The following is a 70,273-nucleotide window of genomic DNA, read 5'->3' on the forward strand; positions in this document are numbered from 1 at the left end:
AGTTAGACGATGGGTGCCATTAGTGATGTAGGATTTCCTTACCCTTCCGGAGAACCTTAGATCACCCCCAGTTTTTTGTAAGTTTCGTGTTGCTCAGTCGTTAGCTTTTTTGAAGTGTTTTGTGAGCTTGTGTGTCTTTTCGTCGTGTTCGTTTTTTTTCATGGTGTTGTCGAGTTATCTCAACTTATGAGGTTTTAATATCCCCTTGGTATCTTCCGCCTCTTTTTATATTACTTTTATTCTTTTGAAACCTGATAACAGTTAAAACAAAGCAATTACATGAGTGATACGTAAAAGATTGTACATTTACAGATTGTTATGCACTTGTGGTAAATAAGCTCGTGTTATATGGTTTTGACGAAATGAATTGCTAAAAACAGTATAATGAACAATTAGAGAAATATAACTGATTAAAGATACCAGGCTTCTAATTTGGTTCGTGTCAAAAAGGCCAGCCAAATATATACGAAGTTAAAGAGAGTTAAATATCAAAAATTTATAAAAATTATACATATCAACCATATTTCAAATGAACATAGGGATCAAGTCTGGGCTGGTGATACCCTCGTCCCTCAGTGGTATCGACCGATTGGTTGTAAAACGCATTAAAGATCCCTGACTTTGTGTCATTTCTCAACAACTGTCTTTTTCTGATTGTCTGCAATCGCATTTGAATAATTGCAAAGAGATCAAATATGTGTGGTGGGACCGCGAATAACAAACGTATACAAGAACATTTTAAATTCAACAAACCTGCAAATGGATTCCCCACAAGAGCTCCTAATCCCTGCATAAATAATGCTAGACTGATTGCTCTTCCATAATGTTTTGGTTCAACTATGTTTCTAAGGGTTAGGTTATAACCCATGTTAGAACCTCCTGTAATTGAAAAGAAGGTTGTTAGTTAAAAAACTTTGATTTATATACTTATAGAGACAGAAGACAAGGTAACAACTTGAACATTCAACTATCTCCATAAAGTAAATATCATCCAAATTGTCAAACACTCCAAATTTTCATCTTTTATATACAGTTTAACTTGGTAAAACGAACGATATTTCATGTCCAATGAACCATTGATAAATATAAATTCTAATATGACGTGCTTCCTTCGCTTTGTAAACAACAGCGTGATAAAATTCTCGATATATCTATACTTAGCGCAGACGCAGTGATTACATATTGATGGCTGTTACTATATACCTCCCACGTAAATCCACATGTATCGTAACCTATGTGCAAACACTATGCCGATTTCGTTGTGTTCAAATTGAAATTGAAAAAGAAACTATAGAACCTTTATTCCTATTCTAATGCAAAATAAAAAGAATTAATGCACAAGAGCATAAAAAATGTATAAAATCAAAATAAATAAAATTCCGCGGAATTTCGTGAATGATTTTCGCGCATTTACGTCATGTCATAACATGACGTCATACGAATGAAAACTCTCAAGCTGGAGGTTTTCCGTTACGAATACGCCCTAAGTTCGGATAATATCGTATTAAAATGGAGTTTTATTTTTGTTTCATTTTCTATTCTATTGCATTATTTGCACATTTGTGGATTTCAGCAAGTCAACATGGCGGCTCACTCCTTAGTTACGACATGCCAGCTGTGAATTTGACAGTAAATAGTAGCCTACGAAAAATAATGTTTGGGTTAAGAATTATAAGGATTGAACACATTTTGTCTACTGGATATTTAAGAAATAGTTCAAGCAAGACTTAGATTTATATGAAATTTGTAGCTTTTGTCTTACAGGGGGTAGATTAGAACAGCCATACCCACGGCAATCTTACATTCGCTTCAGTTTTTAAATTACCGTATTTGTCTTATTAGAATCGAAATAATTCATGGAAGCCATAGATTTGTTGGACATTTACACATGGCCTGGGCCGTGATATTCGAATTTTATCCTGAGCGTTAGCGAGGGATAAAATTCACGAATATCACGGCCCTGTGTAAATGTCCAACAAATCTATGGCTTCCATGAATTATTTCTTAAATAGCATGCCATATTAGAGAGCTATTTCGAATTAAGAAAGGCAATGTTTGAACGATTATAGTCCGAATGTTTTTATTCAATAACGAAACCGTTTTTTATTTTTTCGTTTATGTTAATTTCGAATTAAACAATCCGGGAAGTTCATATTATTTCAAATACAAAAAAAAAAATCGTTTTGTGTTTCTATAGATAAATATACATTTTTTTCCAATTTATGTATAGAGAAGCCATGAAAAAGTTTATTCATACACTGTCAGGTGTCTACGATTTTTTTTTTTAATAATATTGTCTTCTCTCTCCTTTTTTAGTTATAATCTTCTTATATTAGAATACTCTTCTAGATATGTATAACTTTACGTACTTACCATTGAAAATTCCATTAATAAGGCCATAAGCAAGAAAATGAACGAATGCAGTCGATAAAGGCACGATCAGCAAAGATAATGCAAATCCAAAAAGATAAATAATCCACAAATATTTAATATGATACGGTAATCTGTGGGACAGAAATCCAAACATCAGACGTCCAACGACTTGTGTTATACCATTTACGGAAAACGTCAGAGATATATCGTTCTGTGAGACTCCTTTTGACAACGCTGTCTCAGGAAGAAGTCCGTTAGGTATAAAATTTCCTGCGACATACAAAAAGTTCGCCAACATGTACAAGATAAACGACGGCCGTCTACAAAATGACATTCCTATTGGATTTTTGTCACTGACTATTCTTTGAGATTCTGCAATGAGACACTAGTGATAATAAGTGGCAATAATATCACATGATCTTAAGTATTTATATAGTACATGGTACATTTTTAATATAACGGAGTTTCTGTATGTTGAAACTGATGCGGACAAATATCATTTGATAATGTCAAGGATTCAGTATTGCTTTGTTTTATTTCCCATCCCTTTTATTTCTACATTGAATAAAGTTAAAAAGAGTAAATCAATCAGATACCTGCACATATTGTATTTTTTCATTTTACTAAACCAACATTTTGCATGTGCCTGTCTTAATTCAAAAGCCTTTAAGAGGTTGTCATGTGTTGCTGCATATCATATTTGTTTATCGTTCATTGTTCTGTACATAAATTTGGCTGTTAGTGTTCTCATTATAATTGTTTAATGTTTGTCATTTCGGGGCACTATAGCTTGCTATGCAGTATGGGTTTTACTAATTGTTGAAGGCCGTACGGTGGTCTGTACTTGTTTTTACTTCTACATCGGTTGGTCTCTAGTGGAGAGGCAATCATACATATCTATCTATTTTTTTTTTATTTATTTTCAACGCGACAATTATATACGATTTGAAAAATCCTCAATAATTTCTACCAGTTCGTTAAATAGCATTGTGCACTTTCGATAAAAATCAAGATCAAAGGTCAAAGGTAAACAGTTGTTAACTTTATAAGATGTTTGTTAAACTATATACCCTTGATGCTAAATAGCAAAAACACAATATTGAAATGAACATAGAAGAACTTAGAATATAGCAAAGTGCTCTCGACCAATGAAATTGTAGGATTTTTATTTCCTAATTGTGAAGAATGAATGAAATCATGTTTTTGGTAAGGGATTATCCTATTGTTTAGGCCTATTTACAGTTCAAAACAAAGAGTATAATAAATGAGTTAAGACTACCCTGAAGCACATGCATCAGCTTGAAAGAATTTGTGATTTAAACAAACTATAAGTTGAATTTTCAAACAAACAGAAAATCAAAATAAGATGGTACCATTAACTTTATTATAAGAATACAAATAACTTCAAATCACCAAAAAAAAAAAACAATATCAAAGCAATGCAAAAAAGAAAAAGAAAAAAACAGTTTTAAAATTAGATAAAACCTAAATCTTTAGCTGATACTCTTTCAAAAACTCAGAGTACTGGATCCGCGTTTGGTGAGAATAGTAACATCCAATATCCTGATAAAATTAAAAAAAAAAAGTTTAACTTTTGAATGTATTTTAAACTTTTAAAGGCATTGTATTTAAACATGTCCCTGGCATAATGAAGTAGTATTTGATGTAAAGGGCTGGACTGAAATATTGGCTGTAAAATAAAATTTAGTTGTAACTCAAATTTTGAATTTATTGATTTGAACTGGAAATAAACAAAAAGATAAAATATTACATGATTTACATTCATACTCACAATCAGGAAACATTTCTTACTATTTCATTGTACTGTTGTGTCATCTAATGTCTAAAACACAATCTATTATATTTTCCAAAATTATAAGAAAGCCCTTACATCACTAAAATAATCAATGAATGAAATGCTTAAAAGGAAGTCATGGATTAATTACAAAATTGCACTGACATTGAACCTAATTCTTAAATACGACCAATCAAGAGATCATTTGAGCTTTGAGCATTTTACAATATTTTAAGTTTGTAAGACAATGATTATTCCTTTCTTCATGATAAGTCCTCGCTAACGCTCGTACTTAATCATGAAGAAAGGGATTATCATTCTCTTACATATACATAGTCAACAATAGACTTACGTGATTTATTTATTGTTAAGAAGTTAAATAGTTTAAGATAATTATATGACAAGATAGTTATAGTAATAAATCAAGAACTGGTAAGTAATATTTAAGCTATGGATACAGTAAACAGATGTGTATATAATAATGTAGTTAAATAAAATAACCAACGATTATATTTGAGAGGCTTTGATGACCGCTCAGTGAGATGTTCTCACAGTTGTGAAGAAGGCACAGTATGTACATTTGTAGAAAGTAAAGTCTATGTTCTACAATTTGAACCCCTAAAATCTTTAAATCACAAACCAAAATGATGAGCATTTTGGCAATTGTATACGAAATGTGAAAGAAGTTATCTGAATTTTTTTGACGACCGGGTTGTATAGCGTTCTTTATAAGAATTTTTGTGAAGTTAATGTATGCAGTATAAAGATTTTCATCGTCATTTTTTATTTCAATACCATAAAGAGACGGAAGGATTTGTGATTTTCTCAAATCTCCTCTTTCGTGAATGATGAAGCAGTATAGTGGGATTCTTAATATTGCTGTGAATTTGTAAGTGAGACATTCCAAATAATGATGTTTGCAAATATGATTAAAGGATATTGTTTGAGGCTTGGTTGCTGGAAAACCAACATATTATTCGAGAAGAGATGATAAAACATCCACAACCTCGCGCTTCTTGAAACGGTCCGAAACCTCTTTCCTCATTCTTAGTGAAACAAATGAAATGTGAAACATCCGATATCCTCAAAATTTAGTTGCACCGATTTTTAGACACCGCTGTCTTATAAGGAAATCCGACGCTTTTTTCTTTTCTCTTGTAACATAAAAAGCTATATCCACTGTGTTGAAATATGGCTGTCTTAAATTTTCAAACTTTTAAATTGTTTGGAGCAAAGTATTATAAGAAAATGAAACAATTCTTTAAATCGTTTACTTTTCATTTCTTTATTTTTAAGCTTTTCTCCTTCGTATCTACTGTCGAAATATTAAATACTCACCAGTATATGATTGAAACAAAATTTTAATAACAAGGACATTTAGTAGACACATTTATTTACCTTCAGATTCAAGTGGAAAAACCAGGGCGGCACAGACTAAACAGTTCAGGAAAACTGCCGAATATATTAGCATGGCACCATGAAATCCGTAGTTTTCTAGAAGACTTTGACAGATCGGAGAAAACATCGTTCCAGATAATGATCCTCCTGAAGTCGCAAGTGGTATCGCAATAGATTTTTTCTTATCGAAATATATATCCACAGCAACAACGAAGGTAACAAATGATAACGCTGATCCCATCCCTGTCAGAAAAGTAAACAGAGGAAAGATAGGGATTACAAAAACCTCATTCCGTTTTAAAATATTGTTTGATAAACAATTATCTTTGCCGATTAATATTTCCCAGAAAGACTGATAATTGTTTTTAAAATAAACGTCGGTTTCGGAAAAAAACACACTTGTCATACAAGTGGAAGGTTTTAGTTAGCTACACAACCAGGTTTAACACACCAATATCTTCGGAAAATGACAATACAAAGTCATTAATATGACAGTTGTTTTTATTTTGTGAGTTTTTATGGACTTGGTCTTTTTGAATTTACCTCGAAGTTCGGAATTTTTGTTAAACATTTTCCGGTTAATCTCGTTTTTTTATTTGGTCGAAACTGAATTAAGATATCAAATGTTCCTTTTTATGCTTCCGTTATTGTACCGTCACGAAAACAGCGATGATGTTTGAACTGGGAACTGCGACATGATATGGTTATAACGACATTAATGGTACAACCATTACATCTAGTCCTTGTGTAGCTCGGTGAATGTGATGAATATTTTGCTCCCCGACGTAGACGCAGCGATGGTAATCGTGATTATACATAACCTTCTCATCACAAAGTTTCAATTAATGACATCTGCCATGCATACAGAAGCCGTTTGGTATTTATCACTTAATCACGAAGCTATATTTAATACGCCATTCAAAACTTCTTTCTCTGTACAGCTAATTTTTGGAAACGAATGTTATGATTCTCCATTCACACCAATACAAATTTACAGATTTCATCTCGGAAATTGCCATGCAAGACTTTTCACCGGTTGACATTGGAAAAAAATTGTATGGGAGAAATGATCTTTTCTTAAACTTTGTTTTGCCATCAAATTTCCCGATTCCATTAAGTAGGGCAATATTCTATCGAAAGACAGCTTAATAGAAAAGAGATCCCTACTTTAAAGTTTGTTCCTATCAAATCATACACCTATACCACACATTTTGTAACTTATGTTTTCAATTAGAAATTATTTATTGCTAAATCTCAATATTGCCGTCTTCAATTGCAAGTATAAACCTTCTTGTTGCACCTGTGATAGTTCTCAATTCATAGATAAATAGGTTGACCTGAACATTGTCAACAACCTTTTCTCTGCTTTGATTAAAAAAACAATCTTTAGAAATGACATCACGAAGATGCTTGATGTTTTATAGGGAAGATATTTGCTACGTTTGAAGGACATGATTTTCAACATTAATCGGTGGTCCTATTGGAACCAACTGTGTTCCTTTTCTAACTTACTTTTTTCTATATTCATATAAGGCAGACAGCATACAGGACATTCCCAAGACAAGAATCTAGAAGTATCCTTTAACTTCACGTTCCGCTATATAGATGATTTTCTCTCATAAAATAATTCAAAGTTTATTGACTATGTTGACTGCATCTATCCCATCGAACTTGAAATAAAGGATACCACAGATACATTTGAATCTGCCTCATATCTTTACTACCATCTTGAAATTGATAATGAGGATCGGATGAGAACAAAAATTTACCACAAAAGGGATGAATCTGTATCAACATGGCAAGTAGCGCATACATATGAAGTAAATATATCTTCAAGATAATACGATATTCCAGAGCTTGCATTTCCTATTATGATTTCCTTGATATATGATTGCTTCTAACAAGGAATCTATTGATATAAGGGTTTAAGTGGTAAAATTGAATTAATCCCTTCGAATAATTTACGGACAACATGGCAAAATCGTTGACTGTCAGTCAGTGAATAAATGTGTCACGTTTAACCACGGATATGTTCCAGTTGTTGTTATCACAATCATATCCGCTTTCCACCGATAGTGTCATCGCCTAAAAAACCTTAACGCCAAATTTCCATATATCATGAGCAATATTACGGGTGGCTCTAGATGATCCTGATCTGCTAACTATTTAGATCAACTAAGATCACCTCGTGTTTGTGTTGGGTTTCGTGATGATCAATCGTTTGTTTTTTATGTTTCGTTTTGTGGACTTGTTTGTCTGTCCATCGTCTTTGGTTTTCTTTCATGGCTTTGTCAGTTTCTCTTCGACTTGTGAGTTTCATACGTCCCCTTGTTGCCTCTTTTTAAATTTGAAATTTTGACTGTCTCGAGAGGAAAGATAGCGTATCACACTCTATGCAGCGGTAGAATCTATATAAAGCATTAAAACATTTATCAAAGAGAAATTGCTCTGAAAGTTTTGTAAACTATAACGAATAGAGATAGCTGACTGTACGGTATGGGTTTTGCACATTGTTGAAGGTCGTGAGTGAACTGTAGTTGCTTTTATCCGCGTAATTTGGGATCTCGTGGATAGTTGTCTTATTTGCAAATGTACCACATCTCTTTATTATATTAATGTTTTACTCTATATAAGCTGGTATAGTGCAAAAGTAAACCTGTTATTTATTAAAGTATCGTAAATCATATTTAACAAGAATGCCAGCTCGTTTGTCCGTCTGCTTACTTCATTCAATGATGAGAAATATTTTGCTATAGGCATTGTATTACTACAAAGATAAAGGTCCGATACTTACCCAACACTACAGCCATGAAAATAAACAATAGAGGATACAAAGATACAAATGACGACATGAAACAGCCAAGAAATTGGAGAAGTACACCAAAAACTAATACTGGTCTTACATCAAATCGTTCTATCAACTGCACTGCAACCACAGCTGGAAGTATAACATACAATAATAATTGTTATTTCTTATCAATTTGACAATTTTAAGAATCCTTCTAAAACTTTATATTTGTGATCTTTGAGACAATGGTCACACGCCGTGTTAACAAAAACCAATCTTGAAACCAAGAAAATAAGATCAAAATCAAGTACAAGCCGTGCTTCAACTAAGTCACTGATAAAGGTGATCCAAAAGAAACTAGTATCGCGAGTAAGGACATTAATATTATCTGTATCGCATCGATTATAAAAAGATACAATTTAATATAGCTGCTTAATTTATTGGAAAGCGCGAAATTAAAATAAATACAGTCTCATAGAATCATGAAAATCATATCAAAGGAAAGTGAGCCTTATCAGACTGACATACACATCTTTATGATCTTACAACAATAGCATAGATGAAATATAAATTTATTCATCGTAATAAGACTTATGGTGACTCCAGTCAGACAAATCTATTCACAGTAAAAACTGTTCTATATACGGACCAAATATAACCAATCACACGCAATTATTTATAAACTGAAAACACAGTGACGTTTGCCACATGACAGACTTAAGCATTATACCTTTAGCCACCAATAAACAACATATACCGAATGTCCAGCTCAACCATTTTTTAATATGTATATAGCTTTATATCATTCGTAGAAAATATACTAAAAATACTAAAAGAGTGCAATGTGGTTAAAAAAGAAAAATTAGAATGGAAATAAACGACACATAGTAATTGAAGTGGTATTTTCTTGACATTCACGGTATGCAATTGACTATGTATGCAAAAGAAAGCAAAAGTAGAGCTAACTGGACCGATTCATTCTTGCAACAGCCTTGAGTTGAGCAACACAACTATTAGTGTCGGCGTTGCCGAGAGAGCCGTTAGCAAAATAAAGTCAACTTTCATCTTAGCTGAGCAACACAACGATTATCGGCGTCGTCTAAAAATTGTCAGCAATATAAATGAAACTGAAACCCTATCTGAGCAACACAAACATTATCGATAAGGCCATATATTTAAGCAAAAGCAGTTGACCGATGTTCAAATCTCATAAACTGATAAAACGGATAAAATCAAGGTAACACACAAAAAACTGATGGAATTGGCGGGGCTCCGATATGAGTGAGAGCGGGTGTGTCGACACGGTTGGCGTACTCTGCTATGCATGCATGACCTACCATGCTAACCCACACATACAAGCTAAGAGCCATCACTAGCATAATGGTCATTGTAACTTTAACAGTGTCGCTGCAGGAGACCTCAGCAATATAAGAGTCTTCTCAACCTTATCTGAGCAACACAATCATTACCGACGCGTTGCTGTAAGAGCCATTATCAAATAAGGTTCACTTCTGCCTCATCAGCGCAACACGTCCATTATCGGCGTTGCCGTCCGAACCAACAGTATCATAAAGATCATCCAATTCTTTTCTTAGCAATTCAAAGGGCATTTATGCAAAAATGGAACCACAACAGTCAATTACAAATTGCAAATTAGAAAACTCTCCACCTGAGACCAAACGACATAGAAGTTAACAGCTATAAATTACCGTACGGTCTTCAACAATGAGCAAAACCCATATCGCATAGTCAGCTATAAAAGGACCCGAATTGACACATGTAAAACAATTCCAACGAGAAAACTAACGGCCTGATTTATGTACAAAATAATGAACGAAAAACAAATATGATACACAGAAACAAACGACAACCACTGAATAACAGGCTCCTGACTTGGTTCAGGCACATACAGAATGTGGTGGGGTTAAACTAGTTTGAAGGCGCCAACTCTCCCCCTTAGAACTACTAGAGTAATCCAGAATTAGTTTAGGAAAGATATTGAAAAATGCACTAAAGTTTCTTTTGAAACTCCAGCATTTCTCTGGACCCCTGTTTAAGAGGTAAAGGTCACATACATAATTGTGACTTCCTTTGGAATTCCCAGACTTTTACTAATGATTCTGACAATTATCAAGAAAGTCAAAGGTCTACTTCTTATTGCACTATATGCACAAAAAACGCAAAAACGCAAAAACGCGTATCAATAAAGCGTTGCAATAAATGTATCTCTTAATGCACTCATCTATTTTCTTACTTTAAATTACGACACTCGTCAATTGACATAAAACATCAACTGACAATAGATCAAATTGGAATCGTGTATACAAATGTTGTGTTTAAAGTCATAAAAGTCTTACTTTGTAAAAAACCGCATCGGTTCCAAAAACAAATACACAGAGGATGATATCATGAAATGCTGAACTTTTGATATATTGTTGAGTTCGGTCGATTGGTATTTCAAAAGAAGTCGGTATTCAAATTGGTACTTTTTGTGCACTCCTACTTGCTGCCTTGCTTTGGTACTTAAGGCCAGAATTCATGCAAAAGCTTTTCAATGACAGAAAAATAATCTTACAAATTTCGTTAATTTCACTTATCAGATATATTTATAATGTCCTATCACTCCATTACCAACATTTCAGTGAGTGAATCTCAAATTAACAAGTGAAATAAAGATAAAGGATACTACAGTTGTAGGTCTGATTCAGGTCTTGATGTTTTCATCGATGTTATCAAATAGACACTACATCAAACTAGAATATTTTGTAAACGTGATGATTTCAACTTTCCAAATCCTCTGGCAATTACATACTTCAGTTGACACGTCACGCTCGTGCAAGTTCATACTGTAGGGAATTCATACGCAGGGGTGTGCAACTTAAACATAACTTATTGCTTAATCAACGTTATGAAGTCATACAACTGAAATCGACACTACATATATGCAATCGGAAACGATAAATTTACCGAAGCATCTAATCATTTTGCGAACCCCAGAGCAATCACGGCTTTTATTAATGTTCTTCTACACGAAAATAACACTCTGCTGACATTATCAATTTATATATATATGTATCTTAAGCGCGGACCTAGTAGAAAGCTGCTTTGGAAATCCCCGAAAAATTAGTGCTGTTTTAAGCATAAAAAGTATAAGATTATAATGTTATCACCAATAATCTGGTTCAATATTATACATTTTAATAATTGATCCATTCATTTATTGTTTCTAAATGTATAGAACAAACCTCCAGTTAACCCTATGGCAAGATTTATTGAACCAATCAAGGTCAGTAGGGTAAAATCGATACCGAGTTCCTCTACCATGTATGTATAAAACAGCCCATTGTTTGTGAAGAACGAACATGTCACTGATAAACCAAGAGCACTAGCGAATGCTACAAGCCAAGCCCAAGGTCCGTCACGTATAGATTTATTCCTTCTTTTTTTGTTTCTAATTTGCACTTCTTGTTTAAGATCCACTGATTTTATCCAAGTCATTTTTCTCTAAATTTTCATTAAGAAACACGGCAGTAAAAGATCAGATTCTGGATGAATCGATCTAAACTGAAATGAATGTACACAATAGGTGGAAATGATTATCATGAAGCAGTTAGTCCGCTTATACAGCGTTAATTTGTAGCATGATCTGGACACATGCAGTACAAACTGGTATATACCAGGATTGAATCATCCCATTTACATATGTAAATACTAATCAAACATAGTTTTATGTCAAAAAGAAGAATGATTGCGACAAGGACAATCTGCTTTTATCCCGCCACATATTATTGTGCCTGTCCAAAGTCTTGAACCTCATCAAAAGTTGTCTTGTGTACTGTTTTTGGCATTTATAGCATTTGGTGATAATGACAGATCTATGATAGTCTGTTTAATTTGTCAAATTTATTCCAACTTATGTAGTCTCTGGACTATTTGAAGCTGTAAATATTGTTAAGACACGTGCTTATTGTTGAGGACCTCATGTTACCTTGTGATGTCATGGATTAAATGAGAGACAAATCATCAATTCTGATAGCAAAACAAAAAAAATAAAAAAATCCAAGATCCCAAAACCAGACATAAAATATCATTCGACATTTGTTCTTTACGTTAGAGATTTCTGTCGACACAGACTGTAATGTAGTTTTTAAATGTAAGTAGTACATGTCTTCTGAAACTATCTGAAAATGGAGATTACAAAATATTGTTGAAATAATCATCTAAAAGTTGATATAACCAAAGGTTCAAAACTCTTCCAATTTTCAATTTACGACTTAGAGTGCATGACCTTATCCATATATTTAATTTATAAAGTTGATGATCATGAAGGGTTATGTATATGTATGCATATTTGTGCGTGATAGTCCAATATAATGATCAGGAGACGGAGTCATTTAACGTTTATCTTGTTTTCGTGATTATTTTGAATACGTTATTGTGATGTAATTTATCTTGTATATAAATAAACAGGATAGAGTGGATGAACATGCACGTATTATGTAAAACAGTACAAGTAATGATTTATTGTATATATATATATACATATATAACCCCGTAAATTCGTGGGTTACATTAAAGTTTGTTTTGGTCTATAATTGATACTTTGGCTTCTTAAATCGCAAGACCGTTTTCAACATATAATACAGATTTATTTACACATGTTTACAGTTTGAAATACAGGAAAAAGTAAAATAACAAAAATACCGAACGCCTTACGGTAAATGGTATTCCAACTCTCATAATTGCTTTTTTGAAAGTTAATAACAATTTAAAAAAACACTCCCTTAGCAACAATTTACAAAATCAATCATTCTTTTATTCAAAGTTAATCGTTATGTGTTCTTTATAAAATATATACTATCATTGTCTAACATTTTTATAAAACAATAAAAGGATAATTGTCCCCTGGCCAAACTTTGTGAAATAGCGATAATTGAGGGTCGTAATGGGGGTATCTGCAAGCAAAATAACGATAAAAAACTTGCCAAATGACGTTAGCGGTAATTTTTGGTGCATGACGATAAAATGTATATTTCCTTTATGACGATAAAAAATTGAATGATTTTGACGAATCACGTTAAATTCTTTCAAAAAATAACGGTAACGGATAATTATTTGAGACCTCTGACGAATCACAATAATGATATTTTGACGAATCAAAATAACGATATTTTGACGAATCACGATAAAATTTTAACCAATTTGACGCTGACGATAGCCGAAAATGACCGTTTGACGCCTGACGGTAAAGGGCATTCCAACCCCATAATTGCTTCTTTGAAAGTTAATAATAATTTTGATTTTTACTGCTCAGGAGTTTCCATTTATGTTTATCTGACGTGAGGAGCAGTTGGTCTATTATGTCAACCCCTTAGTTTGAGTTAACCCATAAATGCTACAGCTTAGCTGACGTGACGAGCAATCAGTCTGATTTTTCAACAATATGACCGGTCTTTACATCATTGTTGATCTCACGTGGATGGCGAGCAGTGTTTTAGTTTGCAGTGCCAAAAGAATAGCCGGTGTTAACATAAATCATAATCTCAAATGCTGATTTGATCGATGTCGATCTGTTGTGTAAACACAGCGAGTAAGCTTACGAATGATAACCTAGACTATGATGTGAAGTTGCTCGGAAAATACAACAAAAATTGTATATATGCATCAATTTTTTAAAACTAACAACTTAAAAATGCTTAAATTTGTAATATATGCAAAGGGTATTCATTTAATTTTTAACTTCTGTTTAATTTTAAGTGCTTTTGAAATGTATAGGGTGGATGATTGTCTGAGTAAATGGTCCAAATTTTTGTTTCCCATTTTAACTAGGAAGTTAATAAAATGACTCTATTAATACTCAAAACAGTATTGCTCTCTTAAAATGTCGGTCATTACACTTCAACAATTCCAAGAAACCATGAAGGGGCTACTGATATTTTGAAATTTTGCAGTCAAATGTAGGGAATAAAAATCTGCCACTTCAAAATTGCATTGAAGAAATGGGGGAAATAATTTGGTCCCCGTTCTTGATTAACATAGTCAGGCTATTTATGGTGGCGGGCGGCCTTGCCAACTATTTCCGTTGATTGACTAATGAACCCTTTTACACATGCTTTTCGAATTTAAATATATTTTTACTGATGAAAAAATGAAGATCAAGATCAATACTGATGATTTTGACTTTTACCGTTCAGGAGTTATGATCCTTGGTTGATTGAAAATGGCTCTAAATGTCGTTTCCGCGCAATAATGAACTATTCAACTAATGCTTTACAATTTTCACTTTTGCTGTTCAGAAGTTATAGTGCTGATATATTTGAAAATACAACTTTCAGTTGTTTCCGTGCAATAATGTATGGGCATCGGAGGCCGAGTGATCTAAGTATCTCATCTGCATCACTAGCCTAGCTTTCAAAACTGAATTTGTGAGTTCGAACCCGCACGTAATTGGAACGTTTGACTCAGATCTTTATTGCCTGTTTTCCTAACGAAGGTTAGTGGTTTTGTTCAGGCACTCCGGCTTTCCTTCACAAATAAAAACTGGACGTCACGATATAACCAATAGTGCTGAAGTGTCATTAAAAACTAACAATCATTAATGAATCAATAACTTATGAACTGTTTAATCAAGACTTCCAATTTAAAATATGATGTTACTGATAACAAAATGGAGGTCAAGTTCGATATTGACGACTGTCACTTTTACTGTTAAGGAGTTATTTTCCTTGAAAGATTGGAAAATGACATTTTAGGTCTACCGTACGATGGATTATGAACCATTCAAACAATGGTTTTAAAATTTAATATGTTTTACTAATGACAAAATTGAGGTCAAGTACCTTGATGGATTGTCAATAGGTACATAAGATGTCAGGTCAAACAAGCCTGAAAGCTCCTCCAAAATACAAAAAATCCTGCTTGCTTTCAATTGCACAGCTCATTTCTTGTTTAAGCAGTTATTCCCCTCGAAAATATCAATCATATTAAAAACTTTGATGATGGCTCTCTCAGGCCTACATTTCTTGTCCAATTGTTAATGAAACATATATCAAATGTTTGTATCAGCAATGTCTTCCACGAGTTCAAAAATCTGTGACGATTAACTCTTTTACCGGAATTTTGTCTGACTGTAAAATTGAATTTACAAATTACCCTGTGAGCACTTTCTTGTCTTGTTTTATGACATTTATACTAAAGATTAATATTAGCAAAGACATGGACAAGTTCTATAATTAGCGCCGATCAACTTTATACTTTATAGAAGTTATGCCCATTAAGAATAGAAATTTTAGGATATTCATTTGAACGCTGTTCTTTACAAACTGTCTATAAGCAAGCATGTAAGGACCTTGATTTAGTAGAGTACCTAAAAAGACTGCAGGACAAAGCTTCAAATAAAATTGTCTTTGAATGTAAATCGTACTACTACGAGTGTCTTGTAAAAGAATTAGGAATAAATGAGCTCTCAGGTAATCCCACATACAAAAACATGTCATTTTACAAGGATGATATTTTGGCGAATCATAAGTCCTTCATGGCTTCAATGAACATTACATTGAATAACAAATCTGAGGACTTACCTTATTTGTATTGGATACCTAAGCTTCACAAAATAAATAAATTGTCCATTAGATTGAAAAAAATTCTGTGTGCAGTGAAAGAGGGTCCTCAGAAATACTGTGAAACTGTTTACTCGCGTAGTAGTATTAACCATATGTGGATTCTAAAAAACTCTAAAGAACTTCTGGATAATTTTAAATCTCGATCTTTCTCTGAAATATATTTTATCAAAAGTTGATTTTTTCAACCCTGTATACCACCATTCTCCATGTGAAATTGAAAAATCGTCTTAAAGAAAGAATCCACAATGCTTTTCAATAAAAAAAATGGTAGCATACGCTATACATATTTTACTTTGGGATACCACACGGTATATTTTGTTAATAGTGAACAAAAAGGTGAAACATGCTACACAGATGAACAAGTGATCAGTATGCTGGAGTTTCTTATTTACAACTTATTTTTTTCAATTTGGAGGTAGACTTTATCAACAAATTGTCTGCATTCCTATGGGAACGAACTGTGCGCCTCTCCTTGCCGACCTTTTCTTATTTTCATTTGAGTCGAAGTTCCTTCAGACACTTGTCAAAACAAGAAGATCAAAGAAGCCAGATCATTTAATTTCACATTCAGATATATTGATGATGTTCTTTCCATTAACAATCAAAACTTTTCTGATTGGGTTCCATTAACATATCCTCGAGAACTAAAAATTAAAAAAACAACAGACACGGCTTCTTCCGCCTCATTTTTAGACTTATACCTCGAATTTGACATAAGCGGTCATCTCTGTACCAGAATCTATGACAAACGAGACGATTTTAATTCCCCCCACCTTTGTAGCACTATACCAACATCACCTTAATATGGGATATACATTTCCCAACTCATTCGGTATTCAAGAGCTTGCAGCTGCTACTCAGACTATATAAAATGTCTCCAGTGTCTGAGCAGGAAGTTGACGAACCAGTGATACGTCAAAGAACGTCTCGTCCTTTTTCTAAAAAAAAGTTCATCAACTTACCAAGACCTTGTTGATAAATATTCGGTATCAACTTCACAAATAATACATGATGGTCTTGAAGTATAGATTCTGGGTACTAACGGTGTTTATCATCTTAATTGCGTGTTAGTGTTCTTTTATTTGTCTTTGTAAATTATTGATCTTTACTGTTTGGTCCATATAAAAATAAGGAGTTTGGTAATGTCCATTTGGTGTGGCTCGGTACTTATACATTCTGCCATTGTTGTTATTGTGCAATGGTCATTTCTTGTGTTCTTGTCTTTCATTTTTGCTTGTGTGCTTTGTCTATATGCTATTTTGCTTTTCTTTGTTGACATATTTGTTTGTTTTTATTGTGGCTAAGATTAAAACACAATGTTAACTGCTGTACCCCTATTTTTGACATTTTTACCTATTATGTCGGTTTGTTTTGTTCACACATTATTGTCAATATAATGGAATTTTATGCGACTGTCATACAAGTGAGAGGTTTAGCTAGCTATAAAATCAGGTTTAATCCACTATTTTCTACATAAGGAAATGCCTGTAACAAGTCAGGAAAATGACAGTTGTTTTCCATTCGTTTGATGGGTTTGAGCTTTTGATTTTGCCATTTGATAAGGTACTTTGTGTTTTGAATTTTCATAGGAGTTCGGTATTTTTGTTATTTTACTTTATACGTCTTTGTCTCTATATAATAAATCAGTGACCGCTGTTGATAGTAAAGTTGGAATTGATAGCAAATAGCAAGTACAAGTTATTTCTAGTATATTTATTTCATATAATACAGAAAGATACGAAAATAATTGAAATTTATAGAAAACTAAAAAATAACGGATATTGGTAAAAGGGGGAGGGCTAAACAAAGTTTTCCTGTACCCAAGTACCTATGTTTAAAAGATGGTGGATTTTTAAGGGACTTCATTCGCACTGGACTGGGATCTTGTTCCTGCACCTATGATCTTTGGTCTCTGGCGGATAGTTGTCTCATTGGCAATCTTGCCACATCTTCTTATTTTTACATAGATCAGACATATTAATGTTCAGGATTTCCTCTTCAGTAATAGGTACATTAGTATAATGAATTGACAATACTGTACTTCTTTATCAAGCAGTTTATACAGTATGATAATAAAGGATCAAAGTGAGGGAAATCACTCATGGAATGATTGGAAGAGTAGTTTTAATAATTTCAAATCATATTTAGGTATGGTGTGGACATAAATGTACATGAATAAATCACTATTACTGACAGTTACATTAACTGCAGGTCTTTAGAAGGATAAGCACTTTTCAGTAGATTAAATGAGCTAATTGTGAATTAAATTGAATGATAGCGGGTCCCTTAATTGGCACAATTTCATTTAATTTGCAGTTTATATCTTAACCAAATAATGTTCCCTGTTACATGTTTTACCTTTTACATTTTATCTTTTGAAACAAATGATATGACAAAACAAAGATTCTTCTAATAAACATGATAAAGTTTATCAAGTATCCTTGTTAGACATAGGACCAACAGATAGACTTGAAGCTAAGAACTTTATTGTGTCAAAAAATTAATCTAAAAAGGTTGTTTTGGGGCATTTTGTAAGTTGAAACATAGGTATACTATTTTTCTCCTCTGAGAATTGCTTATTGATTTTGAAAACAATTATCATGATTATATGACACGGAAGATTAAAAGTTGTAGAGTGTATTTTAATCAATTTATAATTCAAATATTTTCCAGAAAAGGGCATTGAAAATGTACTTTTTCAACATAACAAATTTAAAAACTTATTTTATTGAAATTGGGATTCTTTCTTGATTGCAAATATATAGATACACTTCTTATATTCAAATGACTAAAATTGTTAACAGAAATTTGATGGGGAATAAACTAAAAAAAATATTGGTTTGTTCTAATCAAGAGTTTTAAAATTTTACTAACTGTTTCAAGCCAATCACTGATAAGCAAACTAACCTAATCCTTTTTTGACGATCAATATATTAGAATGGGGACGTATAGTTGGAATCCCCCTTTTAAAAATGGCTGGATCCGCCCTTGTATATGATTGGCATTTAAGGAGGTAGGGCATTGAAATTAAGGCCCCACCTTGTCTCCGATTGTTTGGTGATCATGACAGTTGTCAATCATACTGGTACTGTATCATTACTCTGATTACGTAATCAAATGACAAAAATGCGCTCCGCCTGGATAGCCAACCACAAAATCGACCCCAACCTTCTGTGTGTGGTATGGAACCTTGTGGTACAATTTCATAGAGATCCATTGACTAATACTTAAGTATTTGTCCGGAAACCAGAAAAACCTTGTTCCTTCTCCCCTTTTGCCTCTTATTCCTTAACGGTTTGAGCCATAACCCCCAAAGTCAAACCCAACCTTCCATTTGTGGTATGAAACCTTGTGTTTCAATTTCATAGAGGTCCATACACTAATACTTAAGTAATTGTCCATTAACCAGAAAAAACCTGCCCCCCTTTTTTTGCCCCTAGTTCCTGAACAGTTTGGGCCATGACCCCCAAAATCAATCCCAACCCCTTCCTTTTGTGCTATTGAACCTTGTGGTTAAATTCCATAGAGATCCATTCACTTATACTAAAGTTATTGTCCAGAAACCAAATGTCTTCGGTTGACGACGACATGATAGCAATATATGAACGCAAATTTTTTGCGGTCGTATAAAAATAACCTGCACATTAACACACCTTAAAGTCTAGTGCATACTTGAATGAACTGCTCCAAAAATATATCCAATTCACAGTTTATATGTGCATATGTACATAGACATGAGAACTATAGGGAACTATATTTCAGTGTGTATACATTTTGTAGATTTAGTAGCTAACCTATGCTACTTGTTGTTAGGGAGGCCGGTGCCTTAGGAAAGATTTAGAACAAGTTCCAATCTTTCCAAAAACGATATCATATTGATTGGGGCTTTGTCAGAGAAGCAACATAATATATATAAAAAGAAGATGTGGTATGATTACCAATGAGACAACTCTCCACAAAGAGACCAAATGACACAAAAATTAACAACTACAGGTCACAGTACGGCTTTCAGTTTGTTATTGAGTTAGGACAGAGGCTAAGAAATGTATTAACAAATTACTTACTCTCAGCCTTAACTGAGTTGGAAACAGTATCACCTCTACTTATTTCACGTTTTGCCCATTGTCTGAATCCATTAGTATTTTATTAAATTTTTTTTCCAGTTTAAAGGATTTTGGATCATGGTAATTTGGCCCTTTAGCTAACACATTTCTGAGAGAAGTGTTGTTGAAAATATTGACTTCACCATGGTCAAACGGATCACTTGTATAGTTGCAATTTGAAAGTTTAGACTTTATGTTATTCCCATATCAACATCTTAGTATAAAATGTACTTTTGGTAGAGGCCTTGGCTCATGTCAAAATATTGGATATTTAGGTTGAACTTGTTTTGAAGTTTTTTTTATGAAATGCAGGAATTCAAATTTAAAATAAATGTGTATAGTGTCTACATGTGGACACAGATGATGCCCCCGCTTGCTTATCATATAGTTATAAAGGGACATAACTGAAGAACAGTAAAAGTGACGCTACCCAAATTTGAACTTGATCTGAGTTTTGTGGTAATTAGCATTGTGTGTAAGTCTCATAACATTTGGTTGAGGCTAACTTAAGTAGAAAACAGAAACTAAAAATTCAGTAATTTTTCTATTTGTAAACACGCATAACTCTAGAACGGTTGTGTATAAGTTTTATAACATTTGGTTTAGACAAACTAAAGTTAGAGAACGGAAACGAAAAATTCAGCAATTTTTTTTGTTTATAAAGAGACATAGCTCAAGAATGGTAAAAGGGTCGCCACCAAATTTCATACTTAATCTGTATTATGTAGTAATAAGCATTGTGTATAAGTTTCATAACATTTGGTTGAGGCAAACTTAAGTTAGAAAACGGAAACAAATTTAATTTATCAGTAGGAAGTAAAATTGAATATTGCACTGTATAAAGCATTGGTTGTAGTTGATTCAACTACCATTTTGCACAAAGAAAGATAACTCCAAATTTCAAAGAAGACTTTAAATATTTTTAGAAATGAAATGAAGGGTAAAAATTGCTTTAATTTATCAGTGGAAGGCAAAATTAAACATTGCATTGTATAAAGCATTGATTGTAGTTGATTCAACTATAATCATGGACAAAGGAAGATAACTCCAATTTTAAAAATGACTGGATATTTAGGGGAAAAAAAGAAAAAATTTAACAATTTTCCCATTTGTAAAGGGCATAACTCTAGAACAGTAAAAGTGACGGCACCAACATTCAAACTTGATCTGTGTTTTGTGGTAATAAGCATTGTGTATAAGTTTCATAACATTTGGTTGAGACAAACTTAAGTTAGAGAATGGAAACGAAAAATTTAGCAATTTTTCCATTTGTAAAGGAGCATAACTCTAGGACTGTAAAAGTGACGCCACCAAAATTCAAAGTTGATCTGTATTTTGTGGTAATAAGCATTGTGTATAAGTTTCATAACAAACTAAAGTTAGAGAACGGAAACCAACTTTGGGACGTACAGACGGACGGACGGACGGAGGGACGTACAGACGGACAAGGGTAAAACTTAATGCCCCCTCCGCTACGGTGGGGGCATAAAAAAAGTATACAAGACAAAAGTCAAAAATATTAATACTGTTATCAGTGAAACATGTATTTACATCTGAAGGATGTTATTGAATACATTTATATTATTTATAAATAAAGAGAAATTTCCGATTTTAATGTTCCATAAGACAACCTTACCTTTCCATTGAGTTATCACTGTGAAAACTCAATTAACTGAATAGAACTATGTTAAAATTTAATGCCATACACTTATGTAAGCCCTATTTCTTATAAGATGAAATCAAATAGTGCATATGCTGCTTATACATGTAACATCATTTTCATCAGGCAAAGTAAAACAATCGACTTGATATGCTATCATTTTTTTTATTTGAAAAAATAACACTTTATAACATGTCACCATAATTCATCAGCAGTAATAAAGTCTAGTCTGATAATTTTGTTTGTCTAACAAGTCTACATTTCATTGACATAATGTAAAATGAAGAGACTTATGGTTGAATAAATGTCTGGCCAACATTGAATCTGCTTCCTAACAAAAAATATCAACTGAAAATCAGGCTGACAAAAATAATATTCTTCAATTTATATGTGTTTCCAATGTTTTAAATCAAAGATTCATTAAATATATCTGACACATGATTTCTTGCAATGTATTAGAAATGTTCAATGTAAAATCTGCAAATTTGTTGTATAAACTATACCCTCATATATGCTGATATGTTATTTCCAAATATTTAAATATCTTTTTCATACTGTATGAAAATCCTACTGGATCAAAAGTTCAGACTATACTAACTTCTAAAGTGTGAAACAGATATATTTAAGAATACCACAACAAGTATCAATTGCAAAGAGAGTGCAAATATGTTTATCAAATGTTTGGTTAGGAGACATTGAAGTCATACAGTGAGTGATGTACACATTATTGTTAATGAGAACTGGCATTGTTTGTACACAATACAAAATAATTGATTCCATCCTAACTGAATTTATCAATTCTTCTGAACAGGCAGAGGGTGTTATGTTTTATGTATGTGATTAAACTTAACACTAATAAATGCATAAACATATAACCAATCAATCAATAATAAACAATAATCAATCAATCAATAATAAACAATAATCAATCAATCAATAATAAACAATAATCAATCAATCAATAATAAACAATAATCAAAATATATTTCAAAAATAACACCAACATGTCCAACAAGGCTTATTTTTGAACTTAGAATTGTATACATTAATATTAAGTTTGTTGTTTTCTGTTCATGTTAACACATATGTCAACATTGCATTAGTTTTATTGTGTTACTTCTTAAACACAGTGGACTTACATTATAACAATGACATATGTCCCTTATGTCAATAAATAGTGTAAAATAACAGTGATATATTTCCCTGTTTACAATAAATGGTAAATATGTGCCCAAAATTGTATTGCATAAAAGACAAAATGTTTCTAATCAGTTTTCTTCTTACTATTCCAGTAGTATAGGACTTGAGAAGTAATTATACCATTAAACAAACTAGACATAACATATGTCATAATGACGAGGTTGTCTCCTGTTTCCTGCATTGATGTGAATATTCTAGTGATGGATCCTGAGAGCAACATGAACACTGTTATGGCTGACAACTGACCAGTACTACCATTTCTATAATTAGCTACAATCTGAAGAAGCTACAAAATAAACACATATATGACAACTTTTATTTTGTTAAATCTAGATCTGTGCAAGTTGATTGAATTCTGCAATATACAAACAAGAAAAAAGGAAATAATAAACTGAGAAACTAAGGACTATATCATAGCAAGATTAATCAGTTAAGTTCTGAAGGTCCTATACTATATAGACACATACTGTAGCAAAAAAGCCTTTTATTTGTGGAATAGAACTTTTAGGAAAATAACCACTAATTCATAGCCCTATTATCTTCTATGTTAAATTCTGCACTTTCAAGCATTCATGGCTAACTTGTCTTTAATTCAAATAAAGCGACAGTCATTTCATGTCAAAGCTATACCTTTTCCAGACTTGTGCTGAGAAATTCAACAGGCATCCAGTTGCATATTACAGCAAATTGGTTATCAAAACAGGTTCTTTTGATCTAAGCAATGGGGCAAATATGCCCTCATATGTAATTTCATAAATTTAGTTGTTTTATTACTATACTATATATAACAGTAAATGTTGTGGTGAACCATTTGGGTCGGAAAATACCACCACAAAATTCAAGAGTAGGGAGGCAATACAAATCATGTTAATACACAGAACCCCGATCCAATCCTTCTTATGCTAAAAGAGTTCATTATTCCCTGTTTTATATCTGCTAAAAGCATTTTATTTTACTATAATTTCCTTTGATCTGCGAATATCTGCATCAAAAATAGATATCGGAGCACAGTGAATATCAGCATTAACAATAGTTATGGTCAAAATTAAAATTCCGCTGATTGTTTGAAATTTACTTTTAGGAACGCATTGAATGACGTCAGCGGTCTTCGGAATAACCTCAACTAACAGAAACATCTAGAAAGAAAAGTAAATCGAACCAACTAAAACACTAACATATTGGTGAGAACTTTTTTCTTTCAATTCTGAAATGGTTAACAAAAATATATCTATATAACAGGCTATTATTTGAACTTGGAATTATTTTCAATTATGGAATTTGCATAATTTCTTGTGCTTGAAATTTTTAATAAATTCCATTTTTATTTGGTATTATAATGTTTTGAGCGGTTCAGAACACTTCTCATACAATGTATTTTGTATAGATAGTGTTGTGCGCGGCACAGTTCATTCTATTGAAAATGTACTATCTTCTTTGTAATAGAAAGCGTTGTGCGCAGCACAGAACATTAAAGTCCAAATAAACATGGAATTTATTAAAAATTTCAAACACAAGAAATTATGCAAATTCCATAATTAAAAATAATTCCAAGTTTAAATAATAGCCTGTTATATATAGCTAGAATGTTGATTGAATATTGAGATTACAGAAAATCTAGTTATTTAAGAAAAACTTTAAAGACAAGTTTTACAGTGATCCCTATTCCATAAGCTTTTATTTGATACCAGAATTAACTAAATATTTTACTTATTGACAATGTAATGTGACAACTATTAGAAGAAACTATTTTGTTTAAAATATGTACTATTTTCTTGTATGCTTTTTTCTGACCAGGCCCGAATTAATGGTTCTTTACAATTGAACCAAATGAAAAAAAACATGTTGATGACATTAACCATCATTTCCAATATAATAACAAATAGAATCATAATAATAAAAAAAAATTGCATAAAAAGAATTAATTATACACAAATCTACCCCAAAGTTAAATAATTTTGGACGATTAGACACCATCTTGCCCCAAGCACTCCAAAAACGTTAACAACTATGCAACAATTATAAACTTCCATCTGTACTGCAAGATATGGATATGGTTAAAGACCACAAACACAGTTAGGTCATAGGCTAAAAGCATGTAAAGTACTATTTGAAACTTACCTTACTTAAATAGAGAATGAATATATTAACACTCTGGAATAAAGCTAGGATATCCATAAGTTATGGTAACAACTTACCTTTGTTAAACAGAGTACAAATATATTAACAGTCTGGAATAAAGCTAGGATATCCATAAGTTATGGTAACAACTTACCTTTGTTAAACAGAGTACAATAGTACAGAGCTTAACACAAAAATTTATGATAGAAGAGATGATTTTTCATTTCCTATCGTTAATTATCCATTTTTAGATGGTGATGTTCCCTTGTCACCATCTTATGGTGTTTATATATCTCAACTTGTACAAATCGCTCGTGTATGTAACAACGTATTAGATTTTAGCGAGAGAAATTTATATATTACTGAAAAATTATTACACCAGGGTTTTCGATATTATAAACTAGTCAAAACATTTACTAAATTTTATCATCGGTATAAGGACATCATTCGTAAATATAACTCAACATGCAGACATCTTATACGTTCGGTTATTTCACATCCAATCTTTTATGGTAATATACTTTACAAAGCACAAAAATGTCAGTATTCACCTCAAAAGCTAACAAAACCTTTAAACAGACTTATTAAGAAGGGATATAGTTACGATACTGTTGTCAGGTCATTAAAAATTGCATATTTTGGCTTTAATATTGATTCACTTATAGGGTCTTTGCATCGGAATTAAACATATTTATTCTAAAACCAGTTGTTGGCCTGACACGGGTTATGTTCTTCTCATATATTTTATGACGGTATAATACTAAACCCCTAACAGGAGGGATTGTGCCTGATATTCATATGATGAAGACATAATCTTTCAATCAGTGTAATTGAGGTCTGGAGCTGGCATGTCAGTAACTGCTAGTAGTCTGTTGTTATTTATGTATTATTGTTATTTTGTTTATTTTCTTTTGTTTCCTATTCTGACATCGGACTCGGACTTCTCTTAAACTGAGTTTTACTGTGCGTACTGTTGTAAGTTTGTTTTTTCTACATTGGCTAGAGGTATAAGGGGAGGGTTGAGATCTCAAAAAACATGTTTAACCACGCCGCATTTTTGCGCCTGTCCCAAGTCAGGAGCCTCTGGCCTTTGTTAGTCTTGTATCATTTTTAAATTTAGTTTCTTGTGTATAATTTGGAGTTTAGTATGACGTCCATTATCACTGAATTAGTATACATATTTGTTTAGGGGCCAGCTGAAGGACGCCTCCGGGTGCGGGAGTTTCTCGCTGCATTGAAGACCCATTGGTGGCCTTCGGCTGTTGTCTGTTCTATGGTCGGGTTGTTGTCTCTTTGACACATTCCCCATTTCCATTCTCAATTTTATTTACAAATATATTAACAGTCTGGAATAAAGCTAGGATATCCATAATTTATGGTAACAACTTACTTTTGTTAAACAGAGTACAAATACATGTATATTAACACTCTTGAATAAAGGTAGGATATTCATAAATTTTAATGGTGACAGCTTACCTTACTTAAACAGAGTAACAATATATTAACACTCTGGAATAAAGCTAGGATATTCATAAGTTATTGTGACAACTTACCTTACTTAAACAGAGTATAAATATATTAACACTCTGGAATAAAGCTAGAATATTCATTAGATACTAATGGTGACATTAAATAAGCCATGATTAAGGTGTACACAAATGTAAAACCAATAGATCCTATCAGATTCCCTCCATAAAATATCACTAAAGCTGCCACTGACACAGTCTGGATGGCTAAAAATAAACCCTCACCATAGGCACTGAAAAATAATGAGTTTACATAAGTATAAATATTATATTAAGCCTTTAATGATTGTTGCTTGCTTATTGCCCAATGGCAATTATTTCATGCAAATTCAGGACAAGAAATTATTTACAATTAATACAATAGGAAGATTCTGCGAGGTTGGACGGCAGGGATGCTTGGGCTAGAAGTTTAGACTGGCACTGGAAAACAATGGTATGTTTGATAATGGCAGCAATTTTGTCAACAACAGACATTTTTCAGACCTATCACAGACTAGTCGCAAGGGAACTTTAACAGCAGGCATTTAATTTGTTTTGATGCAACCATATTAACACTGTCTTGAAAACACCCATTGTTGTATGATGTCAAAGGAGCAAAATTATCGATTTCTATCCATCTGGTAAATCACGGTATTTCTTTGCAACAAATATAAAAATACTTGATACTACTAACTAAAGTCTTTCATTTGGATACATTTTTTTATCTATATGTTGAAAGGAGTAGGTTTAATAAGGCCCTTAAATGGCCCCTTTTTCTAGCTTCAATTTCAAATTAGGATTCATTAACTGATACCACAATGAATCATATCTATTATAATACATCGACTAGATAGGAAATATATCTTTTTAAAATGTATGTACTTGCGTTCTATTCATGAAGTCACCAATAGCACTCATTTTGATTTTCCACAAAAGTTCAATGAAATTGGGGAAAATTTCCATTGATTTTTTGGACAGGAAACATAGAGCACATGCTTCGACAAAAAAAGATCTTTTACCATAATGTTTGTTATAACATTTTAAATATCTGACTTGAATATTTAGTTTGTTGACGTCTGCGCTCTACAATGTATGTTTCCTAGGCCTTAATTTGGTAGAAATCCAGATGGTTTTGTCAAATTTTGCAAAAATCTCTATTTTTGACCTATTTGGGATGTAATAATCAACACTTTGAAATAAAACTTTGACAAAAAAAGTTCTATTCCACTTTGTCACATGTCTTTTATCAAATTTAAATAAAACACTTTTAATCTTGAAATATTGACCTTAATAATGGCCCTTACAGATCTTACCCCTCTATCTTACTTAAGTGTTTCCCGCAGAAGGTTTAGGCGTGGTATGGTGCCCTGCCCTTTTTAATTAAAAAAAATTGGCGCCATGCCCCTTTTCCGTCGTATTTTAGAACGCCCCGCCTTAATTTAATATTGGGTTGGCAATTCATCTTTTATAAAGACCATTTCGAGTTATTACCCTTGATGGCCGACATTTTATTAAAATTCGTAATTATGTTTGAACAGTTTTGAAGCGACAGAGGTAAACACACGATTCATGATTGAATCTAATAGGGACATCGATTTGTACCTCTACAAATTTGAAATGTCGACAATTTAAAAGTAACCAGGCGATCGTTTGAGTTATAATTTTAAGATATTTGGCACTTCTTTTGTGCATCTAAAAAGCAATACATTGCATATGCTCTTGGTCATGCAAAGTCCACTTTCAAACCACATCCTTAGAAAATCAGTCTCAGTGATCCAGTATTGAAGTTTATAACAAGTTACTGCTTGAAATGAGGCAGTTGCACAATGAACATAATCAAGATTCTATAAGCTGAGTCTAGAAGTGATAATTGTATTACAAAAAGAAATCGAATTAACAAACTGATATACATACATTGTATCTTTATTTCTTACCAATAAATATGAAACAATGATATATTCGATTAAATCCCTATCCATTACAGTGCCTTTATACATGTATCTATATAAAGAGTGCCCTATAAGTGTAGTCGTCCGTGCATAGGGTGGCCTTAAAGTGTAGTCAATCGCGCTAAGAGTACCCTCTGAGAAAAGAATTACCCTGCCCTTTTCAAAAGCTGCAGGAAACACTATTTCTTCTTAAACAACTACTTTTTCCAGATTTCTGGTTGGTGAAGTTAAACTTATACCATGACTTTCACTACCTGCATCCCACACCTTTTGGTAGTGGTGAATGATCAGGCCAAGTTTCATCACTGAACTTGATTTATGTTCCCTCAAATTGTTCACATCAATATGTTTACAAGCCTATGTTACATTTGCTGTGATGGTTTTTGAATGAACAAGAATAAAAAACTCACCTGAATGGAAAACTTTTCTGGAAACCATAGGAATAGTTTGCCGATATAGCAACTAATTCAAACAAGATACTTGACAAACTGATTCCCTGTCCACTCTTGGCCTTTACAATCTTTAGAATCTGTGGCAGTTTTACTGAAAAACAGAACAGTGAGGTCACTGAGGTTAAACTTCTCCAATCTTAGTCTGTATTATGTTTAAAATCTGTGGCAGTTTTACTGAATCAAAGAGCTGAAAGCTCTGAGGAAAAATGACGCCATTGGCTCTAATATTGGGATATTTTTGATGCAAGTCTTGATTATCAATGATTATTACATAATTTACCTACTGAATCTTAGGAGACTTTTCAGTTCATGGTAGGTAGGCTGACTGACAATAGAATAGATATGAATTGTTTTCAATGTCTATGGCTTTTGTATTTGTTTGTCAAGATATATATATATGTGTGAAGTGAAGATTACTACTGGTTGTTCTTTTGTACAAAGAAATAGATCAAGACTACCTGAACGATCTACAATATTCAAAGTAATATGTGAATTTGTTTCTTGCAATTTCATTATTCTTAGTCAAGGATACATTAACAGACTATCCCCTTCTTTGTAGAATTATTTAACAAAATGATTATGAAGAGCCTGTAGTAAGCAAGCTCTTATATCCCACATAGTCCTTATCTAAGAGATAAGTTACAAGTGACCTAGTGACATTGTTATTTCTGTTACTTGAAGCATGACCCATTTCTGTAGATTTAGACAATAGTATTGTTATACTAGTTTGACAATTACAAACATAGTGACACCATTTATACACTATCATGACTATTGGTGGCTTACAAGAAAATATAAGAAATATATTAATAATATAAACAAGAAAATAAGAGAGACAAAAAAGACTGGACTAAGCCACTGGACTATATATAAAGTGCTCCATTACTAATCCTCAGAGGAGCTGGTAATCTATACTAAGAAAAGAAAGATGTTGAGGACTTAGCCAGGGCGAGCAAAATTTGGAGACTTAGGAACAACAGAGTAGATGTGGGGACACCACATATATAGGCCAATCTGACCTATTTGCTGCCACCTATTAAAATTAATGCCTAGGGTGGAAATTAAACCCATGTGCATTTTATCTGTTGTTCTTTCTCTATATATATATATGATATATATTAAATGCAAAAAATGCAGCTGTAAGGGAGGTACCATTTGATTTTTCTGGGGGAGGGTAGGATGACAAATTTTGTCCTGCAATTTTTTTTTAGTTGTAATCTCTGTCCTGCCTTTTTATTTTACACTCTCTTTGGTCCTGCTTTTTTTTTTATTAGTTTATCCTGACTTTTTTTACATAAATTGACATCTTTTCTTTTTTTTTTTTTGCCAAGTTGCTCATCCTGATTTTTTTTTTATCCTAGCCCCCCCCCCCCCCCCATAAAAATCAAATGGTAGCTCCCTAATGTAAATATGGTAATTTACATCATTATAGCCTCATTTTTTAATAAGGACATAGCTAGGACGTGTATTATATAACTCTGAAAGCAATACAATCCCTTAATAAATACTAATTTATATCTTATGTTAAACAATAATAACAAAATAGTGATTATTTCTAAGTATGCAGTAACAAGAATGTGTATTTTAAGTAAACAAACATCAATGAACGACCACGTGTTTTTACTCCTGTGCTTGAATTATAGAACAACCCATCAGCTTTATTTACACCAATTTTTGCTAAGACAGACGGTTAAACATGTCTGTTTACATTATAAGTTTTATAAACAATTATTTGTTGTTATGACTTATGTATGCATGGAAATATGATGAAGATAACATTGATTTTTACCGTAAAAAATTGAATACACAACATTCCAGAGATGTACACACCAAACACATCCTACATTTGTAACCATGGATGGTAATGTATAGTTATATAAACAGTAAATGTAATTGAATAAGCTACCCGAAACAATAAATAATTTTCAAATTCATGGGGGTCACGCAAATTGTGTCAGCTTTTGTTTTGATGGAAAAATGTAAACATTGGAATCTGCCATTTTGACGTAGAAACAAACTTATTTTCAATCTTGGATTGAAGGACATTGTGTGCACAGTGCCAGCATATCATGCATAATCTGTCATGTAAAAATATATTTTTTAATTTGTTTTCTACACTTACTATTCTATGTTTAAGTTGATTTAATGTTTTAATTTTCAACAGAACAGAACATTGTTCTCAAAGACGACGAAGAAAAAAAAAAAGAGGTGGCCCTGTTTATGGGCGTAAACATTTTACATACGGGTTCTTTTTGTGTCGACAGATTGTGTCTGCAGCTATAATTTTGTAAACAAAATACATACACACCATGTTGGTATAACCGTATTACTAATTTTCGATTCTTAAAAACTTCGTCAATCTTGATAAAAAAACATTATCTTTCGTATGGATATCAAGATGATTCCGATTATTATTCTTTTAATGATTTTAAAGTTCAACTGACAAGAAAGATTGACATTCTTTCAAGAACTATTTTGTATAGCAATTGGTGATCATTTGTATGTAAAAAGTCCAAAACCATAACAAAACAGATATTATGATTTTTTTACGGATTGTAAAGACATGCACATAAAAGCGAAAGCTCATATAAATATGAAAAATATACCAAAGGGATAGCTCAAAATACCATTTAATAACAATAAACATATGGACAGGTTAAGAATGAAATTCTGTATAGTACATAAGTATGTAAAATACGGAACCGAGTTCGGAAAGCGGCTTGGAAGCGGTAAATGACTTCTGGTCAGCGGTATAGGAAAATTGACTGTGTCATTTTCCAAAAACAGAACAGTGAGGTTAGTGAGGTTAAACTTCTCCAATCTTAGCCTGTTTTCTGTTTACAATCTGTGGCAGTTTTACCGAAAAAAAAACAGAACTGTCTGAACAGTATAGTTAAACTTCTCCAATCTTAGCCAACAAGACAACAAATCACAATTGTGGGAGTACATGCATATTCTTAATCCAATGATAATCATACTACTTAAAGGTTAATAGAGTAATATACAACGATAAATACTGTAATGTCTCACATGACATCTCGTGGCCTAATCTTCTCCAAGCTGTGAAACAAAGACCTTTAAAAGTCTTTTGTTTTAACTTGGACTACAGGGAACAACTATTGAATATTGATGGGAGCCATCACAGAGGGCCGAGCAGTAGGTAAATAAGTAAATGTTGATGCAATCAGAGTTATTCCAAAAACAATGTATATATATACAAGGGTGTTTAATTCAACTAACCTTATACCCTGATAAAAAATGTACAATTTCCTTTCATATACCTGACACACCTTCAAATAGTGGTGAATAATCATGTCAAGTTTCATCCCTGATCTCCAAGAGATTTGAAGGTTAAACATTGTTAAAGAGCAGAAACAATTGTCTTACATATGCACAGAGATGGTGAAGTTAAAAAACATTTAGACCATGACTTTCACTATCTGCATCCCACACTTTTTGGTAGTGGTGAATAATCATGCCAAGTTTCATCACTGAACTCAATTAAACATTGTTAAAGACAGGACAAGCTGAGGATTGTTGGCATTCCCGGGAATGTCCTAATTACATTTAATCTATTATCACTTTTTAGTCATTGTTAGTTGTAAAGCTCTCTTTATTAACCATTCAAAAAGCTAAATCATTTGTAGGCTTGGGACAATTTAAATCAACTTCAAATCCTAGAGAACCTAATACATGTAATATATCGTATAGTTGTAGAACACCATTTTTTCACCTCTACATAAAATTGAGAATGGAAATGGGGAATGTGTCTTTTCTGGATTTATTTTTTTTAGTTACTGTCTTTTAGGCAGATCATACCACACCTCTCCTATCATTTGTAAAAATAAATGTCCCTTCTAAGGTGGCTTGAGGTTCTGTAAAATGTAAAGATTAAACTTATTTGATTGTCATCTTACCAAGAATTGAACCTAAAATGATACCAAACCCAAGACACTTGCTGATAACAACCTTGGCACAAGCACCTGAAAATAACAAAGTTAACTTATATTATACTACAACTAACTTATCTAGATTATACAGTGTTTGCCTTTATTTCAGACTTAAAATGTAACTGTATACATGGTATATACACAACAAAAATTGTGTACTCACAATGTCATGCTTCATATACAAATTTGTTTAGGCTTCAATTCATCCTCTACAACTTGTTCATCTAATTGACTTTTAGCTCTTCAACATTATTAACAGAAAATATCAACACAATCAGTCCCTTATAACAAAACATCAGAAAGTCTGTTGAAAAGGAGAAAATGCTCATCAACCTGACAAAACAGGTTCAGTTTGCAAACTAGAAGATTTATAACAATGCTATTGGTAAACATGGTAAACTACTTTTCAAGAAAATGAATAAGTTGCTAGATTCATCCCCTTGAAAATCAGCATCTTCCAAGGGCTCAAACTCAGTATGTAGAAAAGTTGTTGCCATTTATGTTATCATTTGCACTTTGCAATATTTTCTTTGAATCCAAAAAATCCAAAAAATATTTTTTGCACAGTAAAACTACATAAAATGAACTACATGTATGGCAGTGGCTAATTTGCCAGCGCCAGTTATACCACTGTTGCCCTCATTTAATACCTTTGGATCTTCATGTATAGCAATATAACTATCTTACTCAGGATGTTGTTTTAGTACAAAGCAAGAAATATTCACCTCACTCATTATTTTGATCCTAAATATGCATAAATAGTTCCAACTGGATGTCAAGCAGCCAATAAATAAAGGCAACAGTAGTATACCGCTGTTCAATAGTCATAATTTGATTAAGCAAAAACAAATCTGGGTAACGAACTAAAACCGAGGGAAACACATCAACTATAAGAGGAAACAATGGAACAACAGAAACACTGAACTACAACAATAAACAATCATTACCATACATTGAAAACAATTATCAAATATCTTTCAGGGGCATTTTTTTGGATACATACACATATTTTATCGTATTCAACATGTGTCATTTACCTAACTAACATACTTCCTCTTGTAAAACTGCATCTGCTATGCTTCGTAAATATATATATGGATTTAAATGAAAATTCACACAGACAAAGCTTTCTTGAAGAAAATAACCAAGATTAACTAAACCACAGTGTGACAAGAACGTCTGATATGGTACAGGCACTTATAAATCAAATTATATGCATTAGCATGATCATAATGATTAGAGCATCTGTTGCTCCTCATTTTTCTTTGAAATAACCCAGTTATAACATGTACATAAAAATGTGATAAATTGTACAACTTCTTAATCTCACAATTTAAAAAAGAAATTATACAGCTCACTTCACTTGTAGAGCACTCGCCTCAAAAAAACTCTTCCAAGAAATATATAAAAACAAAAATATTTTGCTCGCTCGCCCCATATTTTTTGGAGCTTTTGTCCAAAGAACTATTAATCAAATTAGTGTGACCCAATGGCTATTTTGCCAGCGCCTGCAATACAGAGAATTTGTTATTTTGCTAGTTCATTGTTAAGTCGAGTGAATTTTATTATTTACTTTTTGAAAAGTACTACGAAAATGTGCATTGTCAACATGAAAGAATCAAATTATCACTCATATTGTTGAATAAGATAACAGAAACAGTATTTTAGATACATATAACTATTACAAACATTTATCAGTCAAAGTGAAAATAAGACTTAGTCATGTTTGTAAAAGGAAATAAAAATAAAAATATTGAGCATCCATTTGTAGCAATGAAATCATATGAAAACATGTAGTTGAAATTACTTCTAAAATCAGTCAAAGTCTTATGCTATATGTATGCATAAGAATAAAATCTCTGAGTTTTTAACTATATCACACATGTAGTAAAAAATAAAAGTTAAAAATCTCATTGCATATAAATTTGATAAAACATGATACAATCTAACAAAATCAAAAATGTTTAAATTAAATATGCATTTGAAATAATAGCCAGTTCTTTGAATTGCATATCTGTCATTTTTGTCTGTGAACAAAATTGTTTTTAGTGCAAACTAGCATAGTTTTTATTTTGCAAGTGCTGGTAAAATAGCCACTGCCTAAAATTATACCCCATTTAGAGTATTATACCCAAAACGGGATATTATGACCCATGTAGGAGATAATCCCCAACCTGTTAAAGCTTTTGAAACAGATCCATTTCAAATCAAGTTATATTCTAATAAAGTTAAAATTAAAGGCCATATTTTGCAAAAAGCGAATCTTCTATTTTTGTAGTGATACCAAGGATTTGTATAGTAAGATATCCTTGGTGATACACCCACATAACATGTCATCATGATCATGGCACATGTGTTGAACTTGGTTTTGATGAACCTTAATTTGTTGAATTCCCATCAATGATGTACAAAACCAAAGAAAGGTCTTGTACAATATTAGAAAAGTCTTATTCATATGTTTCGTGATGTCTTTGTCGGAGATTTATTCGTGTCCGACCAAAGTTTGTTTACGTTTTATAGAATACAAGGGTCCAAACTCCACAACAGAACTTGCAGGTGTTGTTTTAATTGAGGTATAGTTTCCATTTAGCATTTACACATAGAAAGGGATATTTCATAACGATTTACCATCAAAGAAATTAAAGTCTACAAAGTATTTATCAAAGCACGGCTGTGGTACAAGTATCTGAACAGCTTTTTCAAGCATTGTTGAGTTGTCATCCGCCATAGTTGTTTTAATAGAAAAGGAAATGTACGTCGGTCGTCGACGTTTTCAAGTTCCGGAATTTGTATAGTTTGACAGTGGGACAATAAGAAATCCAATAAGAGTGCACTTATTTATGTGAATATATTCTGCGTGTATTTATATTTAGAAAAAACATTTAAATAAGTTACAAAGGTTCCATAATAAAGAAAATTTAAAATGAAAAATATCTTTAACATGGAAAATAACAATAAAAAAATGTACTCCAAGTCCACTATAAGATTGTGTTGGAACGAACTAGAACACACGAATAAAACATAATATAGCAATATTATCATAGCAATATTATCGACCACAAATGTATATTCTACACAAAACTGATTCATTTGTTTTATCTTGTAGAGGATAATGATAGCATATGTCATCAGATTGAATATGTACTGTTATTCAATATACTAATAAGGAGCTTATTCAGTCTTTTCATCATTAATGTACGTGTTACAGAACCAATTTGAAAACGCCCGGCTAAGTTTATCAATAATGTTCTTCTGGTTATCTTTCAAACATTGAACAGTTCTTCTTTGTAGTTATAATCCTCACACAACGAAGATTCGGAGGGTATAATTTTGACCCGTCCGTTAGTCCGTCCGTATGCCAGTTCGTCTGTCAGCCTTTCCGTCTGTCAGCCTTGTTACACGTGTGGAAATACGACTATACTTGACGAAGTGGTTGAAATGATTTTATACAAAAGTAATATAAGTATTTACGGTGCAACTGAAATACTATTGAAATCAACTTCGACAGGAAGCTCATCACATTATTTGTTTTCGCTATGCTTGCTCTATCCATTTTTTGTCGGATCCTCTTCAAACTTGGATTAAGGCTTTCACTCTTCAAATGATTGATGAGTTTGATAAACAAATTAAAAAAAATACAGGACCTTTTTTTTGGGGAGGACCCATCTTTTTTTGTCGCCATCTAATGTTGCTAGCGTCTTTATTTTTGTCTGATTCTTTTTTTCCAAATTTGATTGGATGTTTTCACGAACAAAACCCGCATATGAGTTCAATAGTAAAAGAAAATCTGGAATGGGGACAATTTTTTCGGGAGGGAACTAGTATATTAAATCGTGTTGCCATGCATGCTAGCGCCTTCATTTTGTGTCGAGTCTACTTTAAAGTTGGACTAAGGTTTCCACTCATAAAAACCATTGATGAGTTTGATAATCAGAAAAGTCTGAAAAAAAAACTTTTTGGGAGGGGACACAAATATAACCTATATTATATCTTGTCACCTGGATAAAACCTTCATTTCTCATCAGATCCCTTTCAGATTTGTTCAAAGTTTCCAATCAGCAAAATCTCAAATGAGTTTGATGATCAGAAAATCTGAAATAGGACCATTTAACGGAAGTTAAATTCTGGTCTCGGGGACAGATCCTTCACTTTTCATGAGATTCTCTACACATTCGGATAAAGATTTTCACTAATCTAAACAACAGAAACTGAACGTTTAATAACAAAAACACAGTGCAATGTGGAACTATTTTTCTGTAGCAATACTTTCAAAAATATGCCTTATCAGTTATGTTGGGATCGGACAGGAATATGAGCTTGCACATGGCACCGTTCGTGTTACTCATGTAAGTACAAACCCGGTGATAAGTCTAATTCAGTAGGTCACATTCAAGGGAATAAGTCAGGATTGTGGTTACAATAATCGGGACATATCCGTCGTCATCTGTGAAACAGATATTCCATAACGGCCAACCAACTCGTGATGCCGTCCGTAAAATTTTCGAAGGGACTATTTCAACTTCACCACTTGGAACTCTTGGTTGAATAGCTATCTTTAAAGTAACAACCCTCTATCAAGGAAATCATGAAAGTTTTGGAATATCGTATCAACTGGGAGATATATAATACTCTATATGCAGGTACTGCTGGAATGTTGTTACATAGAAATAAAAAGTTCACAATTGGGAAGCTGATATCATCTTTTTTTGTTCTCAACCAACCCTCATTGTCAATTTATAGATGTAAGTCAAGACATAGAGCAGACGTAACTGTATCTGTTGTATCCTTGATTTCAAGTTTGATGGGATAGAAACGTTCAACATAGTCACCAAACTTTGAATTATTTTGTGAGAGGACGTCATTTATATAGCGGAAAGTTTAGTTAAAGGATAATGCTAGCTCATTTTCTTCCTAAGAATCTCCTTTGCTTATAAGCTACGTATGAAAAAATGAACAAATCGACAAGAAGAGGAGCACAGTTGGTTCCCAGGAGAAATTCCTATTGTTTTTTGAAAAACACGTCCTCCAAACGTAACAAATATGTTGTCAATCACGAAATCAAGTATCTTGATAATTTCAAATTCAGAGAATTTTTGTTTGATCAGCGCGCCTAAGACCAGATATTTGTATGATGTATCTATGTTGGCCATTCTTTTTTATGAAACAAAGCATGACCAATTCGTTCAATTTGTCTTTTAGTTTGGAATAGGGAATGCTTGTGTAAAGGGTAGAAAAATCAAATGTTCTAATACTATTGCAAGAGGATTTAATGCCCGAAGATACTTATATTGTATGTACTCTAACATATCTTCCGACTTTTAGGGTATCCACATCTGATTCACGCCGTCCCCAGAGTAAGTAGTTTCACAGTAACTTTGAAGCCCGGCATTGCTATAAGACGTACCACGGTACTTTTCTATCCCAAATTCTTGTATTTAATTTTGATGTTATATTTGTTGTTCTCGTCGGATTTTGTCAAATGTCTTAACGTCTTTTCTGTTATATTCGTGTGTTATGGTAAAGATAATTAATCACCCCCTTCATTTATTAGATTTTAGTTTGGTTCAACGAAATTTATACGATATATTTGGTTTACAGTTTGATTTAGAAGAAACACCGACATAGCTAGATAATACAATTAATTATCTAATTACTAGCACAATTCGATATTAATAAGTATTGTAATTTTCATTGTTATTAATAAATGTAATGTCAGTACTACAAGTCTAATCTTGAATCAATCCTAATCCTATCTTATTTTTGGGAATTATTTTTACAATTTCAAATGTGACGTCACTTTGTGTATTTTTTTATAATTTCAAATGTGACGTCACTTTGTGTGTTTTTTTATAATTTCAAATGTGACATCACTTTGTGCGTTGAGGCTTTGGCTAACTCGGCTGTGTATTTTTATGTGTTGGATTAAGTTGTTTTATGTAATGTATCCGTTTTTATTCTGTAGTGAGTCCCCACTTCGGTTTTATCATGTATATCTATTATATAGTCATTTTATAAAATTTACTGTTTGCAAAATTATAAATTATTCTAAATAATAAGGATGTTCTTGTCCCAGGCAGAAAACCCTGGCCGTGTTAGGCGCAAGTTTGGAAGTTTTGGTCCTCGGTGCTCTTCAGCTTTGTACTTGTTTTGGCTTTCAAACTTTTTTCATCTGAGCGTCACTGGTTGGTCTTGTGTGGACGAGACGCACGTCTGGCGTATTAAATTTTAAGCCTAGTACCTTTTGTTAGCTATTATTCGTGCGTTTGTTTGTCCTATATGTTCTCCCATTTATTTGTATTGTGGTCCTGTCATGTGATGTTGTCGTTTTGGTGTTGTGTTTGACGTTGCCATAAAAGCGGGAGGTTTGGAATGCCACAAAACCAGGTTCAACCCACCATTTTTTTCTTAAAATGTCCTGTACCAAGTCAGGAAAATGGCCATTGTTATACTATAGTTCGTTTCTCTGTGTGTTACATTTTAATGTTGTGTTTTTGTTGTGTCGTTGTTCTCCTCTTATATTTGATGCGTTTCCCTCAGTTTTAGTTTGTAACCCGGATTTGTTTTTATCTCTATCGTTCTATGAGTTTCAAACAGCGGTATACTACTGTTGCCTTTATTTGATTGCTGATAACATTGATGTTAACAATTTGAAAAGATGTTTCCGGTTGCACTTGGATTAATTGATTGATTGATTGGTGTTTAACGCCACTTTCAACATTATTATGCTATGTTCACCGATATGCCACGTGCGGGATTCGAACTCACTACCTCAGTGTTGCTTTTTGTCCCCCGCGTAACGCGTTGCGGGGGACATGGAAATATCGTCTGTCCATCCGTCCGTCCGTCCGTCCGGTTTTGTTAGCGCTCTCACAGGTACAATTCTTGCCAGATTTTTATAAAACTTATACTATAGGTTAAAATTAGCAATATCTCGGACAAGTTCTATAATGGTGGCCGATCGACTTTTTCAAAAAGAGTCATGCCCTTGGAAATATTAAAAAATATGGAAAATGGCCTCGTTAGCGCTCTCACGGGTACAATTTTTTATAAAACTTATAGTATACTATAAGTAATGCCCTTGAAGGTCTGTTTGAAATGTTTAGTATACAATAAACAAACAAAAATTTGTCCCCCGCGCACGCTTTTTGTTTATAAATTGTTTTGAAGAATAAAAAAAAAAAGTTTTTTTTTAGTTATTACCCCTGTATAGATAAAATATGTGCAACGCGGGGGACATTGGAACTCTGTTCTTTTATAAGGATAGTGATACAGTAGTTCGACTACGTAGACCACTCGTCCACCGAGGCCCCGTTTGCCCTTGGAAGACCCAGCAATATAATGTTGTTTGTAAGGACACTGATGTAATTTAATTCTTTTATCAAGCAGTTTATGTAATTTGATTTACACACAAAAACGATGTTGTTTGGAGCTTTATCTACGAGTACAACAACATATATTTGTCATGGAGGTAGGACAGATGCTTATCAACATTTAGGTCTTTGAAGATCAAATTACAAATTAAACTTAAAGCCCAAACGTCCATCTAAATGTACCTTCATCAGACATACTACTGTAAACATTGATATACTGGGAATCCAACTACAAATTAAAAGTACGCTGTAAGCATCGATTTCTATAAGATTCTAAAAGAAAATTGAAAATCGCATTAGGTCAAATTTACCGAAAGGTCTTGCGAAGTAGCTTTTAGAAAAATTACGTATAAAGAAGAAAAATATTTAGTCAAAATATATTGACTAATTCATTATAATTACATTAGTATGGAAGTTTCATCCGATTACGCAATTTTGTTGGCCGAGGTATTCCAAACGGTACATTTCATTTCCGTATTAATTGCAAGATCTTTTTGTAATTTTATAAGTTGTAAAAGCGTTGATCGGGCTCACTTTTTCCCGCTCTTCATACACAATATGCTTCGGTCAACGCTTTTACTACCCAATTATAGTACAAAAAGAAGCATTATTATATTATCTAATGGGATGGGAGGATGATACACTCGGGGACTGAAAATCTACCATTAGAAGAAACGACACAGTAGTATTTTTGTAAATGTATGTAGTCCTGAGCTGATAACAAATTCTTATGAAAGGAACAATTCGTTGTATGTATTTTCCAGAACGTATATGATTGCACACGCAAGATGTTTATAGAGCAAGAAGAATATAATTTATTTGGTAGGAACAAGACTGATCAACACATATCAGATGTTATTATATGATTAAAAAAATTCTCTTTTCTCATTGGCTAAAAGCATATTATGAAGTCTTCTTTGATAAAACGTTAAATTCACCGCGGAAAGAACCACAAGAGGTTAAAATAAGATTTGGAACATCTAACGTGTATCTAAATATATATATTCAAAGGCAACATTAATGACGTCTATTTATGACGTCATGCACATTTTCGATTTTTCTTTCCTTCTAATTTTCGGTATATTTTTTTCTGCTCTTCTTGTTTTAGATGTATTTGTTTAGTACTTTTGATTGAATATTTCAGCTTATGAAAGTTAGCAACTGCCAAAGCAGATGATATATTTAGTATAAAAACAAGGAGCAGTTTGAAAAGTATCTTGAGCAAATACTAGAAAATTGGAGAAGGATACAAAGTCATATAATAAAACAATTGTTGACTTTTGATTTCAGTTGATACAATGATTTATCAACCCCCGAGATATGACATTCACACTCGGCTTCGCCTCAGTTGACAATGTTTTCTCGGGGTAACAATCTGCTCTATCACCATCTCAGCTATGTGTTATTCATATAATATTTCATAAAAGGTTAGCCATGCGTTTCTCAAACTTTTCATGACGTCTTCATACTGAATCCGTTTGATTTGTCCTGATTGATACTCTAGCCATGGTTTATCTATTAGTTGTAATTGGATTTGAACTAGCTATCTGTAACTGCAAGTACTCTTATTTATTGTTTATCGTTGGTTTATGTCTGTCATATTTGTTTTTTCGTAAATTGTTTAATTTGTTATAAGTTAGACCGTTAGTTTCTTGTTTGAATTGATTCACATTTTTAATGTCGGGGCCTTTTATAGCCGACTATACGGTATGGGTTTTTGCCTATACCACGGTTCTTTCGTCCGATATTCCTATACCACAGTCCTTTCGTCTGATATGCATATACCACGGTCCTTTCGTCTGATATGCCCATACCACGGTCCTTTCGTCCGATATGCCTATACCACAGTCCTTTCGTCTGATATGCCTATACCACGGTCCCTTCGTCTGATATGCCTATACCACAGTCCTTTCGTTTGATATGCCTATATCACAGTCATTTCGTCCGATATGCCTATACCACGTCCTTTCGTCCGATATGCCTATACCACGGTCCTTTCGTCTGGTATGCCCATACCACAGTCCTTTCGTCCGATATGCCTATACCACGGTCCTTTCGTCCGATATGCCTATACCACAGTCCTTTCGTCTGATATGCCTATACCACGGTCCTTTCGTCTGATATGCCTATACCACGGTCCTTTCGTCTGATATGCCTTTACCACGGTCCTTTCGTCCGATAGGCCTATACCACAGTCCTTTCTTCTGATATGCCTATACCACGGTCCTTTCGTCTGATATGCCTATACCACGGTCCTTTCGTTGGTGCAATGATTTAGTAAATACACGGCATTTCATTTTATTTGGTTTAATAAGAAAAATGATAGATAGACTACAGCATCACCAAAAATACACAGAAAAAAAACCTGAATGAAGCTCACTATACGAGCAAATACATCTGTGTCCTCAAACCAAAACCAATTACACAAATCTCGACCTAAATTGAAGAAGGTCACAAGTCTCATCGACTTGTTTTCCTACAGAATCCAGTATATTACTATTAGTCTACTCGACCTATGCTCCAGCAATTACACCAGTCTTCTCGACCTTTACTCAAGCAAATACTTCTGGCCCCTCGTCCTATGCTCCCGCAAATACTCCTAGCTTCTCGACCTATGCTCCAACAAACACTCCTGGCTCCTCGACATATGCTCCAGAAAATACTTTTGGCTCCTTGATCTAAGTTCCAGCAAATACTCCTGGCTCCTCGACCTATGTTCCAGCAAATACTCCTGGATGGCTCCTCGATCTAATCTCCAGCAATTACACCAGTCTACTTGTCCTTCACTCTAGCAAATGCTCCTGGCTCCTCGTCCTATGCTCCCGCAAATACTCCTGGCTCCTCGACCTATGCTAAAAACTAGTTTTTCTCAGTTGAATTGTTTCATATTTTTCATGTCGGGGTCTTTTATAGCCGACTATACGGTATGTGTTTTTCTCATTGTTGAAGGCTGTACAGTTGCCTATAGCTGCTTACATCTACTTTATTTGAAATTTGGTGGATAGTTGTCTCATTGGCAATCATACCTCATCTCCTTATTTCTATACACATGTCTCCTCGAACTGTACTCAAGTAATAACATCAATATCCTCGACTCATGCTCCAGCAAGTACACAAGTGTCCTTGATTAATGCTCCATTAAATACACAAGTCTACTTGACTTATACTCCAGCAGGTAAATAGTCTGCTCGGATTATACTCAGGCAACTACATCAGTCTACTTGAACTGAAATATAGCAAATAAACCAGTCTCCTCGAGCTGAAATATAGCAAATAAACCAGTCTCCTCGAGCTGAAATATAGCAAATACACCAGTGTCATCGATCTGTACTCCAGCAAATACACTATACTCGATATATACTCCAACAAGTAAAAAAGTTGCCTTGATCTACGCTCCAACAAATACACCAGTGTCTTCGACTTTAATCCAGATCAGTCTCTTCAACTTATGATCCAGACAGTACATTGTACATCAGTCTCATCGACTTATACACCATAGATGATCAGCACGGACATTTTTTATAGTTCCAAAACAGGTGAAATGCATTTTATTTACATTTCGACAATTTTCTAAATATAAATGAGATGATGCATTAATTAACATATGAACAATAACAATTAATGATATTATAATTTATAACGTTTTCTTTGTACAGTGACTTCTAAACAGAAGCATGGAGAACAAAGCAGCCGTTGTTACGGGTTCCACCAGTGATATAGGGTTAGGAATAGCTCATCATCTGGCAGCAAAAGGATGTCATATAGTTTTGACTGGGCTTCGAGTACAAGGAATTATCGATAATCTCGTAAAGGAATTCAAAAAGTAATTAATTAATGTATACAGTCCGCCAAAAGTTAAGCACCACCTAAATATAACTGGCAATATTTTTATAACTATTGCGAAAAAAATATTTATGTTTGGTGTTATGAATTGCCTATAACATACACTAAGAAAATTCATTACGACCTAAAAAAATAAACTCCGATCAACACGCCAAGCAATTTTTACTAAAGGTCATCTGCACTTTTTCGAATACACTGTTTCGATGCCTTTAAATCATCTTCCTACTGCCCCGCGTACAGGTGAAATTTGACCTTCACCAAGCCACTGTGAAATATGGCAAGGGGTAAGTTATATGTGACTGAACCTTGACAAGCAATTGACATGTCAAATGGCGGTAGGAGCACTAGTTGCATAGGTAGCCATTTCAATGTTAAACACACCGTCATTGTCAGATTTTTACAACGTCATGTTGACACAGGAACTGTAAATGATAGACCAAGGTCCGGAAGATCCCGTTAAACTACCGATCGTGATGACAGACTCATTATTGGTTGCGCTAAAGCCAACCCATTTACTCCTGCCCCACAACTTAGACACCACTGGCGTCAAGATGGTCATGTTAGTGTTCGAACATTGGTCCGTCGACTTCATAGAGGCTACCTAACAGCACGTCGTGTTGTCAAGAGACCTTCCCTAACAGCCAGGCACCGTATAATAAGGTTTCAAAGGGCTAATGACCATCGACGCTGGAACATGAGAAGCTGGCAAAATGTTCATTGGTCAAATTAGAGTCAGTTTCTGTTACGACCAATAGACGGCAGAATACGAGTTTGCCGTGGAAATAAAACTGCTAATGACCAAAACAACATTTGCCCAACGACTGCATACGTTGCTGGTGGTGTTGCAGCATGGGGTTTTTTTCTCATACTGTTGTAAGGTGGGTATGCATATTCTGCAGGGTAACATGAACGGACAGACACACAGGGATTTGGTGCTTAGAAACATTGTAGTCCCTCATTTAGATAATCCTCCACTTGCTTCAAGATCCTTGTGCATGTACGACAATACTAGACCACATAGGACAAGGAGTGTAACCGAGTACAAAGATTACAAAGAGCAAGAAGCCATTGACACTATTTTTGGCCTTCCATGTCTCCAGACATGAACCCTATCGAACATGTCTGGGATGCCATTGGCAGAAATCTCAATCGCAGAGATCCACCTTTGCAAAATCTTAGCGATTTAAGAAGCGCAATTGTTGCTGAATGGAATAAATTTGCTCAACTAAAGTTTAGAAGGCTTGTACAGAGTGTGAGACTCCGTGTTATGGAATTGTACCGGAAGAGGGGGTGTTACACATCCTGTTGACTCAAATATTGACATTAAATTTGCCGAACATACCAACGATTATTTGTAGAGACTTTTAATGATATTTGGTGATTAATTATTGTAAAAAAATAAAATCACAGTAAAACTTAAATTCCGTTTCTGATTTGTGTAATTTTCATTATTTCTATGAACGCAAATTTCAAATGGATAGAACCTGCATACGTGAACAAACTTAAGTCTACGGTTTGTTTATGGTATATGTTAACAAAATTGCTACATGAATATTTTCTCTTTTTCGAGGATTAACTGATTTTTTTAAATGAAAAAAATTTCGATGCAATAAAAATAGGTGGTGCTTAACTTTTGGCGGACTGTATATATTACAAATATAGATTTTTTTCGTCTTCAAGTAATTGTTCCACTACTAAACTGTCTATTCTACTTACCAGTACACTTTGTACAATCAAAAACCCGGTAATAAATTGTTCAAATAAGGCCTTTGAAAATAGTGGAATTAATTACTTTTGGAGTGTCAAAAATTCGTTGGAAGTACTTGATAAATTGCATGCTTACATTGGTGATTTCGAATCTGTTCAAAGTTTTGATTTTTCTACCCTATATACCACTTTGCTTCATAATCTCATTAACAAAAAATTCACACACCTAATTAAATGGGCATTTAAAAGGTCAGAATGCGAATATATATGTTCAAACTCTTTTAGGTTATTTTTTAGTAACAGCAAACAAAAGAACTATGTCAATTGGACCAGCTTTGATACGATAACTGCACTTGAATTTTTACTAGATAATATTTTTGTTCGCTACGGAGATTCCGTATATCGTCAAGTTATCGGAATTTCAGTGGGGACTAACTGTGCACTACTTATTGCGGACCTGTTTCTGTATTGTTATGAGTTACAATTTGTGACTAAAATCAGCAAAGACCCATCGAAACAACATCTGATACAAAAATTTAATACCACTTTTAGATATTTGGATGATAATTATATTGGCTCTCAATAATGACGACTTCAGTATGTACACTAAAGAGATTTATCCTGCTGAACTTTTAAATAAAGCTAATACTAACAATGAACACTGCCCTTTCCTGGATCTTGATATCTATATCTTTAACGGAAAGCTTAATACCAAAATTTACGATAAAAGAGATGATTGTTCAATTCCTATCGTTAATTATTCATTTTTAGATGGTGATGTTCCCTTGTCATTATCTTATGGTGTTTATATATCTCAACTTGTTCGATTCGCTCCTGTATGTAACAACGTATTTGATTTATACGAAAGAAATCTCTGTATTACTGAAAAATTATAACACCAGGGTTTTCGATATCACAAAGTAGTCAAAATATTTACTAAATTTAATCATCGGTATAAGGACATCATTCGTAAATATAAATCAACATGCAGACATCTTATACGTTCAGGTATTTCACATCCAATCTTTTATGGTAATATTCTATACAAAGCACAAAAATGTCGTCATTCACCTCAAAAGCTAAACCTTTAAACAGACTTATTCAGAAGGGATATAATTACGATACTGTTGTCAGGTCATTAAAGATGGCATATTTTGGAATTAATATTGATTCACTCATAGGGTCTTTGCATCGGAAATAAACACATTTATTCTAAAACCAGTTGTTGCCATGATACGGGTTATGTTCTTCTCTTATATTTTATGATGGTATGATACTAAACCCCTAACGAGAGTGATTGTGCTTGATTTTCATATGATGAAGACATAATCTTTCACTCAGTTTAATTGAGGTCTGGGGCTAGCTTACATGTCAGTAACTGCTAGTAGTCCTTTGTTAATTTATGTATCATTGTCATTTTGCTTAGTTTCTTCTGTTACCTATTCTGACATCGGACTTGGACTTCTTTTAAACTGAGTTTTACTGTGCGTATTGCTGTGTGTTTGTTTATTCTACATTGGCTAGATGTATAGGGGGCGGGTTGAGATCTCACAAAACATGTTTAACCCCGCCGCAATTTTTTGCGCCTGTCCCAAGTCAGGAGCCTCTGGCCTTTGTTAGTCTTGTATGTTTTTTTTTTTTAATTTTAGTTCATTCATATGTTTCGGAGTTTAGTGTGACGTCCATTTTCACTGAACTAGTACACATTTTTGTTTAGGGACCAGCTGAAGCCCGCCTCCGGGTACGGGATTTTCTCGCTGTGTTGAAGACCCATTGGTGGCCTTGGGCTGTTTTCCGGTCTTTGGTCGGGTTGTTGTCTCTTTGACACATTCCCCCTTTCCATTCTCAATTTTATATTACTCAATATCATGGAAATCTAATTCCAATTCGACTCATTTAACTCGTAGTTGGATGTAGTTTTACTCTTTATACGAAATTATTTTGTTGTTGAATACAATTGTTCAGATCTGTATGATGATTATGATGATGATGAAAAACAGTTCGTAATTAATAACGTCATTAATAAATAAACTGATAATTTTCAGTGTTTGGTGTACCAACTGAGTTATTTACTACTTAACAAATATAAATATAATTTATTGCTTATGGAATGGTCAAAAACTAACCTTTTATTTCTTGAGTTTTTGTTTCCAGGCAATATGCAACAATCAAAGTAAATTATGTACCATGTGATTTACTTAAACCTGAAGAGATATCAGAATTTTGTAAAGCTGTGAAAAACTTATATCCTGACGGAATTGATATTCTGGTTAATAATGCTGGTAAGTACGTTATAGTTCAACCAAACACTCTCATTATAGAAAGTGCATTTGTCCAATCTGAAATCAATTGCCAAATATTCACTTGAAGAGATTTCCAAAAACTAAGCAGTATAGGTTAAAATATATATTTAAGAATTTGCATTAAAAAATTTAGTGCATATGTTATTCCTTTGGTGTAACAAATTACTTTGACCTTTGATTGGTTTATAGAAATATACTCTTAAATGCAACATAAGGTTTAATATTTATTTTTTTTGTGATAGCTTTTAACGTTTGATTACTTTATGTTTGATTAAAACTTTTCATTAATATTTAGAATTATATGTTTTCTGAATCACATTATCCATAGTATAGTTCATTAGGTACATCTTATGCTGATGGCAACTAATTGCTATAAAGGCCTCTTTGAAGTATCACAGGCGATCTACATATAGTCTGGTATTCTGCTTTCATCTTATAGGTATACAGTATACTGCTCCTATAGAAGATTATCCGTAAGATAAATGGGACATGATGATAGGGATAACGATGACGGCACCATTTCTTTTAATTAAAGAATGTGTTGCTGATATTAAGCGGAAAGGTGCGTTGAGTATAGACAAATAGATCGTATCACTTGTTAAAAGCATTCACCACTTTCTCTCTCATGTAGTTTCAAGTAGTATTCATAATTGTGTATGTCTTTATTTTAGAAGACAGATTTAAATCCTCAATGCTATTTGTTTCTGGATATTTTTTGTAAATTCTGTGTGAAAATATATTGCATGCTTCAATCTATTGAATAAAAGACGAACATATGGAGAATAGCGTATACTTATATAAACAGTAATAAACATGAAAAAATAAAATTCACTGAAATAGGAATCGGCGCGGTTAGATCACCATAAAAAATGCCGGCAAAAATGGTTAACTAAAATACAAAAAAAAAGGTTGTGTCATTGTAAAAATGTCTTCCCTTTTGTTTAAGGCTAGGGAAGGATCATCAATATGTCTTCACAGATGGGTGTAATAAGTTAACCTGAAAAGGCGCCTTATAGTGCAGAAAAAGCTGGTCTTATTGGAATGACAAAGGTTTGTTCAAATATAAACCATTGCCATGATGTCAGAGTTATTTATTTGTATGAAATTTTACACCGAACTAATAACAGAAATGGATTGATTTGTTTATTTTGCATTAGAATAGAGATAACCGTATTGTATTTGAGGCTGTTGACGCAAATTGAGTTTACCTGGTCGTATAAATAAGGTGGGCGTAACGCGGAGCACCCAATTTTATGCACTAAAGCGTTTGCGCTAAAAGTAGATATATTGTGATAAAACTGGTTGATAATATATAGGTCGTCATATTAGAATTCTAATTATCTGTTGTTTCTTGTGAATCATTCAATATAATTAGGTGGTTATTTGAACTCAGTGATAATAATGCCTTATTAATGAAAGAACGGTAACTTTGAAAAGACTTCTCAACAACAGTTAAAATAATAGACACAGTGGAGAAGCGTTGGATTGTTAATAGATACCACTCACCATCCGGGCTCGTGGTATCTTTTTAACGAACCAACGCGTATCCATTGTATCTACATTATGTACAAAATAATTTTATCAAGTTTACACGATGTATGCGAACGAGGGATATGGACGTAAACTGAAGGATAAAGACAAGCAAATAGAAGTACACTTGTATGAACTGTAAAACGAGTTATGAAAAATGTCAGAACTAAAAATGTGAAAAAGTCAAAATGAAGTAAAATAGCACGTCAAAGGTTATAAATTCATCGTTATTTATCGACGCCTACTATCAATTTATCATATGATTTTCGTTTATTTGTATTTATCAGAAAACGGGTCGTTTGTTTTCTCTTTTGAATTGTTTTACATCTTGACTGTCATGTCGGGACCTTTTATAGCTTCATATATGGGTTTTGTTCATTGTTGAAGGCTGTACGGTGACCTCTATACCATTTGGTGTCTGGTGGATAGTAAATGATACCACATCTATTTATTTTCATATCAATTGTTTTGACAAAAGTTTGGGTCAGTAGTATCATTCCTTTTGCTTACCTTTTTTATGACTACAGCTATAGTATATGCATATTTGACTTGTCTTCTGAAAACTTGTATTTCTCATTAATAACTTAGAAAGATCGAAAGAAATAGTCAAATAATGTTTAAAAAAGGACAAAGCAGATACGAATATCGTCATAATCCTGTTTTAAGAAGGGAAACTTTATGCATTGTAAAAAACAAATCTGATTAAAAAAATCTATGAAACTCTGTCTGAAACTGAAATAATCATTAAGCTTGATTTTTTTGTTGACAGCATATTTGTTACGTATTGAGAACGTGTTTTTCAACAGACGATCCGCATTCATATGGAAACCAACTGTTCTTATCGACTTGTTTGTTTATTCGTATGTCACAGATGTCATACTGGAGCTCCTCACACAGAAAAGCTTTTATTATCGTTTACCTTCACGTTCCGCTATATACATGTGTATATACATGATGTCTTTTTATTTGAAAATTCAAAATTTGGTGACAAAGCTGATTGCGGCTTTTTCCTTTAAACTAAAATTAAAGATAACACAATCACAGTAAAGTATTGTCCATGTCTTAACTAACATTTATAAATTGATAACAAGGGTCAGTTGGCAAGTAACCTTTAAGACAAAACAGATGATTTCAACCCTCCTATTATGAACTTTAAATTTTTCTGTAGCAACATATAGCAGCGCATGCATATAAAACATATTTTTCCAAATTGATATGATCTTCATTGGCTTGCGTTTTCTTTCATGATTTCATTAATAGAGAGTTGCTGCTTCCAAGGACGATGTTGCATGAAGGATTCAAAATGGTCACCCTTTTGAAAGTGTTAAGGACGCCATCACGATTTGATTGATCGTCACGGATTATCTGTATCATAGATCATCACAAATATGGTCCACTTGTCCTAGCCACAATCCCGTTCTCCTTTCTTCGAAAATAATATCACAGAATGTCCACTCGACATGAGCAACACAAGTGACATTTGTTGAGAATTTCGGTACCACAAATTACTTAAAACCTTTACTAAATTCTTCCATAAATGCAAATATTTGGTTTGTAAGTTTGGCTGTATCTGTAAAATACTTATTTCAGACGGAATAGCACATCCTAAATTGTACGGTGATGTTGTTTAACGAGCCTAGAAATTTATATAAGATCATGGTAAATTTATCAATCCTTCAAATAAACTTGTTCTTAAATGTTACCAATTCAACATTGTAATTAGATCTTTGAATATTGTTTTTATTGGTATAAGTATTGATTTTGTTAGCAGTAAATTAAAACCATACTAAATAGTTCTGTTATACACATATGCACTTTCATGGCTCTACAATCTGTCGATACCTATATTTTGCCATTGCACAAGATCATGTTTTTCTCTGACTGTTAACGACGTCTTTACACTAAATTCATTGGATGATGGATGTGTTCATGATTTCTTTTATTAGTTGTTATTGGCTTTGAACTAGCTGTCAGATCTGTACTTTGTGTCTTTTTTGTTTTTAGGGATGAATAAATACCATGCCACGTCCGGTCTGTGTTTTTGTTAGATGTTTTTCTGCTTTGTATCAATCTAATGAGTTAAGCCATTTTCAACTGATTTTTTATAGTTTTGTTCTTATGTTATGCTGTAACACCACTGTCCCAGGTTAGGGGAGGGTTGAGCGCTCACAAACATGTTTTTTGCCATTTCCATTTTCACTGAAGGTTTTTAATCACTTGGAATCTTCCTTTTTTAAAAGCTCTGCCAATAAACTGTAATATAAGAGGTACAAATGTAGTGTATTGGATCGTATATTATAGGGTGTGGCATTAGAGGCAGCACCATATGGAGTGACCTGTAATGCCATATGTCCCGGATATGCCGATGCCCCAAGTAAGTAATTACACAGTTACATAAAACTCGCACGATTTTAATAGAAAATATAAAGTGAATATCTAATGGGTTTGTAAACAAATTACATGATAAACAAGGTATCTAAGCAAAGGGTGTCTTATAAACGAATTTAAACGATTACAATGCAGCGATACATGTTTTTATATAATTTTCTTCAGGAGCGACATGTTTCTAGATCATCAGTTTTGATCAACTTTTTTGACAGAGTGTCAATCCTTATGTTTAAATGCATTATTTATAACTTGAAACTCTATATTTGAAACGTTTCGACGAAAGAGAGACGAAAGATCATAGCAAAAGGACATTCAAACACATAGGTCGAAAATAAACTGAAAACGCCAAGGCTAAAAAAGACCAACAGACAAACAACAGTCCACAAAACAAAATATAGAAAGCTAAAGACTGAGCAACACGAACACCACAAAAAATGGGGGTGATCTCAGGTGCTCCAGAAGGGTAAGTAGATCCTGCTCCACATGTGACACCCGTAGTGTTGCCCATGTAAGTACAAACCCGGTGATAAGTCTTATTCGGTAGGTCACATTCGGGGAAAAGGGGACGGGATTGTAGTGACGACACTTGGAACATATCCGTCGTCATCTGTGAAACAGATATTCCATAAGAAAAGCATGCCAATACCGAGAAAATGCTTACTTGATTGATGGTACTCTCGGGGACTAGTTGGGGCAACCCAGATGTAGTAATATTTGTAACGCGTATATGTAAGAAAAGATATCATCGCGTAGGTTTGAATATTATCATAGCATTACTGATTGTTAAATAGTTATAATCATATTTTTGCAGAAGATTAATTTGTTATTCCAAGTATCGTGAACACAATTATAAAATTGATCTGGAGTTCATATCAAATCTTTAATCGTATTACAGTATCGAAAGAAATTTTTTGTTTTCCCTTCTTCTAGTTTTCCATAATCAGATAAGATCATATGCACAAGAGCATAACCTTAGCTATGATGAAGCAATGGTAAGCACTCTTTTTATTAGTTACATTCAAACAAATATGGATATATATATTATAAAAAAATGAGATGTGCTATGATTGCCAATGAGACAAATATCCTTTAATGTCGTCCAAGGGCCATATATTAAATCATATTTAATTCATTGTATAATTATCGTTATAACATTGCTTAATGAACTAAAATATTTGTCTTAGCCACATGTCCACTCGTAATAATTACAGTTTGATTTTTTTATATTTAACTCTTCTCTAATTATGTATCTTTTGTCATTTTTTGTTCTTGCGTGATGACATTGATTGAAATTATGGTGTATTATATGTAGTTAAAATATGTCATCAATATGAAATAATTGCTTTGAAAAAATTGAGGACCAAACATTAGTGTAAACATATTTTATTAAAAAATTCGTTATGTATAGTTACAGGAGTAAATACATACGAAATATACAAGACTTAGTTATAACAAAGGACAACATATTGGGTCACATATATCATCAAAATAATGACCGGATCCTTGTCTATGATTTTATTACAGTGTTTTTATGCAAAATAAGATAGTGTATGCTTTAATAGTTGCAATAAAAACCTTTATATGGAGTAAATTGTCAAGATTCAATAAAGGATATATCAGACATTGAAATGGCGTCTATACCAAGATGGTGATTACAATTTATGACTAAAGAACATTAAAATCGTACTACAATTTTGTATTTCAGACTGAAATATTCAAAACAGCTCATCCGACCCAGAAACCAGTAACCATAGAGCAGGTAAGTTGTTTAGGTACTCGTGTAATGTGGACGCGAACTTTCTAAACAGGTGTTCGGCTACACAGTGATTGAAAGAGACAGGAAAAATTACATATAGTTTACTGATCTTGATTTATTTAGAAACTTTAGACTTATTACTTTAATTTAAAATTTCATTAATTTCTATAAATAAAATTTATACAAAATATCATATATGTATAATCGTTGCTCTCTGCCTCTCTCTGGTGATTTACAAATGTGCTTTCCAAATGTATATTTTGGCAAGAAAAAAAAAGTTATTTATGAAATAGTAAGATTTTTAAACTTGTTCTACTCTGACAATATCATTCCTCTGGGTTAAAGTTAATTTCAAGCCACTGCTCAAATATATTTTTGATTTTCATGCTGGTGCTCTCCTCTCCAAAGTCTTCGTGAAAACCTTAAACCATAATTTATGGGTTTCATTTCTAACGAGAAGTCTAGTTGAATACAATAGACCACTCAAAATAATCATATTGCATCATCTCACCTATTTTTAATGATCGCACAAAAACTATGTATCTGCATATTTATTGAGAAAAAAATAGTTGAATACAAAAAACAATGATCATGCATGTACCTTGAATAGTTTTCCTACATAATAAAGAAATACATCTCAACTTATTTTTAGATCATCACTAGGGAGGTAATATATATATTATATAGCTAACTTTTCCGCTCTAGTGTTTGTATGCTTTGATGCCTGTTCTAATTATTGGTGTCTTTTGGAGTGCAATTTTACCTTTCACGGTCAGAATGTGGAAATGGAAAGGCAAATTCTCACATTAATTTTAGCTTCCGATACAGTGTTCAAAGTTTCCTCCTTTTCACAATACCTTATGTTGTTGCTCCTCGAAAAGGAGTCTTACACAGAGCACACATTAGACTAACATTCTGTGTTCCCCTAAGTTTATTCAAAGTAGGCCAATCTGTTAAACACCTGTTATACATATAAATGTGTGCTGTAGAAGTATGACCATGATCTATGTATACAGTTCGGATTTAAGGAATGTAGATTTAGAAAGCTGTTCACTTCATATTTTGAATTTCTTTTCTTTGACAATTTTTATTACAGATTGCAGAACTAGCTGTATTTTTGTGTTCTTCTGGTGCTGACAGTATAACTGGTGCTTCACTTTTAATGGATGGAGGAAATACAATCCGATAGAACCCCCAAAAAAACATAACAAAAACAGGAATTAGACTTGTACATTATTTATGTTTTCAAAATATCAAATATCCATCACAAAAGACGAGTTCATACAACTATGTGATTTATTTGACAATCATCAATACAATGATGTTGAAAAACAATAATAGCAATGTCAAATGTATTCTTCTATATTTTCGAAATAAGAATTTTGAATGAAATTGATATCTTTAACAAACAACAGCCCACCTAACTAAATTGCATTGACCTTCATAGCATGCATCTTTTTAATTACAAACATACAAATATATAATGTTTCAAAGAAAAATATACAAGATGGTTTTCATTTAATTGTACTTTAGTACCAGCTTTTAGTCCAATTTTCAAGCCAACATGAATGTGCTCCAATAAGCAACATTGAAAATAAGAAAAGTAAACATGAAGAGAACCATGCATATTTTATCCATTCTGTATGGAGTAATGGGATACGGTGGTCTCTTTGTTGGAGCTGTAGCATTATCAGTATCGTCGTTTATTGGTTGTACTTGAGTGATTCTATGACTGCTTACAATTATTTCTTTATTTTGTTTTTTCCATAGTTCACGTGTGATATACATATTATGAACTACGATGAATTCTATAAATGCTATAAGATTCATTCATAAACAAAATGTATTCCATACCAGAAGTGGTTCTAATTGTACGGTATCAGGAAAAACGATCATAACTCCCACCATTTGTGTGATCAATGCTGTAAATCCAATCGATACTACGCGGACTCTAGCTGAAACCTCGTTCAAATGAACGAAGAAACCTAGCCATAACATTATAACTATTGCACCTCCAGGTAGGTACACTTGTATAACAAATCCTTTATACACCTGACTGATGTTTAAATCCAGCTTTAAACACGGTCTTCTTTCTGTAAAGGAAACGGTAAAGCAATGTTGTATTTATATTGTAATCTCTGATCTCTAATGTAGTCATAATTCGTATCTTATTTGATAGATTTAGATCCTTAGATGCCAGCGTAATCGTCTGGTTAATAAATCTACCGATTGTGTTCTATTCTCTATTGTGACCTTTTGACTGAGTGTGGATTCGCATGGCGGGCAATGCGTTCATAGAAGGAAACCCTACCATGTCGACACAACCGGTATCGCTCCTTTTGGTGTTCATAAGAATCCCTCAGGTTTTGTTATTTATCATGATACATGTGATATATACATTCAAATGAATATACAAAATTTGAACATCGGTAAACTACTGTTGCCACTTACATAATATTTTAATATTAAAAAAGGAAAACAACAACCATCATAATAATAATAATAGAAATAATTAGAAATTATAATGTTTCAAGAACTCTTTTATAAATCGCCTTATATTTCATCTTGTAAGATAACAAAAATAACCATGTATGACATCCTGCTTCCAAAGAATAATGAAAATTTATATATTATGAAAATTAACCTTTAGCCGTAGAGGCCCCACCAGAACATTTTGAAGTATCTGAACTTGTAACTTTAGAATTCATTGAGAAGAAGTCGACAGAGTAAACGATAGAACTGCCTCCAAACCAAACTTAATCCATTTCGTCTACTGTATAAGAATCTGAAATATATAAATTCAAAACTTTGCATATGATTTTTCATTTACATTTATTCATTTCAATATAAAATGTATACATTCAGGATGTACACTAAAGAGATTTATCCTGCTGAACTGACTTTAAAGTTTAGTGAGACGTCTATTTTCGCTAACTAGTATATATTATTATACCTCAGTTATCATTTTCTATATAAAATAAGTACACAATATTTTCACTATTTTTCAAATTGCAAGCGTTGAACTATTTGACCGGTCAATATTTTCCAACTATTTGCTCTCGATGAATCTATTTGACCGCAAGCGTTATTATATTTCGCGGAATTTCAACTACAGCTACGGGATTGGCTAACGGGTTTTTAACAATTCATTCGGGACTATCAGAATTCATCTCAGTTACTGACGTCGTTACCGAGTCGTTTAATTTATTCTGTTGTTTTGAAAAAAAAATGAAGCTTTAAACTTGCAATTGCCTGCTTGTTATTGGAATGCATATTTACAATCAGATAATTGTCATCACTATGTGTCCGTTGTCTCTTACAAATGTAAAAATGAATTTTGGGCAGCTGTGTAGTTCAGTCCTTGACATAACTTTGTATCTGTTTTCTCTTTTGGTATAATAAAACTCTTACTGACTAGATATTCGTGGAATAGTAAGTTTATTGTCCTTTCGGATACAACTATTCACCTCGGCTACGCCTCAGGGCAAAAGTTGTACCTCGGGGGACAATAAACTTACTATTCCACTCATAAATAATTCTTTAGGGGCCAGCTGAAGCCCGCCTCCGGGTGCGGGATTTTCTCGCTGTGTTAAAGACCCATTGGTGGTCTTAAGCTGTTTTCTGCTCTTTGGTCTGGTTGTTGTCTCTTTGACACATTTCCCGTTTCCATTCTCAATTTTATTTTATTAGCATTAGTTATAAGGAATGTGTGTTTCCATTTTAATGAAAAAGAAAGTGGTAAACAATTGCAAATCATACAACAATAGTATAAACATGTGTGCAACAGACATAACAGATTATTTCTTTTCCTATGCGATATGCGTTGTATATGGTTCATGTATATAATTGTTCATTGACCTTGTCCCACATTTTCTTTTATACACAAACATAGCTAGTCAACAGCTGTTAAAGCAATGGTGAACCATTAAACCGAAATAAAAATAAGTGGAAACAGATACTTCTACTTCAACACGGATCTTCCAGAAAATAATTACGAAATAACCCCACATGCAGCAATCGTTTTCAGTGATATTTCGTAGTTTCATTTATTAAAAGAAACAATACGGTTAGTGTCAGTATACACGTCTTTGGTAAAATTAAAAATGTTGAACTTCTTTTTGTTATCATTTGAATTTTCATGATTAATATAAGTATAAGCGCCATTAGTGGTTTTGATGACATCTGCCGTCAATATGTTCGACAATTGCCGGTCGGAGTCTTTGGTAACAACATTGTTGGACACATCCAATGTTTTATTTTGAACTTAAACGAGTATTTCAATAGAATATGAATAGCATTACAGTATTTGAAGAGTTGCCACATTTAAATCCCCGATTGACGACATCAAATTGAAATAACACTTTATAAATTGTGTTCGTCCGATGCGCTTTTGACAAAGTTGGAATCCTAGCTTTTCAATAACTTCTTAAAAGAGAGACGGAAGGTACTATAGGGAAATTCAAACTTCCAACACAATCCAATGTGACAAAGCCATGGCAAAGAACAAATAAAATACAACGAAAATACATCCAATAGTTTACAAAAACCAACATGAAAAAATAAAGATTGATAAAAATAAAGTAAAATGAGTTAAATCCTTTTCAACTGATTTTTATAGTTTAATCATATGTTGTACTGTTACACCAATGTGCAATGTAAGGGGAGGCTTAAGGCGCTTCACATATGTTTAATCCCGCGATATTCTGTATATCTGCCTGCCTCAAAACAGGGGCCTGTAATTCATTATGTCATATGCTTCTTCAGGCAAATATTGTTCCAACTGATTTTATACGAATTTATGAAAATGGTTCACCCATAATATCAAGAAGGTACGCTATGCATAAAAAATGAAGAAAAATAAATAGGTTTATGGAACTTTGAGTTTCATTCGTTATTGGAATAAATAAACTATAACAAACCTACTTACTTAAACAAAGGCTTCTACAGGACTATGTGTTTATCATTCATGTCAACAATATTAACAAATAAAATACTGTAAAGGTTCTGAATAGTATTTTACACCCTTGTATTTTATTGAACATAAAAATTAAATTTCAAACTCTCTCAGCCAAATGCCCGTACCAAGTCAGGAATATGTGTTTTCCATTAGTTCCGTTGGTTGATAACGTTTGATTTTGTCAGTTTTTATGGACTTCCCCTTTTTTAATTTACCATGGAGTTCGGTATTTTTGTTATTCTTTTTTTTTTTTTCAGTGGTTGTCATTTGTTGCTGTATGTCATATTTGTTTTTCGTTTGTTGTCTTGTACGTACACAAATCAGGCCGTTATATTTCTTGTTTAAATTGTTTTACATTTGTCATTTCGGGGCCTTTATATAGCTTACTATGCGATATTGGTTTTGCTCCTTGTTGAAGCACATTCGATGACCTATGGTTGCTAACTCTCAGATTATTTGGCCTATTAATATTAAGGTAGATTAAGTGTATACCGCCATTTTGGATTGTAAAATAGCAGTACACAATCGGTCTAGTTCTTTGCCTTAATCTGCAAATAATTAAGCAGATTGGCAATTAATGTGTAAGACTGTTCGTTTTGATAAAGAAAAATAAGTGATTTATTGCATCATTTAGACTGTTTTAACAAATACTAAATATTTGTTTTTGTTCAATTTAATTTTTCGAATGTCATATAAGGAGAGATGACTGTTCTAATTAACATTTTAAACTGGAATGATAGTGAAACTTTCAATTTATACTTGTAGCAAGAAATCAAGTTCGATGACACCATTTTTTATTTTTATTTTTTTAAAGCATATTATAAAACCTATCTTCTCATAATTTATTTCAAAATTCTATCTAATTGATATCTTTATATTCACAAAAAAGTGTTTTGACATGAATAATCTTTTCAAAATTGGGCAATTTTTGGACGACTTGTAGCTTGAAAAATAGCACGTTGACCCATACTTTTGATTATTTTTTTTAGAAAGCATGGTAAAATCTCAATATTGGCAAAGTATAAGAAAATTTTATTTGAGGAAATATATAGCGACGATCCACCTTAACATGTATATATACTATGTATTCCTACGCGTTTGTATTGATGACACCATATGATGCTTCAAAAGAGTGAAAATATACTGATAAAAACTGTTATCAGATATCAGAGACGTCACTGATTAATCTTTTTAGACTAAACGCGCGTCTGGCGTACACACATTAATAATTTATCTATGATAAATTTATTCTTTTTGACAAAACTCATCAAAGATACAAAGATTATAACTTGGTTCGCCAGAAAACTTTATTTGCACGTAAATACCTGTATAACGAAAGATAGTAAAATTCCTTTGGAGAAAAAATTGTTTATGAATACAGCGTCAATGTGATTTCGAGAGATTTGTAAACGTCAATTAAACTCCAATCAAAAAAGAAGAGGGCAGAGAAAATAATAATAACGAAAGATCAACCTCCGGTCTTCAGTGTTGAATATGATTCATTTAAAATCATACCGAGATTGCCCTAAAGTTCTGAATAAATTTGATAATGCTACCGACAGACGGTCTCGGTATTTTGATTTGTACTTTCAGTCATAAAGATACGGAATCGATAGTGATTCGATCGTTTTTTCAAGTTAGATATTTACATAGGAATATGTAAAATTAATGTTTTAGTAATATACATACATATCAAATGTGGTGTAATCATAAGTTGAAAGAATCTCCAATGAAAACCAAATGTCAAAACCTGTTTATCAAAATATTTCAATATATTCATATTAATTGTTCGAAATACTACGAAATAAAAAAACCCAGGAATAGATTACTATAGCTGCATTTTGCAAAACCTTTCGGAATGTTTGTCCCTTAATGCTCTTCATCTTTGTACTTTTCTTTTTAACTTTTTTATTGGAGTCTTTTTTATTCTTTTTCTTATATGATAATGAATACAGGGACCTGACGAGGTGGTCCAATATATTTATGAATTTGTTTACCGACTCTATTACTAAACGCCAATATCGGACAACCCGGTTTGGTTTCGTTTTAATATGCCATTGTTAAAAAGCCTAATTCCAGATCGAATTAAAATATATTTTACCATCGGCATAAAATATAGTCAGTCGAATCAAGGATAGCCATGATTTTTGACCGTAGATTCAAAATATTCTTGAAATTGAAAAATATCATTGACAAAACATACTTGATTATTTTATTCTTTTTAGTTGTTTAAGTCCGGTACATAGAGGAACACAATATAACAGAAAACTAGTTAGGCACTTTTTTCTAATTCTTTTTCATTGCTTCACCTTCAAGTTAAAACCATTGGAGAAAAAAAAATCAAAGAAGGTAAGACAAAAAAATTGCCAATAAAAGATGCCGAAAAAATTCACTAAAAACAACACCAAAAATATGGATTGAGATAGGTGATGTTCAACAGCGTTCTTATCTTTAATTCAATATTCAAATCTTTCCTCGGACAATGCTTGTATATTTAATGTCAAATATTGACTTATGTGTTAACATGAATTATCATTGATATGGTCATAGTTATAAATTAACTGTTAATAAAACTTTAAAATTTTTGAAATACTAAGGATTTTCTATCCAGAAATAGATTACCTTAGCTGTATTTGGAATTTTGGGTTCTCAATGCATTCTTACTTCGTACTTTATTTGTTTGTTTTTTACTTTTTAATTCGAGCGTTACTGATGAGTCTTTTGTTGACGAAACGCGCGTCTTGCATAGAGAATTTTAATCCTGGAATTTTAATGAGTTTATTGAATTTCTATGGAAGTTGGTGTTTCACATTCGATAAAGGAGAATAAATAAACGATAACAAAACTACACTTACCGTTGACTAATCGAAGGTATCTACACGACTATGTGTATTTCAATCATGTAAATGGCATTAATTGATAAATATAAATACTGTAAAGGTTTAATATAGTTACTGTGTCAATCGTTGACAAGTATGGCATGGTATTGGTTGCAAAAATTTGATATTTTTCATTTAAATGCAATATTTCTTATTTAATTGGTATATTTCTTCATTTAAATGCAATATTTTTTTATTTGAATGGTATATTTTTTCATTTAAATGCAATATTTTTTGTTCAGATGGTATAATTTTTCATTCAAATGGTATAATTTTTCATTCAAATGGTATAATTTTTCATTCAAATGGTATAATTTTCGTTCAAATGTAATATTTTTTATTCAATTGGTATAAAATGTCATTTGAATGCAATTTTTTTTATTCAATGGGTATAGTAGTTTTTAATTTATATGCAATAATTGCATTATGGGAAATTCTTTGGCGTCATAAGGTCAAATTTGCAATAACGTTTGTGATTGGTCAGTAATTGTTTGGATTTCTCCCCTTTCTTTCTAAACTTGAGTGACCAAGAATTAAAAAACGCGTCAGAATATCGCCCCTCTAACTAAATTTGGCGTTCGTGCGAGTTCGTGCACTGGCTGTTAATGCCAATAATGGCCAGGACGAGCAAAAAATGCGAGTGACAAGTAATAATATTGTATTCACACCAGCATCAAATATCTCCCATAAAGAATTTGTCAAACAGTGTAACATGCCACAGAATACTCTTTTTCCACCCATAACAAAATTAATCATAAAAACAGAAGGTATACAAAAACTTTTACATAACTTAAATCCTAACAAAGCAACAGGACCAGACGAAATTAAACCAAGATTTTTAAAAGAACTTTCACATGAAATTGCACCAATACTTACCATTATCTTTGAGAAGTCAGTTAAAACAGGTGTTGTTCCAGATGACTGGAAAACTGCCCATGTCTCTCCTGTACACAAAAAAGGCCAAAAATATAACCCTGAAAACTACCGCCCTATATCTCTCACATGTATTTGTTGCAAACTTTTAGAACACATAGTAGTTAAACACATCATGACACATGCAGATAATCACAACATTTTATATCCCCTACAGCATGGATTTCACAGAGGTCGATCCTGCGAAACACAACTACTTGAATTTATAGATGATGTCTCACTTAACATGGAAAACGGTAAACAAACAGATATTTTGGTCATGAATTTTTCTAAAGCATTCGATAAAGTTTCACATTCTCTTCTAACTAATAAGCTTCACCATTACGGGATACAGGGGGAATAAAATTACTGGATACAAAATTTTCTAAGCAATCGTAAACAGGCAGTAGTTCTAGAGGGGGAAAAATCTGAGTATGTTGCAGTTGAGTCAGGGGTTCCACAGGGGTCAGTTCTTGGACCAAGTCTCTTCCTGTATTATATTAACGACATTCCAACTGGTCTTACATAGACGAAACAATAGTGTATTTGGCAATAAAATCAAATTCCGAAGCATCCACATTACAAAAAGATCTTGACAAACTGGCATCGTGGGAAACTATGTGGAAAATGGCATTCCACCCAGATAAGTGTAATGTAATTTCAGTCACCAGAAATAAAAAACCAATCAAATTTAACTACACATTATACAATCACTCATTAGAACATGTAACAACAGCAAAATATCTGGGGGTTAATACTATCAGTTCTAACCTTAAATGGGATGTGCACATAAATAACATATGCAAGAAAGCTAATAGCACCCTAGGCTTTCTAAGGAGGAACCTGAACATAAGCTCAACATCAATTAAAGAGCAAGCATATAAGTCCCTAGTAAGACCATCACTAGAGTATGCTTGCTCTGTTTGGGATCCATACTTACAACAAGACATATATAGCATTGAAAAAGTTCAAAGGAGGGCTGCGCGTCTTGTTACCAACAAATACAGAAACACATCAAGCGTTGGTAACATGTTACAACATCTTGAATGGCGCAGCCTCTCTGACAGAAGAAAAGACTCAAGATTGGTAATGCTTTATAAAATTGAACACGAAAAGGTTGAAATACCTAAAAATAATAAATTAATCCCACAAAAAAGACAAACAAGACATTCAAATTCGAACAGCTTCTAAATTCCATCCTGCAAAACACAGTACAGAAAAGAATCCTGCTTTCCAAGAACTATTACCGACTGGAACAAACTACCGGACAACATTGTAAATTGCACTTCAGTAGACTCTTTCAAATCTTCAATTTCAAAGCATCAATATTAACTCAACTATTACATCATACTTAATTATACAAAGCATTTTTTTTTTAAATTTTTCGTATTTTTTAAAGATTGTATATATATCAATCTATGTCTTGTTGTAAGTTTCCTCCTGTGACATAATCTTCAATTTGTTGAAGGCGGTCACTATATGGTAGAAGTAGAAGTAATAATTAATTTGACACACAACTTGTTCATGGATAGAAACAGATGCCTGCGTGCATGGCAAAAACACCTCCAATGAAAACCTTTTCTGAAGAAACTCTCCTACAGTCTACACATTGAAATAAAAAAAAAATACATAGCTAGCCCCCCCTCCCCGTTCTAAGTCCAGATACATGTAATCATGACGTTCTTTAGTGCTATATCATTTTTTACTTTTCTTGATCCTCAGAGACGTTGCAGGAAGGCACACATGAAAAAAGAATAAAAAGCATCCAGGACGTTACAATTATTTGGACTAAGCCCCCTCTTTTTTACTACATGTAGAAAAAAAATCACCTAATTACGACAGCAGAACCAGAAACCCACAAGTAGAGACATAAGCTGTTATACTCCGGGACTAATTCTTCAATAAAGACAATTCAGGATAAATTGGAACCAGTTACTAACCCATGTTACAACAATAGTCCTATGACATAGGACTTCACTATTTGAGGCGTGAACTTCATATTTAATACTATCTATAATATATTCTCTCATGTCTTATGCTGCAAATCATCTTACATTTAGGATTCGTTGCTGAGCTTTTTTTACTGTTCTCGTCTCCGAATCCCTTAAATAGATTTTTTTTCAAGCCCCACAGTAGTTCAATCATTACTATATGTCTTTGCATAAATAAGTATGCAGGGCATATTTCAAAACATATTTTATCTTCAGGACTTTTAAATGATTTACGTTTTAATACTGCATTGGGAAGGGGGTATACACGTTGACACATTATATAATATAATTATGTATCCAACAAATTTTAAATTGTACGTTTAGCTATTATCTAGACCCGCACAAAATGTATATAATCAGACACATTTAACAGGGGCGGATCCAAAACCTCGGTGTCTAGAGGGGAAGAGGGGGGGGGGGACGTGGGGGGGGGAGGGGGTAGGTTCAAATTTAGATATTTGTATAGGGGTTTCAGATCAAAGATCGTTTCTATAATTCTATATCTTTTAGTTTTTACCATTTCACTCTATTCTTTATCCTTTGATCTCTATTATATTTATCCTAAACATGCGTGAAATATTTGCCACTGGACATAAGGCAACCAAAGTCAATCAACGTATTCTGTATATTTCATCATTAAATTATTTCTTTATTATGTTAACTATAGGTTTGGTCCCGCCCCTTATCTATTTTTTTGCACATTAGGGACGACATCAAAAGTTCAATGTAGGATAAAAAAAACTTATAGTTTTTTTCACTGACCCCCCCCACCCCCCCCCCTCTTAACTTAAGTGGGAAAATTTATTGACCAATAAGGATATATATAAAATCGATGTTAATTAAACAAAACTTGCAGTAATTTTGACCCCCCCCAAAAAACTATTTGAATTAAGTTTTTTATCCTTCATTGATTTTCTGATGTCGTCCCTTATCCTCTCTATGTAAACCCAATTCATGTCCTGATAAATGGTGACTCATGCATAGCATCATATGTGGTTATCAAAACAAGAAACATATTCATATTATAATAATTAATGTATGCTAGGACTTATAGATAGAAGTCATTAGTCCCAGGTAATGTAATAAAGTATGTCTTATAAAAGTACAATAGCATTTCAATTTTGATGATTATATATATGTTTATATATTTAATAATGCCATTTTTTTGGAAGGCGTTTTTAAAACATATCAATGGGGCGCGTTTTTTTTTTTTTTTTGTTCTTCGGAAGTGAGCCAGAAGAAGTCCATTTCTGTTTTTTTTTTTGCATTGGGAAGATCTTCTGGCTCTCTTCCACCTCTTCTTTTTTGATAGGTTGACGGCAGAGGCACATAACAAACATGGCGTCGTTTAGTCTAAATGAAATTAATAAATTTATGAATGCAGATATACTAAAATGTGAGCTGTTTTATAAACGGTTTTATGGTATGACAGCCTTAGTAGGACATCCCTGTAGGACGATAAGCTGGATAAATATACTACACGAACAATAACAGTTAAGGGACGATTATTTGATATTCTAGGGAAGGGATTTTGATTGATTGGTGTTTAACGCTATTTTCAACACTATTGGGCTATTCCGTGGTGGTCAGTTTAAATTTATAGATGAAGGATGGGGAAGGGAAGAGGGCATTATTATTCATTTCAATCTGTCGCTAATCATGCCTATTTTTCAGCTCTTACCAGGCAACCATATTCATATATGAAATCCTTCTGTCCCCCATCCCAACAAATAAATAAATATCAAATGGTTTTCCTCCTATTTAACACAAGTTTAAATTGATTGATTTTTTGTTGCTAATTTTAACGCCCAGTGAAAATTATTTCATGCTTGTTCAGGAAAACACGAGTTTAGAAGTCACGTATGTAATATAAAAACGAAGAGATGGAATATGATTGCTAATAAGGCAACTATCCACCGGAGTTCAGATATGAAGTGGATGTAAGCAATTATAGATAAGATAAGATAAGATAAGATAAGAAAAATTTGTTTTAAGTCCGGTTACATGAAATACTACAAACATAAGCTCTGTAGAGCTTTTTGCCGTCATGTAGACAAATGCTTTTTTGTAGACAATCGTAAGGCCTTCAACAATGACAAAAACCTGATACTGTAAAGTCGTCTATAAAAAGCCCGACATGAAAAGTGTGAACAATTCAAACGAAAAAACTAACAGCCTAATTATACATAACAAAACAATTTACAAAATATCAAATATGAGTCGAGACAGTAACCAACGACAACCACTAAACTACAGGCTCCATCCCTGGGACAGGCAAATAAATAATATGGCAGCTAGGGTGGATATAAAAACGAAGATGTGGTATGGTTGCAAATGAGACAACTCTCCACAAGAGATCAAATGACACAGAAATCAACAGCTATAAGTCACCGTACGGCCCTCGACAATAAACAAAGCCTACACCGCATAGTCAGCTATAAAAGGCCCCGAAATCAAAAATGTAAAACAAATCAATTGAGAAAACTAACGGCCGAATTAATGTACAAAAAAATGAACGAAACACAAATATGTTTAACAAAGCAACAAACGGCAACCACTGAATTACAGGCTCCTGACTTGGGACAAGCACATACATACAGAATGTGGCGGGATTAAACATGTTAGCGGGATCCCAATCCTCCCCCTAATCTGGGACAGCGGTGTAACAGTACAACAACATGTTTGTGAGCAACCCATCCCGAAGCTGGGACAGTGGTGTAACTGTACAATAAAATAACAACCTGCACAAATCAGCAAATTAACTCAAAAGATCGGTACGAGACACACAAAAAAACTAACATTCAGACAATAGACACAAAGCACCGACATAAGAGTATTTGCAATTACTGGAATAAAATTGAGAATGGAAATGGGGAATGTGTCAAAGAGACAACAACCCGACCACAGAACAGACAACAGCAGAAGGCCACCAACAGGTCTTCAATGCAGCGAGAAATTCCCGCACCCGGAGGCGTCCTTCAGCTGGCCCCTAAACAAATATATATACTAGTTCAGTGATAATGAACGCCATACTAAACTCCAAATTGTACACAAGAAACTAAAATTAAAAATAATACAAGACTAACAAAGGCTAGAGGCTCCTGACTTGGGACAGGCGCAAAAATGCGGCGGGGTTAAACATGTTTATGAGATCTCAACCCTCCCCCTATACCTCTAGCCAATGTAGAAAAGTAAACGCATAACAATACGCACATTAAAATTCAGTTCAAGAGAAGTCCGAGTCTGATGTCAGAAGATGTAACCAAAGAAAATAAACAAAATGACATTAATACATAAATAACAACAGACTACTAGCAGTTAACTGACATGCCAGCTCCAGACTTCAATTAAACTGATTGAAAGATTATGTCTTCATCATATGAATATCAGGCACAATCCTTCCCGTTAGGGGTTTAGTATCATACCATCATAACATATATGAGAAGAACATAACCCGTGTCATGCCAACAACTGGTTTTTAAATAAATGTGTTTAGTGCCGATGCAAAGACCTTATAAGTGAATCAATATTAACGCCAAAATATGCAATCTTTAATGACCTGACAACAGTATCGTAACTATATCCCTTCTTAATAAGTCTATTTAAAGGTTTTGTTAGTTTCAGAGGTGAATACTGACATTTTTGTGCTTTATAAAGAATATTTCCATAAAAAATTGGATGTGAAATACCTGAACGTATAAGAAGTCTGCATGTTGAGCTATATTTACGAATGATGTCCTTATACCGATGATAAAATTTAGTAAATGTTTTGACTAGTTTGTGATATCGAAAACCCTGGTGTAATAATTTTTCAGTAATACATAAATTTCTCTCGTTAAAATCTAAAACATTGTTACATACACGAGCGAATCGTACAAGTTGAGATATATAAACACCGTAAGATGGTGACAAGGGAACGTCACCATCTAAAAATGGATAATTAACGATAGGAAATGAAAAATCATGATGTTTACTCAAACCTAATTACAACTGGTACTGACATAAATCTTGTTCTCCCAGACTGACTTATCAATCAGTGCACAACGCGTGGCAAAGGATTTATTAAAAAAAGAAAACAGTCTCAGAAACGTCTGGTTTACGTTGTATATAGAAATGAGAAGATGTGGTATGAGTGCCGATGAGACAACTCTCCATCCAAGTCATAATTTGTAAATGTAAACCATTAAAGGTCAACGTACGGTCTTCAACACGGAGCCTTGGCTCAAACCGAACAGCAAGCTATAAAGGGCCCCCAAATAATTAGTAGTGTAAAACCATTCAAACGGGAAAACCAACGGTGTCTAATCTATTTAAAAAAACCGATATACTTGCATATAAATCCATATACAATGAAACGGTTTTTGAAAAGTGGACCGAACGTTTTGACCATCGAAATTTTGCAATAGAAATACTAGTTATGACCACAAGATTTTAACAGCCAGTGCAGGACTCGCACGAATGTTAGATTTAGTTAGAGGGGCGATATTCTGACGCGTCTTTTTAATTCTTGGTCACCCATGTGAAAGGGGAGAAATCCAAACAATTTCCGACCAATCACAAACGTTGTTGCAAATTTGACCTTATGACGTCAAAGAATTTCCCATAATGCAGTTATTGCATATAAATAAAAAAACTACTATACCAATTGAATAAAAAATATTGCATTCAAATGACATTTTATACCAATTGAATAAAAACTATTGCATTTGAATGAAAATTATACCATTTGAATGAAAAATTATACCATTTGAATGAAAAATTATACCATCTGAATAAAAAATATTGCATTTAAATAAAAAATATACCATTCAAATAAAAAAATATTGCATTTAAATGAAGAAATATACCAATTAAATAAGAAATATTGCATTTAAATGAAAAATATCAAATTTTTGCAACCAATATACCATGCCATAGACAAGCCTGATAATTATAATTAATAAAAATAAAAGTTGCATAAACCTGTAGCGTAAACCAATCTATTTGTCTTCATTTAAATGCAAAACGTACCTTCTTGATATCGTAAGTGTACCATTCCCATAAATTCGTATAAAATCTGTTGGAACAACATCGAAAATACCCGCTGGTATTTCATTGACCAGAAAAATATCCGGTAACCATAGTTTAGTCCAGTCCGAATCTGTTCCGTACAATGTTATATAGTTGTTATCTGGATCTCCGCTATCAGATCTAATGAACCTGTTATCCTGCCATCGAAGCTTCATGAAGTAAGTCATCTCTATATTCTTTATAAAAATAAAGTAGATAACATAATAACATAGTAATCTTTAAATATGAAGAATTACACATACATACTTTCATGATAATAAGGATACTTATATCTATTTTTTCAGATTAACATTACTCGAACTATTCAGAATTTAAATTTACAGTTTTTTAAGTTTTCTGTAAAAGTACGTGTATCACAGATCCTTTTTTTTTTTTAAGTTTTCTCCATTCGAAATTGAGGAGCAGATTTTGAGAAATATTAAGCGGTCTCCATCGGTAACTTTTCTTCCTTAAACACGAAATTCCTTTCTGTTTGTATATTTGTTTGCGTGTGAGAGTTAAATATAAGTATAAAATCCACATTTCTTTAAAAAAAAAATACCAAAGAAATACTATTCTTTATTCTAAAACCTATCTGTATATAGCAGAATGCATTAGTTTAACTGTTTCTTACACAATAATATAATAGAATGCCACAATCCAAAACAATAAATA

General features: G+C 33.1%; 1 protein-coding gene, 1 long non-coding RNA gene and 1 pseudogene across 2 annotated transcripts; 2 read left to right on the forward strand and 1 right to left on the reverse strand.

Annotated features, from left to right (window-relative positions):
* Positions 1 to 21,884: 21,884 nt before the first annotated feature.
* LOC127723553 (mannose-P-dolichol utilization defect 1 protein-like) lies at positions 21,885 to 35,644 on the reverse strand (annotated as a pseudogene).
* On the forward strand, positions 35,436 to 48,660 carry LOC127723559 (D-beta-hydroxybutyrate dehydrogenase-like). Its single transcript, XM_052230235.1, has 4 exons — positions 35,436 to 35,486; positions 43,940 to 44,106; positions 47,988 to 48,115; positions 48,576 to 48,660. Exons 2-4 carry the CDS (start codon positions 43,958 to 43,960, stop codon positions 48,611 to 48,613), a joined length of 315 nt encoding a protein of 104 aa, XP_052086195.1. The 5' UTR covers positions 35,436 to 35,486; positions 43,940 to 43,957; the 3' UTR covers positions 48,614 to 48,660.
* Positions 48,661 to 51,979: 3,319 nt separating this feature from the next.
* LOC127723563 (uncharacterized) lies at positions 51,980 to 55,332 on the forward strand. Its single transcript, XR_007992127.1, has 4 exons — positions 51,980 to 52,040; positions 52,985 to 53,046; positions 53,760 to 53,813; positions 54,907 to 55,332. It is a non-coding gene; the product is annotated as an uncharacterized LOC127723563 (long non-coding RNA).
* The last annotated feature ends 14,941 nt before the right edge of the window (positions 55,333 to 70,273 follow it).

This window comes from Mytilus californianus, unplaced genomic scaffold (assembly GCF_021869535.1).
Source record: "Mytilus californianus isolate M0D057914Y unplaced genomic scaffold, xbMytCali1.0.p SCAF_13, whole genome shotgun sequence".
Lineage (NCBI taxonomy): Eukaryota > Metazoa > Mollusca > Bivalvia > Mytilida > Mytilidae > Mytilus > Mytilus californianus.

What these genes read in the sequence shown, in the direction of transcription:
- LOC127723559 (XM_052230235.1), top strand. Translation starts at nt 43,958, where the DNA reads ATGGAGAACAAAGCAGCCGTTGTTACGGGTTCCACCAGTGATATAGGG. An exon ending in CTCGTAAAGGAATTCAAAAA is followed by an intron (nt 44,107 to 47,987) that starts GTAATTAATTAA and finishes TTTTGTTTCCAG; the next exon opens with GCAATATGCAACAATCAAAG. An exon ending in TATTCTGGTTAATAATGCTG is followed by an intron (nt 48,116 to 48,575) that starts GTAAGTACGTTA and finishes TTCATCTTATAG; the next exon opens with GTATACAGTATACTGCTCCT.